Source organism: Gossypium arboreum, chromosome 10, assembly GCF_025698485.1.
Source record: "Gossypium arboreum isolate Shixiya-1 chromosome 10, ASM2569848v2, whole genome shotgun sequence".
Lineage (NCBI taxonomy): Eukaryota > Viridiplantae > Streptophyta > Magnoliopsida > Malvales > Malvaceae > Gossypium > Gossypium arboreum.
In genome coordinates this window covers 59498389-59570477 of record NC_069079.1, presented here as the reverse complement: position 1 = coordinate 59570477, position 72089 = coordinate 59498389, and positions in this window count along the sequence as shown.

Sequence of the window (72089 nt, the reverse complement as noted above, 5' to 3'; positions counted from 1 at the left end):
AAAATCACAAATATGCAAAATTCACCAAGGCTATAGCTTGGCTAAATATACATGGCTTCCATACAAGCCCAAATAACATATTTAATTCACCTTTTAGTCCTTCAAAACCTCATTTTCACAAATTAGCCCAAATAACTCATTTCATTACAAATTCAAGAACAAAACATGATAATCTCACATAAATCTTTCATAATCCATATAAAAACATCACAAAGCTCATATAATCATCAATGGAACATTTCATAATCTTCAACAAAAACATAAATTCAGACATGGGTTTTGAAGAATACGAAGCAACGATCATAGAAACGTAGAAATTATCAAAAACTGAACAAAATGGACTAACCTAATCCCTCATGCAATGGCTGAATGTTTTGAAGCTTCAATGGCTTCTTCCTCCCTTCATATTCGGTTGAAGACTATGATAAAAATGGTCACTTTAATGTTTTGTTTTATTATAATTCATTTAATACATAAATTACCTAACCATCCTTTAAAATTTTATCTATTTACTATATTGTCAAACCATGTCTCCCACTATCATATAATGGTATTATTGACATGCAAGGGCCTCAACTTTAACAAACCATAGCACTTGGGTTCTTTAGCAACTAGTAGGCAACTTTTGTGTTTTATGCGATTAAGTCCTTATTCATAATTAAGTACAGAAACAGACAAATCAAATCACAGAAATTTTGCAGATATAAATTCACATATCACAGACATAGAAAATAATATTAAAATATTTTTTGAACTCATATTTGTGGTCCCAAAACCACTATTTCGACTAGGGTCTAAACCGGACTGTTACATGAGTACCAAGATGTATTTCCAGAAGAATTACCCGGATTACCTCCTGAAAGGGAAATAGAATTTGGAATTGAACTGGTGCCAGGGACAGCTCCTATTTCAATTGATCCATATAGGATGGCACCAACTGAACTGAGAGAGTTGAAAGCACAGTTGCAAGAGCTAACGGATAAAGGTTTTGTAAGGCCGAGCTTTTCACCTTGGGGTGCTTCCGTTCTATTTGTAAGGAAGAAAGATGGTTCGATGAGGTTATGCATAGATTACCGCCAACTGAACAAGGTAACTATCAAGAATTAAGTATCCTTTCCCAAGGATCAATGATTTATTCGATCAGTTGAGAGGAGTCACCGTGTTCTCTAAGATAGACTTGATGTCTGGCTATTATCAGCTGCGAGTTAAAGAATCGGATGTACCTAAGAAAGCTTTCAGAATAAGGTACGGTCATTATGAATTTCTCGTCATGCCGTTTAGGTTAACGAATGCACCGGCCGTATTCATGGATCTAATGAATAGCATCTTCTAGCCATTTTTGGATAAGTTTATCATTGTGTTCATTGACGACATCTTGATTTATTCCAAAGATGAGTCAGAACATGCAAAGCACTTGAGAATTGTGTTACAGAATTTGCAGGAAAAGTAGTTGTATGCTAAGTTTAGCAAGAGTGAGTTTTGGCTCCAAGAAGTTGGATTTTTGGGTCATATTGTTTCAGGCGAAGGCATCCGAGTAGATCCAAGTAAGATTTCAGCTATCGTCGAATGGAAACAACCTAAGAATGTAACCGAGGTTAGAAGCTTTTTGGGCTTAGCTGGCTACTATCAAAGATTTTTAAAAGGATTCTCCATGATAGCAACTCCGACGACGAGATTCTTATAGAAATATGTTAAGTTTGAATGGACGGAAAAGTGCCAACAAAGTTTTGAGAAGTTAAAGACACTGTTAACTGAAGCTCCTGTTTTAGTATTGCCTGAGTCAGGAAAATAATTTGTAGTCCACAGTGACGCATCCTCAAATGGACTGGGTTGTATACTTATGCAAGATGGTAAGGCAATAGCCTATGCTTCACGACAGTTGAAGTCATATGAGAAGAACTATCCTACACACGACCTAGAACTTGTCACCATCATTTTTGCTTTGAAAATTTGAAGGCATTATTTATATGGTGAGACTTGCCGTATATTCACTGACCACAAAAGTTTGAAGTATTTGATGACTCAAAAAGAATTAAATTTGAGGCAGCAGAGGTGGCTAGAGTTAATCAAGAATTATGAACTGATTATTGACTCTCAATCGGGAAAGGCAAATGTGGTCGCTGACGCGTTGAGTAGAAAATCCTTGTTTGCATTAAGGGCCATGGATGCTTATGTGGCATTTCTTGATGATGGTTTAGTCTTGGCTGAGTTAGAGGCTAGGCCGGCATTCCTTAAGGAAATCTTTGATGCTCAAACTAATGATGATGACTTGTAAGCTAAAAGAACTCAATGTGAGTTAGGTATTGAATCTGATTTTCAGATTGGTTCTGATGGATGTTTGATGTTCAGAGATAGGGTTTGTGTACCCATAAACAATGAACTTATTCAGAAAATTTTGCAAGAAGCACATAACAACTGTTTGTCAATTCACCCGGGAAGTACTAAGATGTACAACGATTTGAAGAAAATGTACTGATGGAACGGCATGAATAGAGACATTTCTGAGTTTGTATCGAAATGTCTAGTTTTTCAGCAAGTTAAAGCTGAACATCAAGTGCCTTCAGGTTTGCTACAGCCTATGATGGTCCCCGAATGGAAGTGAAATATAGTTACTATGGATTTCGTGACATGATTGCCATTGACTCTGAAGAAGAAAGATGTTGTATGGGTTGTAGTGGATAAGTTGACAAAGTCGACTCATTTCATTCCTGTGAGAACAGATTAATCCCTCGATAGATTGGTCGACTTGTACATTTCTGAGATTATAAGATTGCATGGGGTACCATTGATGATTATTTCTGATAGAGACCTGAGGTTCACTTTGATATTTTAGAAGAAATTACAAGAAGCCTTGGGTACGAAGTTAAGCTTTAGTAAAGCTTTTCACCCTCAGACAGATGGTCAATCTTAGCGGATGATTCAGATTCTTGAGGATATGTTACGATGTTGCATCCTTGAATTTCAGGGTAGCTGGGAAAAATATTTGCCGCTAGTAGAATTTGCCTACAACAATAGTTTTCAGACGAGTTTGAAGATGGCACCTTATGAGGCCTAGTATGGCAGAAAGTGCCGAACTCCATTGTATTGGACAAAACTTGAGGAAAATCAGATTCACGGAGTTGATTTGATTAAAGAAACTGAAGAGAAAGTTAAAGTGATACGAGACTGTTTGAAAGCGGCATCGGATAGGCAAAAGCCATATGCTGATCTGAAAAGAAAGGAAATTGAGTTTCAAATTGGAGATAGAGTATTCTTGAAAGTGTTTCCATGGAAAAAACTGCTGAGATTTGCCTAGAAAGGCAATCTTAGTCCACGATTTATTAGACCGTACGAGATCATTGAAAAAGTTGGACCGTTAGCCTATCGCTTGGCATTGCCACCTTAACTGGAAAGGATTCACGATGTGTTCCACGTATCTATGTTAAGGCGATACCGATCAGACCCTTCTCACGTGATTTTGTCGACTGAGATTGAAATTCGACTGGACATGACCTATGGAGAGGAACCAGTTAAGATATTGGCTCGTGAGGTTAAACAGCTGAGGAATAAAGATGTGGCTTTAGTAAAAGTTTTATGGCATCGGCATGGTGGAGAAGAGGCTACATGGGAACCAGAAGAGAACATGAGAAGCCAATATCTGAATCTGTTCACTGGTAAGACTTTCGAGGATGAAAGTCTCTAAGGGGGGAGAAATGTAACATCCCAAAATAGGGCTTAGTTAGAATAGTGGTTTCAGGACCACAAATTTGACATCAAAAATATTTATTTTATGATTATTTTGAGGCTTAGAATATGAGAATATGCATGTGCTAAAGTTTCATGAAGGAATTCTTTGAGTAAGTGGCCAATTGGAAAATTAGGGACTAAATTGAATAAATTACAAAACATGGATTCTAGAAGCAATTTGCATGAAATTACTTTAGATTATAAAATAAAAGGTCTTGGGGAGCAATTTGCCCAGTTTCTAAATTTTTGGACAAAAATGGGCTTGCATGGATGAAATTTCCAAGAAAGGCATTTTGGTCATTTGGCATTTAAGTGAAATAAAATGGGAAAAATGAACCAAAAATCAGCCATTCTTTTTCTCCATGCTACCGAAATTTTTGGGGTTTCCATAGCTAAGGTTTTCAACCTTTCCAAGCTCAATAGTTAGTGCTCCCAAGCCCCGTTTTTAATGTTCTTTGTAATTTTAAAATCCCAGTAGCTTGCTCTCTCTATTTTTACCCATATTTCATGCTAAGGTTCATGCTTAAAATTTACCCATGCATGATTTACTTGTATTTTGATGTTTTATTGAGGAATATGAAAGTTTGATGTGTGTTAAACAACATTTCCTAGGTGATTTTCATCAAAAAACCCTAAAGGGACCTTTTTGCAAAAGTTGTAAAATATGTGGTAGAAATGTGAAAATAATGGAAAATGTGGACTACCATAAGCGGGAAAAGTGTTCAGCTAGGCTTGAGTAAGGTAGAAATTGCATGCGTATCATTGTACGAGCCTAGGGACTAAATCGTAAAAATGTAAAAGGTTAGGGGCAAAGCGGTCATTTAGACCGGGGTGGAATTTAGACTTGAAATGTATAATGTGGAGTGTTAATGAACTATTTTTATTGTTATAGACCCCGAGGAACAAATTTTGGAGATCGATCAAGGAAAACGAAAGGTTTCGGAATAACCGAAACACGACACCGAAATGAATACTAGGTAAGTTCGGATAACTTAAAGTAAACAGTCAATGTGCCTAATTATATGATTTATGAATGCATGATGATTGCATTTATTAATAACATGAAATTCTATGAAATGCATTTTTAAGTATAAATTGTGATAAATGTCTCGGTTGAGGTTAAAAAGGGAATTCGATGGATAAACCATGATTGACATGTGTAATGATGTCCAACATGTGTTGCAGTAAGGATTTAGCCCGGATGGGTAATCTGTTCTTTGAATAGTCGAGCCTCTTGAAGAATATGTGTGCATTATGGATTTAGCCCGGATAGGTAATCTGATTAGGATCTGAATTTAGCCTAGACTGGTAATTCAGATCCAAGCTCAATAAAGGTGTTTGTCATTATAAGGGATTTAGCCTGGACTGGTAATCCCGACATCATCTTATGAGTTTATAAAATAGGGGACTTAGCATGGACTGGTAATCCCGCCATAAGATGTGAAGTTCGCGTAAGTACATATTTGAAACGATCATTGTACGAATTGATGGTAAATGGGTATTCCATCGAGATTTCCTAAAAACTCACCGAGATTAATGCGATCTATATATGCAAATGAGATGTTGAATGATGAGCTCATCTAAGATAACCTTTATAGTGCATTATTATGTGGCTAACTCATTGATTGAGTGTAAGTGATAGGGAAGCCATCCTATGCTCATTGAATTTATTGCCCAATTTGATTGCATGCTAATTACTTGGTAAGTTTACTTTTCGATTATTCGAGCTTACTAATCATGAAAATGCTTACCCCTTTCTTTTCCCTTTCTTATACAGAGCTCGAAGACTCGTAAAGATTAGAGGACGGTTGGAGAGTCAGCATACTATCAAATAGACCAGCTTTGGTATAAAAACATTTTTAAAATGTTTAATGGCATGTATAGGTCTTTTGAGTATTTTTTTATATGTGTCATTTGATTTTTCAAATGCAGGCTTGTAAAGATAAATCTATCTTTTGGTTTATGGCCATAAAGATCGGCTTGTTTTGAAGTAGGCTATGACCTACAAAATTTCTATGCAAGTTTGTAATCATGTGCGATGGTTGGATTCCAATTGCCAATGAGTCATAAGAACGAGCCAATCTTGAATGTATTAAAGTGGTATGACAACACATAAATACAAGATGGGAAATAACATAGCATGTATGAAACCAATGATATGAGGTTTCCATGCAAGGAGTTTTTGCAAAGATCATTTATGAGAGCATAATTATGTTTTACTTTGTCTTTAATATTCATTAAGTATAAGTGTTAAATGGTGGTGACCATAGGCTTGGAAAATAGCTAATAGGGTCTACATGGTTGGGTACACGGGTGTATGCCTAGGTAGTGTGTGACTCACGAGCCACACCCGTGAGCGTGTGGCATGGTCGTGTGTCCCCTGCATCTAAAATGGTAAGTCTGTTAAATTAACACGGGCTAGACACACGGGCGTGTGTCTTGGCCATGTGAATTTAACAGAATGCTCAAGTCTTGGACACGGGGTGATTGCACAGGCGTGTCCCAACTCACACGGGCGTGTGACACTTCAAGTTAAAAGAAATTTTCCAATGCACCCAAAGTTTATCAAATGTTCTCGGTTTTGTCCCGCGCCACCTCTAGACATGTTTTAGGTCTCGAATGCTTGTTTGAGGGAAATGATATATATATTTGAAAATTTTTAAATTAGAGCGTAACTTAGTAACTTGATTTAATATGTTTATGAACGTGAAATCCCGGTAACGCCTCGAGCCCTATCCTGGCATCGGATACAGGTAAGGGGTGTTACACCAATGCTTAACTTAAACTTACAAAAGAGATAAAATAATACATTTCCATGCATCATTTTTACCTTGGCCGAATTCTCATCTAAATTAAATAACCAAATATCATTCAACTTTCGAGCCAAATTATCATAATATAGTCAAGAATACATATATATATACCATTTAAATAAACTCAAGAATTATAATATGATATTGTACACCCATACCTCCAATTTGATCGAATACTCATATAGTCGCTAACATATTATTAATCACTTCCAAAGCCAAGAAGACATATTTAAACTTAGTACATTTTCACTCAAGTGCATAAACTCATGTATCAAAATAATATTTCATGTACATAAACTAATCATATAAATGAATATTCTCGTTGGATATACACATATATAAGGACTATTCATAACGTACTTAATACTCATTCACAAAGCCAAATACTTATATTACATACACATATTTTCTTTATTTTCATTTTACAAGATTTGTATCAAATAGCTAAGGTGTTTACTTACCTTACCTTAAGTAGGTAACAAGTTATTTCACACCTAGCATATAGCTCATTTCACATATTCAAACACAATTTACCTTTTGCACAATGAACCATTCAGAATTGGATAGGACACTCAGATAATCACACAAGTTGCTCATTGCCAACGTCCCAGACGTGGTCTTACATGTAGTCACATATCGATGCCACTGTCCCAGACAGGGTCTTACTTGTAAACACATATCAGAATCATATATCGATGCCATGGTCTTACTTGCACACATATATCAGAATCCTATGTCATGACATATGTATCCTAACTATTCCTAAGGTTCATATGGGGCTTTCGGACATTGAAACTCGGTCGAAGCGAATTCAGAAATGTAGTAACCAAACCTTTTCACATTCAGCCATAACCAATATAAATTCATACATTTCATAACAGCATGTATCTCCAGCATTTAACTACAATTAAATATGTCTATTTGCTTATAAACTTACCTCGGACGTTATAAAACGAGAAAGGGCTGCTAGTCGACAACTTTCGTTTTTCCCCGATCCAAATCTGACTTATTTAGTTCTTGATCTAAACATATTCAAATTAAGCTCATTCAAACATATTTTCATTCAATTTAGTCCAAAAACACATAAATGGGCAAACTACCATTTACCCCTGACATTTACAATTTTTACAATTTAGTCCTTATTACACAAAATACAAAATACACAAAATTTCAAAATACTCATGTTGGGCCGAATTTCACCCATGTCTATACAAACACATATAATTCATTTATCTCACATTTTAGTCCTCAAATTATTATTTTTGCAATTTAGCCCTAATTACTCAAAATCATCAAAAACTCCAATACAAAACATGTTAATCTAAAACATATCTTTCATATTTCATCATTAGACAACAAAAATCACAAGCTCACAACAATGGCATAACTCAAAATATTCACCAAAATAAAACATTCAAGCATGGGTTTTGTAGTACTCGAAGCAACGATCTCAAAAACGTAGAAATTATAAAAAACCGAGCTAAACACATACCTTGATTGAGCTTAGAAATGGCCGAACCCTAGCTTTGTTATTTTTTTCTCTTTTTTGTTATGTTTCGGCAATGAAGAAGATAATGAACAAATGATATTTTAATTATGTTATAAAATGATATATTATAAAATGTTTTTTTTTCAATTTACTTCTTTTAACCATTATTATAAAATTATACTTTCGCATATTTAATGCCTTTATTGTCCACTCACATTTATTATGGCTCAATTACAACTTTAAAGCTTCAATATAGAAAGCCATTAACAATTTAGTCCCTTTTAGAAATAACCACTAAATTTTCATTTTACGCGATTAAGTCCTTTTATTAAATCGGACACTCAAACGACAAAATTAAATCACAAAAATTTCATAAATATAAATTCACACATAATAAACACAGAAAATAATTTTAAAATATTTTTCTAACTCAGATTCATGGTCCCGAAACCACTGTTCCAATTGGGGTCTAAATCGAGTTGTTACATGGCATGTATAGGGACTAAGTTACTTTGTTTATGTGCTATATTATTTAGCCATATGTATTGGCTTATGATGATTTAATACTCCAATTTGTATATATAGCCATGAAGGATGGCTTATATTGATCTTATTATTATTCATGTGCATGTTAATGTCTTATGAGGTGGTTTATATTTGCTTGATGAGTGATGGTTGAATGTGGTCAACTGGTTTTATTTTTGAATGAAGTGGTTATGTTGTTGAATGACTAAGTATGATGTGTGTGTATATGTGGGCATAAGCAGGTGGCAAATGGCTTGGAAAATAGCCTTGAAATTGTTCATACAGCTAGACATACAGGCGTGTGTCTAGGCCGTGTATGACACAAGGTTAGCCCCATGGGCGTGTGATCCAGCCGTGTGTCCCTTGAACCCTAATTAGGTAAACAGAATACCCAGTAGTAAGCACACAGGCAGCAACACGGCTATGTGCCTCAGCCATGTGAAGGACACGACCTTAGCACACAGGCGTGTGACTTATTCGTGTGACCCTATTTTTGCTGATGATGTCATAAACAGAGAGTTACACGGGCTGACGACACAGGCGTGTGAGATCACACGGCCTACCAACACGGGCATGTGACCCTCCAAAATAAGAAAATTTTCTAAGTAATATGAAAGTTCTAAAAGTTCTCGGTTTAGTCCTGAACCACATCCAATGTATGTTTTGGGCCTCGAGGACCCATATAAGGGACGATATGCATGTGAAGGAATAGTTTTAAATTTGAACGAAAATTTAAGTCTCAATTTTGTATGATTTTGTGTGTTTATGCCCAGTAACGCCTCGTACCCTGTTCCGGCATCGAATACAGGTAAGGGGTGTTTCATGGAAGCCATGATGATCGAAGCATCAGTTCTGGTTCAGTCTGAATCGAGTAAGGAATTTATTATTACAGTGGTACATCATTGAATGGGTTAGACTATATTTTGATGAAGAAAGGCAAATTAACGGTCTATACTTCCAGCCAAATAATGTAACAGCCTAGTTTTAGTTAAATCGAAAAAGTGGTTTCGGAACCAAAAATTCAAATTCGTAGAATTATTTTAATATTATTTTTGGTGTTTACAGCATGTTAATTGATATGTGTGAAAATTTCGTAATTTAATTTTACCGTTTGTATGCTTAATTTGATAAAAAGGACTTAATCGCGTAAATTGTAAAAGTGGCATACTAATTGTTAAAGTGTTTATTTGCTATGATTAATTAATTATGAAGCCCTTAAGTGGTTATTTGACCCTTATTTAATTGAGTGGACGATTTTCGGTTTATAATATATGGTTTTCTTATTAAATTATAAAGGTTAGTTTTGTAAATTAGTAATATAAGTTAATATAATAAAACATAAGTAAAATTTTGCATGTTCATCTTTCTAATTGCTGAAATTTGAGAAGAAAAGAAAGCTTTGAATGTGTTTTTAGGTTCGACACTCATTTTCCTCAATTAAGGTATGGGTTTTGTTTGGTTTTTTTATAATTTTTACGTTTTTGAGATTGTTGCTTTGAATACTAGCTAGCCCATGCTTGAATTTTTGAATTGGTTGTGGATTTTTTGATTTTCCATTGTTGATAGCTTGATATTTTTGTGGTTTGATGATGAAAAATAAATCTTTGTTAATAGATTATTATGTTTAATTAAGTGATTTTTAACAAAAATGCTTATAAAGGATTAAATTATGATATTTGCAAATTAAGGGGTCAAAATGTGAAATAAATGAAATTTATGGGCTGCTAGGGACCTATGGAATATTCATCCATGCTTGGGTTTGTTGAAATTATGAGTGTTCTGTGTTGTTTTGAAATAAGGACTAAATTGTGAAAATGTGAAATGTTAGGGGCTAAAGTAAAAAATACACATTTATGTGTTTTTGGATGAAATGGAATGAATATGTTATTAAACAAGCCAAATTTTTATTAATTTAGATCAAGAAAGAAAAAAATCAGATTTGGATCGGGAGAAGTCGAAAGTTGTCGACTAGTCGTTCCGGTCCGTTCACATCCGTACGAGGTAAGTTCATAAGTAAATAAGTGTTCTTAAATTCAAATGTATATGTTAAATAGCTTGCCAAATTTAATTGTATACATATATACACATGTTACCGAAATTAAATGGAGTATTGGCTGACTTGTTACAATCATGAATTGATCGAATTACGAAATCGAAACCCCCGTACGAACCTTAGGAAATGTGTAGGATACTAATGTCATGACAGTAGGACTTCTAATGTGTGATTTTTGTAAGGCCATGTCTAAGACATTGGCATCAAAGTGAGAAAACATGTAAGACCATGTCTGGGACATTGGCATCGTATATAATTAGTGTAAGACCCTGTCTGGGACAGTGCCATCTATATATGATAACATGTAAGACCACATCCAGGATATGGCATTGTACGAGCTTATATGATTTCCGTGTATCCTTAACAATTCTGAATGATTCAACGGCAATCTCAAGTCGAGACCGAATATGAAATTTGAGCTAAATGGATCAGGTACTTGTGAAGTTTATATGTTTATGAAAGTTAAGGTAAGTAAAGTACTTAATGTGATCATATGAACTACATGAGAAATGTGATTATATATGTGTATGGAACTAATTAGATTTAGCTATTTCAAATTGAATTATGAATGTTCTTGTGATGATTTATTTGCTTATGGCTTACTAAGCTTTCCAAGCTTACTTTGTGTGTTTAAAGTTGTTTTATAGATTTATAAAGCTAGCTTGAGTTTGGGGATCGTCAAGGAACTTCGTCACACTATCGATTGCTATTTCGGTACTTTGAAAACTCATATTAATGACATATGGCATGTATATGCTATTTTTGATAACGTTCATTTTCATTTGAATATATATAGCCATGCGAAAATGGCTTGTTAATGATGTTTATGTTGATGGACATGTTTTGGGGTGTGGTTTTATTACGTAAGTTGGCTATGCAAATAAGCTTGTTTTGTGAATTGATAAATGGAAGTGATGTTTACATTCAATCCTGTATTTCAGAAAATTTGGTATAGACATAAAAATGATTATTTAGTTAGATGTTAATGTCATAATCGTATGTAATTACTTTGGTTATTTTGTGCGATAAAATTTAGGTTATATAGTGCATGTTTATATTCGGCTAATCTTAAGTAAAATAAATGTATATGCCTATGATATGATTATTTGTGGTTTAGATATTTGCATAAGATTTGTGATGATAAATAATGAATGTGATTTACTTGTTAATTGGTTGGTCATTTTGGGTACTTAGGTAATGGCTAATAATGATCATGTTTTGTTGTCATAATGTTATTTTATAATGTGTTGTGTTATTAATCTAGCTAGCCTATTTGATAAGAAATGATTTGGTTATGTATGCATAATATTGACATATTGATTAGTACATAAGTCTTGTATGTTGGTTCGACAATTGAGCTAGGAAATAGCTATTTATAATAAGTTGACTATACGCATATATATATGGATGGTATTAAAAGCATATTTGATCATGTTGTAAATTAACTAATGTTGCATATATGAATGAAAAAGTAGGCCATGTAATATAGTTGTTTTGTTTTTAATATGTGCATGTACGAAATTTATAAAAATGATATGATTAACATTTAGTTTACGAAATAAATGTATTAACATATATTTGATGCATGAAATATAAGGTTATATGTTTGGATATGTATTTAGGAAGCAAATGCCATTACTGTTGAAGTCATATAATTCGAACATTACATGTATTAAGTACATGCAACATGGCTTTGTTGCATATTAGTTAATTTGAATATGTGGTTAAATAGTTGGTATTAACATGTTTAAATTTTAAAGCATGATTTGCTTATGTATTATAAGTTTGTACATGATTTTATATTGAAATTTTTTTGTGAGCCCTGTTTTGGTCTATAATGCCTCGTAACCCCAATCTGGCGGCGAATACATGTTTGGGGTGTTATAGACAAAGCTATAGGAAAAGGATTACCTGATATATGATTTTGAATTGACAATTATTGTGTTTGCACTGAGAACTTGGTAACAGTATTTGTATGGCGAAAATATCATGTATGTACTGATCATAGAACTTTAAAACACTCGATGGTATAGAAAGAATTGAATCTGAAATAGAGTAGATGATTTGAATTATTGAAAAACCATGATTTAGTAATTGATTGTCATTAAGAAAAAGTAAATATAGTTGCTGATATTTTAAGTAGAAAATCTTTGTTTGCTTTATGTGCAATAAATACTTGATTGCTATCGTCTAATGAAAGATTAATTTTAGCTGAGCTTAAAGCTAAGTTGATGTTTCTACAATAGACCAGTGAAGCTCAGAAAAGTGATAATGAGTTATAAGTTAAATGGGTAAAGAGTAAATAATTATTGATGCAGGATATTAGATTTGAATCTGATTATTGTTTGTTATTCCGAGATAGAGCCTGTGTATTGAATAAATTAAAGCTTGAACAGAAAATTTTATACGGAACTCACAATGGTAATATATTATCATCCGAGAAGTATGATAAATTGAAAAAGATGTATTGGTAAACCAAAATGAAATGTGATGTCTCTAAAATTATGTTTAAATGTTTAATGTGTCAATAGATTAAAGCTAAATATCAGGTATTGATACTTCTAGAATTGTTACAGCTAGTGATGATACTAAAACGGAACTGAGATAAAGTTATCATCAAATTTATATTGGGATTACCCCTATCTCAGAAAAAGAAAGATGTTATCTGGGTAATCACCAATTGTTTGACAAAGTTCATACATTTTATCTCAGTATGAATGGACTATTCACTTGATAGATTGAATAAGATATAAGTTTCTGAAATTTTCAAGCTATATGGAGTGTCAATCTTCAATATTTTTTGATAGAGATCCACAGTTTATGGTTCACTTCCTGATTTTGGAATAAATTATAAAAAGCTATGGGTAAGGAGTTACAAATTTTTTATACTGCATTTCGCTTTCAGACTGATGGTCAGTCCAAGTATGTTATTATGATTCTTTAAGTTATGTTTTGACACTGTATTTTAGAAATTGAAAGCAAATGGAAAGGAAAGAATTGATGTTAGTCAAAATTACATATTATTGGGCTGAGCTTGGTAAGAAAAGATACATGGAATGATTTGATTCGTGGAACAGAAGAAAATGTGGAAGAAATCCGAGATAGGTTTAAAGCAGCTTCTAATCGTCAGAGATTTTATGTGAATTTTAAATGAAAAGAAATAGAGTTTCAAGCTAGCGATAAAGTGTTTTTGAAAATTTTCCATGAAAGAAAGTTTTCCTGTTTGACTGTAAAGGCAAATTAAGTCCTTAATTTATTGAATTACATGAATTTACTAAAAGAGTTGGAAGTGTTTCTTATCGGATGTATTAATCAGATACATTATCAGTTATTTCTCCGATGGATATTGAAATTCAGCTTGATATGTAGAAAAAGCTACCTAGGAAAAACTAGAAGAAAACATGAGAAAGTAATATCCAAATTTCTTTACTATTGTAAATTTTCGAGGACGAAAATTTTTAAGAGGGAAAGTTGTAACAGCCCATTTTTAGAGAAATCGGAATAGTGGTTTTGAGACCACAGATCCAATTCCAGAAAGAAAATTTATTTTAATATTATTTTATGGTCTACAATATGATACTAATGTTATGTGAAAATTTTGTAAAGAAATTTTATCGATTATGTGCTTAATTGTGAAAAGGACCAAATCGTATAAAATGTAAAAGTTAAATTCTAGTAGCTATAAGATCAAATAGCTATGAAATTCAAAACTTGAGGTGATTATATGGTAATTAGACCATTCATGAAAATTTAGTAGATATTTTTGGATGATTCATCCATGGAATATTAGAAAAAGGCTAAGGACTAAATTGGAAAGTGATAAAATTAAAATATGATAAATAATTAAATAGAAATAAAAATCATTTTATATCATCTTCTTCCATAAATATTCCATGGAAACCTTAGGAAAGAGAAAGTAAGCTTCCTTGGCCAAATTAGATCCGGATAGACCAAATTCAGAGTTAGAACGAGGAAAAGAGGAAAATGTTGGATTAGTAGATTTTATGTACACAAACATTTGTCGAGGTAAGTTCATGTAACTTAATTATGCATGTTAATATGTTTCAATTGAATAATGTAATTGAATTAAATGTTGTGTTTGTTTATTGTATAAATGCCATAAATATGTGAAATGATCACATATTCGTTAAAGCCCGATAAATGATAAATGATAAATGATAAATGATAAAAATTTTACTTATATGCTTGAAATGAATGTAGAATGTGTCTATTTGAATTATACAAATGTTATGAATGTATGAAATAATCACATGCCCAAAAATGCTTGAAAATATTAAATCCCATTTGAATAAATGCAAAATCGATGGATATGTGATTTCCCGAAATGAATAGGGTCCTGCATTTGTTGCAGACAGAAATAAGTCCTCTTGAGCATATGTTATGGATTGGATTTAGCCCGGATGGGTAATCCGATCAAACTCTTAGAGCATATGTCATAAAAAAGGATTTAGCCTGGACTAGTAATCCTGTTGTGTACATGTGTGGCTCAAGAGTGTACTCTCTAAAATAGTACCTTATGGGTACCATTGGACATGAATTGACAGATTTTGATCTGTACACCTCAAATGTACTGCCTATGTATCCATCGATATTTCGAATAAATTCAATGGGTAAAAGTCCTGACATGAGAAGATATGAATAAGAAATGAGTTATTGCACCTATCTGCCTGAAATACGTGAAAATGATGATACTTAACAATTGATATATGGAAACATGAGATGATGATATTTGTATATGAAATTTATTTGATGAATATATCCATTCTTGATTATAGATTTGTACACCTTGAGTGTACTACTAGTCGTGTGACTTGAATATTTTGAATGATGTGAATAAAGTTCTAACATGAAATAATATGAACTCGAGATGAATTATTATGAAAATATACTTGTAATATAAAGATATTATTTTTACGTGTTATATGGATACGTGATATGGAAAATATATATATTCGGAAATCTAATTGTATTGAGCCCATATATGTTTCTTGATGTTATTATGGAATATATGACTAACAACAGCAACGATATCTGCAGGGCTTGAGACAAAATTAATTGAATGTGCCTTACATGTTTATCTTTAAATACAATGAATGGTAAGTTAAGTACCATGTTATACGAACTTACTAAGCATTTTATGCTTACTTAGTTTTATTTCCCTGTTTTATAGTAAATCGAAAGCTCGTTGGGTTGGAAGCTTGGCGGAGATCACTCACACTATCCATCAACTCATTTTGGTACATATGGTAAAACAATTGTGGTTATAATGGCATGTATAGGTTAATAGGTCATATTGGCATGTAAATGTAAATGGTTATTGTAATCTAGCCATTGGAATGGCTAGTGATGATTATCTAGTAATATATATACACACATATTAAGATTATTTCATGGTGATAACATAAGTGTTTATTATTGATTGATTGAGAAAGGTTAAACGAGTATGCTTAATAAGGTAAGATTAAAAGCATGAAATCATGTAATGATATACCATGTTAAATGGTAGAATTAGCTCGATTAAAATGCTTGGATTGGTTGATTTATGTATGCAAGTTTTGGTGTAGGTTTATGGCTAGGGTTTAGGTGAGAAATAAAGCTAGAAATGGCTTTATTTTGTCCACATAGGTAGACACACGGACATGTGTCTTGACCAGGTGTGACACACAGCTTAGCACATGGGCGTGTGGTATAGCTGTGTGTCCTCTGCACCTTAAATTTGAGAAACAAAATGCTCAGAATTGAGCACACGGGAAGAGACAAGGGCGTGTGTCTCAGCCGTGTATGTTACACGGCCTAGCACACGGCCATATGGCCGGCTGTGCGGCACAAGTCAGAAAGTTACACGGGGTCAAACACGGCCTATAATACGAGCTTGTCCTAGGGTCACAATGGCATGTCCCTTGGACCACACAAGTGTGTGAGCCCTGCATCTTGGAAAATTTTAGAAATTTCACAAAGAATTCTTTATGTTCCCGATTTAGTCTCAATTCGATTATAATACTCGTTTTGGGCCTCGATGGTCCATTTAAGGGACGTTATGAATAATCTTGGTAAATGAATAGAATTTGACTTAAATTATTTGTAAACGTTCTGAAAAACTCTGGTAACGCTCTGTAACCTTGTTCCGGCGATGGATACGGGTTAGGGGTGTTATAGGTGGAGACTTAACTTATTATTGGAAAGCAATATGTCATTAACATATAAAACCAAATATATAATCTTACTTCCATTGAACTTGTGGTATATACAATTATCGACCAAATTCATCTCTAAACTAAATAAGATAATCATTTGGTAAAATTTTTAATACTATTTATGAGAAGTCTGCTTAAGCCCATAGATAAAGTTATTTAATTTGAAAATCATTAACTTTGCATCATCAAACACAAAGTTTTCTAGTTGCACCATATAAATGTATGATCAATGTCACCATTTAGAAACCATTAACCTTCCCTGATGCAGCTTAAAGTCAAAATATTACGCTAAAGTCGTTATAACCCTTTCTCTAGTGGACCTTCTTAATGACATTCATTCTTGAGGGTGTTTAATTTGTTCTTCTGGAATAATTACCTCATATTGACTAGGGTGTTTTTCAACATTGCCTTGTTGAGGTTCTAGATTCACTTCTTACTCAATGATAGGTATGATGTAACAACCCATTTTTAGTGGTGTCGGGGAAGCATGGAACATTGAAAATGATTTAGGAAACTTTTGTTTGGATCGTTTGAGCCTTTCAAGCCAACCATGATTAAATTTTTATCCTTTGATACCCAACTTTGAGACTATATGGCCTAATTTTGTTTGAACCCTTGCAAATTTAGCCATCACTTCTCTTTTAACTATTTTAAAATTGTCTCAAACACTAGACTCAGTACTATTCAAAGTATTCTTTAAAAAATAAGTTTGGGGGAGTTGAAAAGAAATATCAAATGCTTTAAAATTGTAGTATCAGTAAAATGCTCGCATTTTGAAAAAAAAAAAGTATGAGTTCTTAAAATAAGGTGTACAAAAGAGCATATGAAAGAAAAGTAAGTTGGTGTGTTGAGGAAATTTATTCCAAAGGCTCAATTGAAGCTGAGTCTAGGGTTTAAAAGCTTAAATTTATCTATCTTTTACCTACCCCTAAGCCCAGCCACGTTACAACCTTGCTAAAGACCTATTGATTCAAAGTTCCAATGCTACATATATTAGTGGAGAGAAATTGCTATGTTCAACATATGAAGGCATAAGTTAAGCTTAATGGTTGCAGCTTAGTCTTGAATAAGGGAATAAAATTAAATTGGTAAGGGTTAACATGACTTTCTTAGGAAGCATTTAGTCTAATTTTTGCTATCATAAGAATGATTAAGATTATTTTGAACGATATGTATACTTAAGTAGCATAACTATCAAATTTCTTTTCTTTGAGCATAAGTATATTAAATTCATAATTTTGAGAAAAATGTTGTTCTGAAGGAATTTTTTAAAGGTGTTTCTGAGAAATTCTTTTCAAAATTCGTGCATTACTCGGGACGAGCAATGAATTAAGTTAGGGGTGTGGGAACACAAAATTTACACACTTTTTCATACCCTCTTTTTAACTTAAATTCATGCGAATTTGTTAAATTCTTGTCAAAAAATAATTAATTTTTATAAAATAATTAAAGTACACTTAAAATATGAACATGTTTAATTTTACTTAATTTTATAAGTTTTTTATTAATTTTGGTTATTTTTGACAGATTTGCACAAAGGGCGAAAATTGGCTTGGTAGACACTGCTAGAAACACAAAATTGAGAAGCAATTTGAAGTATCGAGGTGAATTAATTTCCAGCGTAAGACGGTTCAAAATTATATGTATGAATTCATAATATAATTAATTTTAATTTATATCCAATTTAATTTGGGTTAATAAATTATTATTAATTAATTATGAAAATGGTCCGATTGAACTGAACCGAGTAAACCGAATAGGCCAATAAGAGGACAGCCCAAAGCCGTCCAAGTGCTGACCCAATTCAGCTCATTAGCTAATTATTTAAGCTGTAAAGAAGCCCTTGAAGACTTGTTCAAATTGCAACTCAACCCCTCCACAATTGGTGACTCTGAAGATTTGCCCTAAACCATATTTAGCAAAGTTGAAGCCATCAACTTTGCCACATATATGGCCGGCCAAGGGTTGGCTCTTTGGCTGATATTTTTAGCAAATTTTAGCTGCCACATTCAGCTATAAAACCCCCCTTGGCTGATCATTCAAAGCATCCCTCATTCATTCACATCTCTTCTTTCCTCTCTCACTTTCTCCTCTCATTTTTCCTTTCAAAAATCCCTTGCTCTCTTGCCGATTTCTCCTCTTGGAAAAGAGGCATTCATCAGCCATTTTGGAGCAACATCGAAGTGTTCATATCAGCCTTGATCGGTGAGGACAACAGAGAATGAAGACGGAGCAAACTAGTCAAGTCACGAAGAAACACCGAATTTGATTCTTGTTCCTTATCTCTTTAATTTTTGTTGTTGTTATGATGAACATATCTATGAATATTTATGTTGTTGGAATGGTTAATTTAATCAGTTTATCTTGAATTTAATTCATGTTGTTTTGATTGCATCTCATCTACTTAAATTATTAAAATTGTGTTTATGCTGTTATAGGCCTCGGTAAAATGTTTGATTAAGTAGAATCATGCCTAAGTTATTATTGCATTACAATTGTGAGGTAGCTAATGAATTAATTATTTAAACGGATTGAAATTATAATTAATTGACACAATACTTAATCAGTGCATGTTTATTCTTCTAAGGTAGTTGAAGGTTAAATTAGCAATGTATGTGCTTATTAGATTTAATTAATCGTTTGAATTGACATAGGAATATACAAGAGATTAGTTCAATTTAATGAGTATGTATGTGCAATAACATGTTTGCTTACAGGAATCTGTTTAATTGATTGAATTAACATAGGGATATGTTAAAAGATGAATGGATTTGTGTAGGTGAGTATGTTCGTAAGTTAGCAAATTACCGAGTTTCCATGAATTTATTTGTAACAACATAAGCATGAGTTTAATAATTATAAGTTAAAGAAATGTAATTAATCCTACACAATTATGTCATCTTGATTAAATCATATTTTGAAATCGTGCATTAGAACTTTTATTTTATTTAGTTTAAAATCTTATTTTTCTTAATCACCCTCTTTAAACAAAATATTTTTCTTAACCAAAGTGTTTTAAATAGCATTCATAAATAATTCTTTTCACAGTTCCTGTGGGTACGATAACTCGATATTTACTTGTCACTTTTTTACTTGTTGCGATTTTGTACCCTTGCACATTTTCGTCGTTCCAGGAGCTACGGGAATCGTTGAAGATTAGGTGGGGGTGGAGGTTGTTGAGCAGCCAGATTTGTCCAGACAAATTGCATGAACCATTCATTCATCAGTTGGAAAATAGATTCTTTAGCCACTTCTTCGGGACTATTCGATACATTTCTAGATTCAGACAACGCTGTCCCTTGGGCGGGAGCTGGCACATTACTCTATATAGCATTAGCCAAAACTTGATCGGGATCTATTACTATACAAAAACACATTTTAAATTGTCAGGAGTCATCACACTATCACAGGTTATATATGGCATGTATAGCTAGACTCTCAGACACGTTATGTTAGTCTGAGAATTGACTAAACTTGGCTCTAATACCAATAAATGTAACACCCTTCACCCGTATTCAACACCGAAATAGGGTTACGGAGCATTACTAGACTTATACCACATTTTAAATATACATTTCATATACAATTAATCAAATCATACACATTCCATTCACAACCATACATTTTGTCCTAATACGAACCTACGAGGCTCTAAACATGCATTGGTAATGGTTCAGGACTAAACCGATAACTTTGGAAACTTTTTGAACATTTAGAAACCTTTCCCAAAAAAAGGGGACATATGCCCGTGTGGCCTGACCGTGTGTCTCACACTGCCAACAGACACACCCATGTCACAGGCCGTGTGGATATTCAAAATGAGAGTACATTGCTGTGTCCCAGCCCGTGTCCGACCCCATGTAACACTCTGACTTGAGCCACACGGCCAACATACATGTCTGTGTGCCTAGCCCGTGTGCCCTAAAAATGGCTATACATGCCCATGTGTCAGGCACTGTGCTAGGCTGTGCCAAACTTGTAAGGTATACTGACTTATACCACACGACCAAGTCACACGCCTGTGTGTGAGGCCGTGTGAAGCATACTGACTTGTTTTTAATTTCAATACCAGGGGACACACGGCTGTATAACACAACCATGTGTCACACATAGCTGAGCCACACGTCCGTGTCTCTGCCCGTGTGGACAAAAATAGGCTATTTACCAAGCCATTTTGCCACCCAACTTGCATAAACCTACACCAAACCAAATTGCACAATTCATGGCAAAAAATAGGCATCTAAATCAGCTCCAACAAGTTCAATTCATGCTTGTCTCATACCATTAATCACAATATACACAAATCTCAAAATTTACCATTTCATTCATGTCAAAAATCATAACCAAAACCATCTAAATAGTCCACCTACTATATGCAATATTTTGCCTACACATAACATGAAAATACATCTCCAATATTAATCCATTACTACCTTCAATATTAAATCTCAATAAGCCATTCACAAGACAATTATAAACCACACATCAAAGGCCATTTGCATATATATATATATATATATACACCTAAAACAACCAAAATGAGCCTACATTCATGGCTATGCACAAGACCAAATACTTAACATTTACAAGGCATTTCAAATGACTAAATTCATTAATAACTCATATACCAAAATGACCAAAATCCCTATAAATGCCATATACTCAAAACATAAGCTCAAAAGTACCAAATTGATAGTTGGATAGTGTGATGTAGTCTCCGGCGATCCCCGAGTCTGAGCTAGCTTTGAGGTCTCTATAAACATGAAAAATTAAACAAAGTAAGCTATATAGCTTAGTAAGCTCGTATGAAATAAACTCAATCTTAACACAATTATACAAATTATCAATTTGAACATATCAACATGTAATTCATTTAATTAACAAATCTTTCACATTTTCGATCATAATCTTATGTATGAACTTCATAACTTCTTCAATTTAAGCTTATACGGTTCATGTACATACCTGTACCATCTCGTGTCAATCTCATACACAACCACATCTTTCATTTACCTGTTGAACCATTAGAAATACTATCGGATACATGGGAAACTCGCACCCGAAGTGTCACATATATATAGCCGAAGCTATCTCAATTTCATATCATATATACTGCTCACACTAGAGCTATCAATGGGCCTGCTCACACAAGCTGTCAAGTAACCACAACACATGCCGGTATACTCAGCCACCGGTAAGACGTACTAGACCAGCACCCGAATCACATAATCACAATAATCCCCTAATGACCTGTCACTAGTATCCAAATCTATTCCTAAGGTTCAACCAAGATTTCAAATGATGAATCGTCGTCGAATCATTGTCGAACATATCTGTAGTTTCGTAATCACAGTTTATGCAATATCAAAACATTTAAAATACACTTATAATGAAATTTATCATATACAAGTTACCTCGGATGTAAAAACGACTAAACTGGTCGATTAGTCGAGAACTTTATTTTTCCCTCGATCTAGATCCGAGTTTCGCTTTTCTTGATCTATATGTAATCAAAATTAACTTATTTAATCATCTCTCTATTCAATTTAGTCCAAATTCAATTTAAAGTATTTTTACATATTTGCCCCTGATGTTTCACATCTTTTACAATTTAGTCTTTATTTCATTGAAACACAAATTCATGCAATTTAACCACAACCCATGCTAGCCGAATTAAAAATAATTCCCAACAGCCCATATTTCTCATTTGTTTCACATTTTAACCACAAATTTTTCACATTTCACAATTTAATCCCTAATTTGCATTTTCACTAAAAATCACTAAACAAAACTTGTATAACTATCATCAAAAATTCATAATCTATCATTAAACATCAAAATACATGTTTATTCATCAATTATAACTTCCTAAATCTTTAAAAGTTTTGCAAATTAGTCCCTGGGCTGGCTAGATTAAGCTGCAACGATCACAAAAACATAAAAATCATTAAAAACCGAACAGAAATGGACTTACATGCTCGGAGAAGTGACTGAATGTCTAAAGCCCTAGTTATGGCTTCTTTTCTTCTAGTTATCGGCAATTGAGGAAGATGATAGCATAAAATTATGTTTGTTTTATTTAATTAACTTATTTTACTAAATTACAAAATTAACCTTGTTTTAAAATATTAAAAATCACTTAATATATGCCCATAATTGTCCACTCATAATTGAAATGGTCTAATTTCAACAAAAGGACCTTTACTTTAAGGTTCTATAGCTATTAGATACTTTTAGCTAATAGAACTCAAGTTTTACACTTTACGCGATTTAGTCCTTTTTATCAAATTAAACACTCAAACAATAAAATTTCTAAACGAAACTTTCACACAACATATATTCATGCTGTAAACATTAAAATAATAATAAAATAATTATTTCAACTTCGGATTTGTGGTCCCGAAACCACTATTCCTACTTGACTAAAAACTAGTTGTTACATACCACTTGTTAGAACTGTAAAACCATCTGATATAAAACTTAACAAACCATAAACCAGGATTCGTCATGTCAAATCATCAAGAATAAATCATGAATAAAACTAGACGCGAAAGCTTACGTTAATTCATCGATTTCTTCAAACCTATGGATATTACAGTTTTGATCTTCCAAAGTAGCACACAAATAATTTAGAAAAGGTGATTCTCTCTTTTCTAAAGATAGAATATTAGAAAAGTTACATATGTGTAATTTGGGATCATAACCCTGATATATAAATTTTGGAATTAACATAATTTCTAATCAGCCCATCATTAATTAAAAACTAGTTATTAGATTATCTACACATTTTTTACTCATACTTTATTTAATAACTGAAGCTCAATAAATCATAACCAAATTATATCACTTTTTATTTGGGCTAACATTTTATGATAGTAAATAATAACATATAATTACTCTTGTTATATATGTTATGTCCATGTTTTTCAACAATCCGAGCTTTCAGTTCATGTCATATTCTTATCTTGATATATTTGGGCAAACTTTACATTATTTTTGAAAATGCCTACAGTAAATTTTCTTCTTTTCGCATGAATTAAGGCTCCTCGAATCAGAAATAGAGATGGTTGCTGTAAATCTTGATATTCCACTGTCCTCACAGAAGAAAACAGTACTTCCTTAATTTGGTCCATCAATTCGCAGGCTATGCCAGTTTCAGCTTCACCTCTTTTCATTGCAAAAATTCCAAAACAGTAGTAGTTTATATTATCATTGCTAAATAACCGTGTATTATTCCACGTAAAATTTCTCTTGATTCCCATTTTCTGAGCATATGAGTTGAAAGCTTCTTGCCAAGTGTTGCTTAGGACTCTTTCTCTATTGATCGTTGCTTCCGTCCTTGCTTCCTTCCCTTGAAAGCAACATTCATTCCTTTGTAGCCATATATTCCATAAAATACTGATGAAATCGTATAAAAATATTTATATTTAAGTTTAATTAAAAATATTAAATATTAATTTTTATATTAAGTTTAATGCAAATCTATAGATTGATGTAGATTGAGCTCGAGTAAGAAAAATAAAATATTTTAAAACAATGAATGTATGTCCTACCGAACTCTCTTTTTAATACATTCAGGGAAAAAGGACCTTTTACTAAACAATTCCAATGGCTTGGTTATGGCACAAAAATGTTCAAATTGAATATGTTTGCAAATACAAATTATGAATTGAGTTTGAAGTACAATTTGGAATATGTAATGCTAGGTTCAGATTATTACAAGATTTGTTTAAATTAAAGGGTCTATTAAGTTGCAATATTTTTGCAGCAACTTTTTTTGAATGTTGTTATGAGATATAAAAAATAAAACCTTTATATATATTGGCATGTGAATGTAAGGATTGCATATGTTTCCTTCATAAAATAAGGGTCACATGGAAACATGAGCAGCTGAGAATCAATGGAATAATAAAATAAACTTGGGAGAAAATGTAAACTATATAATATTCGTACAAAGCCACTTTTAAAGCATCTCAACTCCCAAAAACAATTATTTTTAATCATTTAACTTCAAAAAGTTATAAAATGATTTTGATTTATTCTAAAGATTTTATTTAATCAGTTAATTGTTTGAGAATTTTATTTAAGTCAGTAAATTATTAATTTTTTTCTTTTTAAAGTTTGACTTGCAAGCTCTAAAAAATGATTTGACAATCAGTACAGTAGATCAGTACACATAAACAAGTAGAAGAACATACATTAGATTCAAGTGAATCTGATAATCTACTTCGAAAGTCAAAGAAGAAAGTTGTAAGAAAATTGTTTCTTAAATTTATGATATTATCGAAAAAAAATTTAAACTATAAAAGAGAATTTTCAATTAGTGTATGCGATGGAAAAAAAATACTATACAATAATAAATTTAATATCTCAATAATTTAAATGAAAATTTTAAATAATTTAATGATTATTTTATAACTTTCTAAAGATAAATTATAAAAACATATATACAATAATAATTTAGTAATTTGAGTGTAGTTTATATGTATGTGTATGTAGTAGTTATAGTAGTTATTTCCCTTTGTAATCTTCCATTTGACTTTGTGATTCCTTATTTGACTAATGAGAATCCAATACTTATTAATTATTGATATATTATTTCCTATAATAAGATACGTCTCTTACATTAAATATTCCCTTTAAATCCAACGGCAAACTTGAAATAATTGCCATCTATAAATTATTTGTCTGCTTGGGATTTGGCAGTTTATATCGTGATTTTGTTTCCGAAATTTCAGTTTTCATTTATAATCTAAACCTGGTTATATTAAAAATATATATTACTACAAGTTAAATTTCTTATATGAAAATAAATATTTTCATTAGCCAAAAAAAAATATTAAACTCGTTTAAAAGGGTTATGATTAAACCTAAAAGATGCCGCAGGTAATGTAAATCAACTGAAGATAATTATTAGTCTTCAATTTTGGTCAAATTTTGGGTGGTTCCCAACCACAGCATACCAATCATTTGTGTTGTTTGAATATAAGAGAATTATTTGATAATCATTTAGCAATTTTCAATTTAATGAGAAACTAAATGCCTTTTTTTTTTTCTTTTCTTCATTTCCTCATAAAAGAATCTCAGCTAGAAGAAGCAAAAATTAATGTTAAGAAACTCAGAAGAAAGTAATTAACTAATTAATTTGAAGAGTGCAATCAGAACAATGATTGGAATTGGTGGGCAACTCTCTAATATTTTATAAAGTTTTGTTAATATTGTGAATTTTTATAGTATTATATTAGAACTGAGAAAATTAATTAGAAAGATAATAGAATGAGTTCAATAGATGTCTTATTCATCCTCTCTCTCTCTATTTTCAAATATATGCTATTTATTTTAATTATTTTCAGTTACATCCATAATGGTTCATCATTTCTATTACTTATTTTAATTTAATTTATAATCTATTCATAATCTAGAGTCTATCTATCTATAATATATATAAATACAAGTTTTTAAATTAACGAGAATAGTTTTTAAATTAATAAGAATATTCTTTATTTTTATCATATTATTAACTTTATATTTAAAAATAATTATAATATTTAATTTATAATTATTAGTTAAAAAGTTGAAATAAAATAGACGTTGTGATAATTATACATTTAAAAATAACTAGAATTTAAATTACGATTATTAGTTAAAAGTTATTCTAATTTTAAAATAGAGTTATTAATTAATTAAAACTATAAGTAAAATAAAAGGGTAAACCACACTCATGGTCAGTTTTGTTTACCTGAAGTTGTATTTTAGTCACTTATGTTTAAAATATTATATTTTAGTTACGTTATTGTGTTGTAACATTTTAGTCGTTGAGCTGTTAATCACCGTTAACAGTGTAATGGTAAGCCGATGTGACATGTTAAATTATCATTTCAAATAAAAATTTTAGGTTAAATTATACAATTGGTCCCTATATTTTTTTTTCATTTTGAGCAATTTATTTTTTTCTTTTATGTTCTTTAAACTTTTTCTTTTTTTTCATTTTCTTTTGCTTCTCACTTTGTTTTCCTACCTTCTCCATTTCTTTTAACATATCAAGAAGTCGAATTAACAATCAAGAAAGAAGCAGGAAGTTGAAAGCCATCATTACCCATAACCAAAACCCATAAACTCATACCATCTGCTCACTAACAAAACTAGCCACCACCACCCATCATCTTCATTTCATCCACTAACACCTTCACCACTACCATCACCTCCTTTCGAAAACATCTCAAAAGTCTCCAACTTTTACACTACCTAAGATCAAATCTTTGTCACTGGTCACTAGGCCGGCTCGATTTTTTAATATGTGCTCCCCCATCACTGGTCATTGTCTAATCTTTGACTCTCTGTGATTTTTTGGGGCTTATTAATTGTTGTTTACTTAGATTCTTGATTGATTTGAACATGGGTTTATTTGTTGAGTGGATAATATTGTTGGGTTTTTCATGAATGAGGTCATGGTAATGGTGAAGGTGAAGGTGTTAGTGAATGAAATGAAGATGATGGGTGGTGGTGGAGGGTTTTGATAGTTAACAGATTGTATGGGTTTATGGGTTTTGATGGCTTTCTACTTACTACTTCTTTCTTCATTGCCAATTTGATTTTTTGATACGTTAAAAAAATATTGAGATGGTAGGAAAACAGAGGGAAAATGTTGAATATGACTCATATTTCAATCAAATTTGGGAGATAATCTCCGAGTTAAACTCTTTTTATTTGTTTTAGTCAAACTCTAATTAGTTTATATTATTTTATTATTATTTGATCTACGAATTTAGCCTATAAATAGGCTCTTTTACAACATTAGAAAAATGACCCATTAAAAGATTAGAACTCAAGCACTTTTGGAGAATTTTGTGTTTATGTTTTGAGGGTTCTTTATCTTCAGGTTTCGAGGTTTAGTTTTTATCTCCATCATTTGTACTCTTCGTTCTTTTTCCATTATAGTAAAATTATCTTTGCCCGTCGTTTTTTATCCTCATTGGAGGGGTTTTTCTAAGTTAAATTTGTGTGTTCAATTTCTCAATTTATTCTACTATTTTTTACTTATTCGTTGCTTAATCGGGTTGACCCCAAATAAGTGGTATCAGAACTAGTTCAATTTTCATAGATTAGTCCATACAAAGATGGAAACAACAAGGTTTGGCATTGAGAAGTTCGATGCTGTTACAAATTTCAATTTGTGGCAAGTTTGAATTATGGCAATTCTAGTTCTAACCAACTTGAAAAATGTTGTTACTAGGAAAAAGACTAATAATTTAAATCAGACATAATGGGAAGAGTTTGATGAAAAGACCCTGTCTGCAATCTAGATGTGCCTCGTGAATAGGGTATTACAGAATGTATTGATAGAGAAAACATCATCAGCCTTGTGAAAAAGGTTAGAAACTCTTTATGCGACTAAATCTCCAGGTAACCATTTAGTGTTGTAACAACGTCTATTTACGTTTCACATGAATGAAGGTGAGCTTCTTAGAGATCACATTAGCCAATTTATTACACTTTTGAATAATTTAAAGAATGCTAAGGTTAAGAATGATGATGAAGATCAAGCTATGCTATTATTGTGCTCTTTACACTCTTCATATAAGTCTTTTAAAGAGACTCTGATTTATAGTAGAGACAAACTCTCGTTCGAGGATGTGAAGGGCCATTTGTTGAGTAAAGACAAAATTGACAATAAGTTTGGTTCAGATAGCAAGATAGATAAACAAACTTCCATTTTGGTAACATCAAAGAAGCGAGACAAAATGTGTTGCTATTGTAAGAAGTTAGGTCACGTCAAAGAAAATTGTTATAAACTGCGAAATAAAAGGGCTGTTGAGAGTGGCGAAGAATATGTATGTAACACCCCTAACCCGAAACCGTCACCAGAACAGGGTTACGAAGCATTACTAGAACTGTAACACCCCGAACCCGAGACCGTCGCCGGAGTCGAACGCGAGGTGTTAACAGACTTCAACCCACTTATTGACAATTTTCAGACAAGCTGCCAATCTGAGTACTAGTCGCTCCAAAATTCATAACTTGAGTTTTACAACTCGAAAATCAGTTCCGTAAATTTTTCCTGAAACTAGACTCATATGTCCATCTACATATTTTTTCTAGAATTTTGGTCGAGCCAATTAGTACAGTTTATTAGTTAAAGTCTCGCCTGTTGTAGGGATCGACTACACTGACCTTTGTGCGTTACGAATTGGATATCTCCCTGTACAGGGCTTCAATACTAATGCCGTTTGTTTCTATAGAAACTAGACTCAGAGAGGAATCTACACATATATGGAATGACTCCTAATTATCTCTGGTTAATTTACAATGATTTTCCAAAGTTGGAACAGGGGATCCAGAAACCGTTCTGGCCCTATTTCACAAGAACTTTAAAATCTGTTAACTTATAACTCATATGACCATTTCGTTTCTTCCATATGAAAGTAGATTCATCAAGGTACACTTACATAATTTATTTGCTATTTAATACCATTCCTACTATTTTTAGTGATTTTCACATCCACGTCACTGCTGCTGTCAGCATCTGCCTTTAGTAGGCTTTACCTATTTCATACTTTCCATGATTCAATTGGCCCTTTTACATACATAGCACAAAGCGTGATCATGATTAACCATTCCAATGGCTAATCGTTTCAAAATAATTCCATACCTCATAAGGGTCAACATACAAACGATTATAGTTCTATGCTAAAACGTATATAAGCCATTTTCGCATGGCTATCCAAGTTTACACAAACCGAAGGTACATGACCTTCAACAAAGGATGGTCCTATACATGCCATTTCAAAGTTCAACCAAAATTTGTACCAAAATGGGGCTTCGATAGTGTGGATGACTTGACTTCTTTGATCCCGAATCCGATAGCTAACGAGCGAAACCTATAAAACAGAGAGCCAAAGCAACGGGTAAGCGTTTTAATGCTTAGTAAGTCTCAAGCAATGAAATCAGCTTTGACTAAGGTATTTTATTCACATGGCTAATTAAACCACTTTACTAATTCACATTCCCATACTCATACTTATTTCACATCACCAACCCTTATGTTCATACACAAAAGAACAACTTAGCCCAAGGCCGGTAGCTCGTTTATCAACTTAGCGCATACTTACTTGTAAGAATTCAATTAGTACAAGCACATACAAACATACCTCATTGCTGGAATTTTCACAAGTGTATAAGCTGAAATTTTCACAGCAAGATTGCTCACTTCGAATCACATACTTTCGGATTTAACCGGATATAGCGATCAGACGATTGCCTTCGGTCATAACCCGGATTTGGTGACTTGCACAAAGGCCTTCGGTCTTAGCCGGATATATCAACTCGCACGAATGCCTTGGTCTTAGCCCGGATATATCAACTCGCATACGAATGCCTTCGGTCTTAGCCCGGATATATTTCCAATGTTCACTTACATATATATCAATATTCAAGACACGTCCATAGTTCATTTTCGTTACTAAAGCTCTAACACAAAATATCTATCAACCTTTACTATTTCGGCTCAATGGCCACACAAACAAGGAGCATAATTTTGATATAATTCAAGTAGGGTCATCACTCAAGACTTACCTTGGATGTTGTCGAGCGATTTCGACGGCTATTCAACTACTTTTTCCTTCCCTTTATCGGATTTAGCTCCCTTTGCTCTTGAGCTAATTTACACAAATTTAACTTATTAAAATCTCATCATGATAGCTTATGGCCGAATATGACAAGGAGTGTAAATGGTCATATGGCCATCCTTTAGCTCAAATACACAATGGTCATGCACATTTTTACATCACAACAAGCAATTCAATACATTCAAACATCAACGTGAAGTTCAAAGTACTTGGCCCTTATATACATTAGGCATCAAAGTTGTATATGTACGAAATCATAAATCGAACTCAACACATTAGTTAATATTCCTCTTAGCAATTTTCTAAGCCAAGAATAGGCATCAATATGCTTGCCTCAAACTGAATGCATGCACACTAATTACCCCTCATGTGGCCGAATATACACTTAGTACCACACAAAAAAAAACAGCATACATTTTACTACTAACACATTACATATCGTAATTCATTGCACATCTCTTATTTACTTCATAATCAACACATCATCACAAGCAAATATACACTTTGAATTAGTATATATGTCATACCAATCCATCATGTGCAAACATATATTCATGTAGGTGCAAGGGCGAATTCTCAAGTGGCTTATATCCAAATATATACACATTTCCAAAGCTTAAATCTTACTTACCATGCAACATGCATGAATTATACTTATGGATATATCATGGCGAATACCACAACACCACACCATTTCAATTTGGTCATGGTGAAACAAAGAACTTAGTATCTCATTCAAAAAAATGCTAAAAGAAAATCTAAGAATCTTCAATCCTCCATCACATGTATCACTTTCAAGCTTGTTATTTAACATGCAATGGCATTAACACCACATTCACTTTGGCGAATTTCATTCCCATGACATAACAAGGATTTGAACCATGGGCTAACAAGAACATTAAGCTAGCAACTAAAACATGCATGAACCTCAAACATACCTTAATCTTGATGCAAGTTTAGCCAACCTCTTCCTAATCCTCTTCCAAACCAAGTATGAAGCAAAACTCCTTCCTTAACCTTAGTATTTTCGGCCAACAAGAGAGTGAAAAGAGATGAACAAAATTTTTCTTTCTTCCTTTAGGACATTCGCCAAGCTATGGAGGAAGATGGACACTTTTTTTTTTTGTTTCTCATCTACTAACATTAATTGTTTATTCCATACCCTTATTTTATCCTTTCCATCATAACCCATTTACCAAACATGTTTCATGACATGATTTTTGCCCATAAATCCTTGTCATGGCGGCCACTAGCTATGGGGGAAATTTGACATGCAAGTCCATTGTTTTGCATGCATCCTTTAATTAGTCATCACACATTTTCCCTCATACTTTCAAAGTTTTTTACTAGGTCCTTTCTAGTGAAATTCACATCTATAATTCTAAATCAAAGCATAAAAATATCACACATGAGTTAACACACATTATAGGCAATAAAATAAATATTAAATTATTTTTATGCCTTGGTTTTGTGGTCCCGAAACCACATTTCGACTAGGGTCGTTTTAAGGCTGTCACAACTCTCCCCACTTTAGAAATTTTCGTCCCGAAAATCTTACCGTAAATAGGTTTGGATATTGCTCTTTCATAGAGTTCTCGGGTTCCCAAGTAGCTTCTTCTATCCCGTGTTTGAGCCATAACACTTTCACTAGCGGAACCCTTTTGTTTCAACTCTTTCATTTCACGAGCTAGAATACGAATCGGTTCTTCTTCATAACTCATATCGGCTTGAATTTCAACCTCGATGGACTAATTACGTGCGACGGATCAGATCTATAGCGTCAAGCATTGAAACATGGAAGACGTTGTGAATCTTTTCAAGTTCGGGGCAAGATCAAACGATACATGAATCGGGCCAACTCGTTCGGAGATTTCAGATGGCCCAATGAATCTCGGCTCAACTTGCCCTTACGGCCGAATCGAGTATCTTTTCCACGGCGAAACTTTAAGAAACACTTTATCTCCCACGATACTCAATGTCCTTTCGTTTCAAATCCGCATACGATTTCGACGATCGGAGGCTATCTTCGATTTTCACGGATTACTTTTACTTTCTGCTCAGCATCTTTAATCAAATCCACTCCAAAAATTTTGTTCTCACCGAGCTCGGTCCAAAACAATGGTGTACGGCATTTACGCCCGCATAAAGCCTCGTAAGGCGCCATCTTAATACTTGATTGAAAACTATTGTTGTGCGAATTCAATCAAAGGTAGGTACCGCTCCCACGAACCACCGAACTCGAGGATGCAACATCTCAACATATCCTCAAGTATCTGAATTATACGCCGGATTGACCATCGGTTTGGGGTGAAAGGCGGTCTGAAATGCAACTTGGTGCCCAATGCTTCTTGTAATTTCTTCCAAAATCGCGAGGTGAACCTCGGATCTCTATCCGACACAATGTAAATCGGTACCCGTGTAATCTCACAATCGAGAAACGTACAATTCAGCTAGTTTATCCAATGAAAATCCATACGCACGAGGATAAAGTGAGCCGACTTAGTCGATCTATCAATAATAACCCAAATTGCATCCTTCTTACTTGTCGACAACGGCAATCCGGACACAAAGTCCATTGTGACTCGATCCCATTTCCACTCGGGTATCGTGATCGGTCAAGTAACCTCAAGGCACTTGATGCTCCGCTTTCACTTGTTGACATATTAAACATCTTGCAACGAAGTCGGAGATGTCTCGTTTCATACCATGCCACCAAAACCGACGTTTCAACTCATTGTACATCTTCGTACTCCCGGGTGGATTGCCATTCGGCTACAATGAGCTTCGTTCGAATTATCGAAATAAGTTCAATTCTTTGGAACACACAAACGACTTCGAACCTCAAACAATCGTCATCATCAATTTGAAACTCCGATTCCTTGTTCGAACACACTCACCCGCTTTTGCACGCAACTCCTCATCAACTTTCGAGCTTCACGAATTTGATGAGTCAACAATGGTTTGGCTGTTAATTCGCTACTAACACATTGTCGGGTAGGATAGACAAGTGTACATTCATCGTCAGTAAAGCAAAAAGTGATTTCGGCTTAAGGCATCCGCAACTACATTAGCCTTTCCGGGTGATAGTCAATGACCAGCTCATAATCCTTTAACAGCTCGAGCCAACGTCTTTGTCGCAGATTTAAGTCTCTTTGAGTCATCAAATATTTGAGACTTTTGTGATCCGAATACACATGGCACTTCTCACCAAATAAGTAATGTCGCCATATCTTTAAAGCGAATACGATGGCAACCAATTCGAGATCATGGGTCGGATAATTTTTCTCATGTGGCTTTAATTGTCTCGACGATAGGCCACAACTCGACCTTCTTGCATCAATACGCAACCTAACCCAAGTAGGGAGGCGTCACTATAGATGACAAACTCTTTGCCGATTCGGCCGCATTTAGTCTTCGAGCTTCCGTCAAATGAGTTTTCAATTGGTCAAAACTTTTCGACACTTTTCCGTCCATTCAAACTTGACATCTTTTCAAGCGGTTTCGTCATGGGTGTGGCTATCATCGAGAATCCTTTTACAAACCGTCGGTAGTAACCAAGCAAGTCCCAAAAAGCTCCGAACCTCGGTAATATTTCTTGGAGGTTTCAGTTAAGTATGGCTGAAATTTTGCTTGGGTCGACTCGAATACCCGATGCGATACCACGTGACCCAAGAAGCTAACCTCTCTTAACCGTAACTCACACTTGCTAAACTTAGCATATAACCGCTTATCCCGTAAAATTTGCAACACTAATCTCGTGTGCTCGCATGTTCGGTCTCATCTCTTGAATAGACCAAGATGTCGTCGATGAACACAACTACGAACCGATCCAAATATGATCTCAAGATCCGATTCATCAAATCCATAAATACGCGTAGGGCATTAGTGAGCCCAAACGGCATCACTAAGAACTCGAGTGACCATATCTCATTTCAAGGCGGTTTTGGGTATGTCCGAACCTCGGATTCAAGAATCGATAATAGCCCGATCTCAAATCTATTTTTGAGAACACCGAGGCTCCTTCAGTTGATCGAACAAATCATCGATACGTGGTAACGGATACTTGTTCTTTATTGTCACTTTATTGTCGACGATAGTCGATGCACAACCTCATGGTTCCGTCCTTCTTTTCACAAACAACACCGGTGCACCCCAAGGTGAAAAACTCGGCGAGCAAAACCTCTATCCATCAACTCTTGCAATCGAGCTTTCAACTCCTTTAATTCCGTTGGTGCCATACGATATGGAGCTATCGAAATCGGTGTGGTCCCTGTACAAGCTCAATGCCAAACTCTATCTCCGAACAGTGGCAAACCCGCAATTCTTGGGAAAACGTCCGGTATTCACAAACCACCCGCATGATTTGGGTTCTATTCTAACTCCTTATCATCAAGTACATACGCAAGGTATGCTTCACACCCTTTTCTTACATATTTCGGGCCAACATTGATGATATTACGGTGGCAACCCTTCAAGTTCAGAGACTCAACTCGGATCATCTCGTTGTTTGCGATCTCAAATCAATAGTCTTGCTTTTGCAATTCACAACCGCATCATGCACGGTCAACCAATCCAATCCAAGAATAACATCAAATTCATCGAACGGCAAAAGCATCAAGTCCGCCAGAAAACAGTACCTCAATTACTAGGGGCATTTCTTACACACTTTGTCGACCAGCACATAACGACCCAAAGGATTTGACACCGAATTACGAACTCGAGAGACTCAATAGGCAAAGTCTTATTGGATGCTAAGGTTTCGCATATATAAGAATGAGTAGAACCAGGTCAATCAAAGCAATCACATTAGTATCAAAGAGAGTGAAAGTACCAGTAATAACATCCGGCGAGGAGGCATCCTCGCGTGCGCAGATAGCATAAGTCCTAGTGGAGCGCGAGCCTCGGATCTGGTCGCAGATCTCTAGATCCTCTCGACCACCACTAGCCTTGCCCGTATTTCCGGATGGTCTACCTCGGCGTTGGTAGTACCGGTTTCCCACTCCGATCTACATTCTGCTCGGACAACCTCGGGCAATCTTTAATGAAGTGGTCAACTCGATCCACACTTGTAACAGAGCGGTCACGGAATCTACAGACTTCCAAAATGCCATTTGCCACAACATCGGCACTCGTCCTCTCTCGTCGATCATTCCCACTCATGGCGATCAAGTGATTCGTGTGGTCACAGGGGTCGATCGCGATCTCGTCTAGAAAAGCCCAAGTGTCTCTAGATCGCCTAAGCCATCTCTAAGTTTCTTTGATGATGTTGGAAGGGCTTCCCGAATACCTCTTACGAAACTCCCTTGCTCCCGCTTCCGCTTTCCTCTTCTCCATACTAAACTCCTCGGCTTTGCATCGCTCGCTCGACGAGAGTCACAAACTCGGATTTCCAAAATGCCAACATACGCTTTATCTCATCATTCAGTCCATCTTGAGCGTTTACATCACACTTCAAGAAATGCATTCTCGCAGCGTCTGGCTAAGCCTCACGAATTTTCGCTCATAGTCGATAACCGACATGGAACCTTGTTTAAGTTCGAGAAATTCCTTTTGTTTTTGGTCCATAAATCTCGATGATATACTTTTTCCAAACTCGGTTTGGAAGAACTCCCAAGTTACTTGTTCATGGGCACAACAAGTCGAGTACTCCACCAATAGTAGGCGTAATCACGTAGCAAGGAGATGGTACACTTTAGGCATTCATCGGTGTACAAGATAGCTCATCGAGTACCGGATCGTGTTGTCCAACCAAAATTGGCTTGCTCGGCATCATCACTATCCGTAGCTTTAAATTCAGTAGCCCCATGTTTTCGGATTCTATCAACTGGGGCTTATTCGACCTTATTTGGTCAATTACGGAGGCATTGTAGGTGCGGGGTGTGTTTGTTGGGAATGGAGGTTGTGGAACACCAGTATTAGTTCGAATGTATTGGTTGAACCAATCATTCATCACGCTATAAAAGGCTTGTCTAGCCTCGTCATTCGGATTACTAGCAACAGGTTGAGAGTCCTTGGCGCTGTCCCTTGTGCGGAGCAGCGCCACACTCTCCACATCATCAGCTATCGCTCGGTTGGGATCGGGATCCATTACTATAAATAAACACAAGTTCAAACGTCGTAAATCACCACACTATCATATAATCACATGAAATGGCATGTATAGCTAGACCCCAAACGCATTACGGTAGTCCTAGAATCGACTAAACCGTAGCTCTGATACCAATAAAATTGTAACACCCGAACCCGAGACCGTCACGAGTCGAACGCGAGGTGTTAACGACTTCAACCCACTTATTGACAATTTTCAGACAAGCTGCCAATCTGAGTACTAGTCGCTCCAAAATTCATAACTTGAGTTTTACAACTCGAAAATCAGTTCCGTAAATTTTTCCTGAAACTAGACTCATATGTCCATCTACATATTTTTTCTAGAATTTTGGTCGAGCCAATTAGTACAGTTTATTAGTTAAAGTCTCGCCTGTTGTAGGGATCGACTACACTGACCTTTGTGCGTTACGAATTGGATATCTCCTGTACAGGGCTTCAATACTAATGCCGTTTGTTTCTATAGAAACTAGACTCAGAGAGGAATCTACACATATATGGAATGACTCCTAATTATCTCTGGTTAATTTACAATGATTTTCCAAAGTTGGAACAGGGGATCCAGAAACCGTTCTGGCCCTATTTCACAAGAACTTTAAAATCTGTTAACTTATAACTCATATGACCATTTCGTTTCTTCCATATGAAAGTAGATTCATCAAGGTACACTTACATAATTTATTTGCTATTTAATACCATTCCTACTATTTTTAGTGATTTTTCACATCCACGTCACTGCTGCTGTCAGCATCTGCCTTTAGTAGGCTTTACCTATTTCATACTTTCCATGATTCAATTGGCCCTTTTTACATACATAGCACAAAGCGTGATCATGATTAACCATTCCAATGGCTAATCGTTTCAAAATAATTCCATACCTCATAAGGGTCAACATACAAACGATTATAGTTCTATGCTAAAACGTATATAAGCCATTTTCGCATGGCTATCCAAGTTTACACAAACCGGAAGGTACATGACCTTCAACAAAGGATGGTCCTATACATGCCATTTCAAAGTTCAACCAAAATTTGTACCAAAATGGGGCTTCGATAGTGTGGATGACTTCGACTTCTTTGATCCCGAATCCGATAGCTAACGAGCGAAACCTATAAACAGAGAGCCAAAGCAACGGGTAAGCGTTTTAATGCTTAGTAAGTCTCAAGCAATGAAATCAGCTTTGACTAAGGTATTTTATTCACATGGCTAATTAAACCACTTTACTAATTCACATTCCCATACTCATACTTATTTCACATCACCAACCCTTATGTTCATACACAAAAGAACAACTTAGCCCAAGGCCGGTAGCTCGTTTATCAACTTAGCGATACTTACTTGTAAGAATTCAATTAGTACAAGCACATACAAACATACCTCATTGCTGGAATTTTCACAAGTGTATAAGCTGAAATTTTCACAGCAAGATTGCTCACTTCGAATCACATACTTTCGGATTTAACCGGATATAGCGATCAAGACGATTGCCTTGGTCATAACCGGATTTGGTGACTTGCACAAAGGCCTTGGTCTTAGCCCGGATATATCAACTCGCACGAATGCCTTCGGTCTTAGCCGGATATATCAACTCGCACGAATGCCTTCGGTCTTAGCCCGGATATATTTCCAATGTTCACTTACATATATATCAATATTCAAGACACGTCCATAGTTCATTTTCGTTACTAAAGCTCTAACACAAAATATCTATCAACCTTTACTATTTCGGCTCAATGGCCACACAAACAAGGAGCATAATTTTGATATAATTCAAGTAGGGTCATCACTCAAGACTTACCTTGGATGTTGTCGAGCGATTTCGACGGCTATTCAACTACTTTTTCCTTCCCTTTATCGGATTTAGCTCCCTTTGCTCTTGAGCTAATTTACACAAATTTAACTTATTAAAATCTCATCATGATAGCTTATGGCGAATATGACAAGGAGTGTAAATGGTCATATGGCCATCCTTTAGCTCAAATACACAATGGTCATGCACATTTTACATCACAACAAGCAATTCAATACATTCAAACATCAACGTGAAGTTCAAAGTACTTGGCCCTTATATACATTAGGCATCAAAGTTGTATATGTACGAAATCATAAATCGAACTCAACACATTAGTTAATATTCCTCTTAGCCAATTTTCTAAGCCAAGAATAGGCATCAATATGCTTGCCTCAAACCGAATGCATGCACACTAATTACCCTCATGTGGCCGAATATACACTTAGTACCACACAAAAAAAACAGCATACATTTTACTACTAACACATTACATATCGTAATTCATTGCACATCTCTTATTTACTTCATAATCAACACATCATCACAAGCAAATATACACTTTGAATTAGTATATATGTCATACCAATCCATCATGTGCAAACATATATTCATGTAGGTGCAAGGGCAATTCTCAAGTGGCTTATATCCAAATATATACACATTTCCAAAGCTTAAATCTTACTTACCATGCAACATGCATGAATTATACTTATGGATATATCATGGCGAATACCACAACACCACACCATTTCAATTTGGTCATGGTGAAACAAAGAACTTAGTATCTCATTCAAAAAAATGCTAAAAGAAAATCTAAGAATCTTCAATCCTCCATCACATGTATCACTTTCAAGCTTGTTATTTAACATGCAATGGCATTAACACCACATTCACTTTGGCGAATTTCATTCCCATGACATAACAAGGATTTGAACCATGGGCTAACAAGAACATTAAGCTAGCAACTAAAAACATGCATGAACCTCAAACATACCTTAATCTTGATGCAAGTTTAGCCAACCTCTTCCTAATCCTCTTCCAAACCAAGTATGAAGCAAAACTCCTTCCTTAACCTTAGTATTTTCGCCAACAAGAGAGTGAAAAGAGATGAACAAAATTTTTCTTTCTTCCTTTAGGACATTCGGCCAAGCTATGGAGGAAGATGGACACTTTTTTTTTTTTTGTTTCTCATCTACTAACATTAATTGTTTATTCCATACCCCTTATTTTATCCTTTCCATCATAACCCATTTACCAAACATGTTTCATGACATGATTTTTGCCCATAAATCCTTGTCATGGCCGGCCACTAGCTATGGGGGGGGGAAATTTGACATGCAAGTCCATTGTTTTGCATGCATCCTTTAATTAGTCATCACACATTTTCCCCTCATACTTTCAAAGTTTTTTTACTAGGTCCTTTCTAGTGAAATTCACATCTATAATTCTAAATCAAAGCATAAAAAATATCACACATGAGTTAACACACATTATAGGCAATAAAATAAATATTAAATTATTTTTATGCCTTGGTTTTGTGGTCCCGAAACCACATTTCGACTAGGGTCGTTTTAAGGCTGTCACAAGAACTTACAGATTAAATAATAGATATTATACACCATACAGTATTCATGTCAGAAATCAATCATAAAGTCCCTTATATGAACCTTCGAGGTCCAAAACATGCATTAGAAACGAGTCGGGATGAAACCGAGGACTCAGAGAATTTTTTGCAACATTTCAAAATTTTTCCTAGATGCAGGGTTCACACGCCCGTGTGGTCAAGCCGTGTGGCTCACACGGCTAAGGACATGCCCCTATCTCTGACTTGGGTCACACGATCAGGTCACACACTCGTGTGCTAGATCGTGTGTAGGTGCAAGGGTCACACGGCCAAGCCACACGCTCATGTGCTAGGTCATGTGATCAATTCTGAGCATTCTATTTTGACATTTTAAAAATGCAAGGGACAAAAGGCCGGATCACACGCCAATGACTCTACCCGTGTAGACAAAAATAGGCTATTTTCCAAGCCACATTTCTCACCCAATTTGTCTACCTTCTATACCAATACTTAAATATATTCACAAGCCATTTTAAAAAAATAAATTCAAGTCAAAACCAAGTCTCATGTATGACATATCATCAGATACAACTAATGTGCTCTTAAACACCTCAAATGACACTTTACCATCACGTAATTAAATATAAAAACTTACTGAACTTATTGAATTCACCTATATGCATATTTTACCAAATATGTTAGAATAAATTTTCAATATGCCAACATGATTTCTATCAATCAATCATTTAAGCACACACCAAACATGTTATAGCCTCATTTATACATATCAAAACATGGTTATTACAAGCCATTCCAACGCTAGTTATAACCTAAACATTTACATGCCAACATTGGGTAATTAACCTATACATGCCATTATAACCATAATTAATTTACCATATATACCAAGATGGGGCGATGGATAGTGTGAGTGATCTCCACCGATGCTTCCAGTCCAACGAGCTTCCAAATTACTATAGAACAAGGGAAAATAAAATAGAGTAAGTATGAAATGCTTAGTAAGTTCGTATAACATGGTAAATAACTTACCAAATATTTATGTTCAAAATAAACATGCAAGGGACTATCAACCAATTTTATCACAAGCCCTAAACACATATCCTCATCATGTTAGCCAAGTAATCACATATAATAGTCCTTAATTATGGATGAACAAAGTCATCAAGCATGATCCATATTCATGTAACAAACAATTCATGCATCATCATATCAGGTAATGTCATTTTTATATACTGCATGTGCATACGGGTAATATTTTATTTCTAAGTCATACTATCTTATATAAACATTATGAAACATGTATGGGCTCAACAATAATCAAATTCTCACATACATATACTTTCCACATCATGAATTCAAATAACATATACAAATCATACCCATGTATTTCAAATACATTTTCATAATATTTTGTCTCAAGTTTAGATTATTTCATGTTAGGATTTTGCTTATTAAATCAATTAAAATATCAATGGAAACCTGGGGGAATACAATCGAAGTGTACAAATCTATAATCTTAGATGAACATATTCATCAGACAAGTTCCATGTTCATATATCATCATCTTAAATTTCCATATATTATGTATCATCATTTTCATATATTTTAGGCAGATACATGTAATAATTCATTTCGTGTTCATATTTCCTCATGTCAGGATTTTGCTTGTTGAATTTATTTGAAGTATTGATGGATACACATGTAGTACACTCGAAGTGTACAAATTAGAAACCGCCAATTCATATGCAGGGGTACCCTAAGGGCACATAATCAGGAAGCACACGCTCGAGCCATATAATAGAATGTTCATGTGAGCCATGTAATAGGATGCTTATCTGGGCTATATGAGGAAACTCATAAGAGTCTAAAACAGGAAGCTCATTGAGCTTAAAAGGTAACTCTGAAGAGCTAATATTAGAGAGCTCTGGATAACATAACAGGGAGTTCAAGCGAGCTATGTCAGGAAACTCATAAGAGCCTATATCAGGATGCTCACGAAGAGTTGTGTTTGTGTCCGCAATAAATGCTAGATCACAATCGATCGAATCGTGTAATAGGACGCTCACAAAGAGTTGCGGTAATGCACAACACATGCAGGATCACAACCAATCAGGATGCTCGTAGGAACTATATAACAGGACACTCGAAAGGGCTTATAACAGGATTGCTCGTCTGAGCTATAGAGTATCTGTAACATATGTTGGATCACAATCAATACAGGAAATCATGTATCCATCGACTTTTATTATTCAAACGGGATTTAATTTTTATCCGGCTTTATCAGATATATATATTCAATTTCATATGCATGAAAGCTACATAATTCTCATACAAAACATTCAATTCAAGCATATAAATATACACAATTTAGTTAAACGAACTTACCTCAATAAAAGTTTGTGTACATAAAATCTACAAATTCGACACTTTCTCTTTTCCTCGCTTTAACTCCGAATTTGGTCTATATGGATCTATACAAGTAAATTTAACATCAATTTAATACAATTCATACTCAATTCAGTCCAATTCACATCCTGGGGAAAATTACCATTTTACCCCTAAATTTTTAATTAATGACAATTTCGTCCCTAGGCTCGAAAAATAAAATTCATGCAATTTAATCCTTATTCTAAGCCTAGCTGAATTTTATATGTAACATTTAAAGCCCATATATTTCATAAAAAATTAGAATTTTCCATGAATTTTACAACTTTACAATTTAATCTTAAAATCATAATTTCATCAAAATTCACTTTACAAGAGTTGTTTATCTATCAATAACCTTTCATTTTCTACCTTAAATTTCAAAATTTTAGCATACTCATCTATGGAAAAATGCTAATACTTTGATAACTATGCAAATTAGTCCTCGAGATAGCTAAATTAAGCTATTACAATCTCAGAAATATAAAAAAATTACTAAAAACAGGACAAGATTACTTACCCAATTAAGCCAAAATATCTTGATTGAGCTCACTTTCTCTTAGCTGGGGTTTCCATGTTTTATTTGGGAAAGATGATGATAAATTGATGATATTGTCATTCTTTTATCATTTATCATCTTTATTTTTTTTCACTTTCCAATTTCATCCTTTCCTTTATTTTATTTTCCATGGATGAATCATCATCCTTAACCACTATGCATTTTTAAATGGTATATTTGACATATAAGGACCTCCACTTTAAAGTTCTATAGTTATTTAATCCCTTTAGCTATTAGAACTCAACTTTTGTACTTTGTGTAATTTGGTCCTTTATCAAATTAGACATGTAACCAGTAAAATTTCTTTACGAAACTTTCATATGACATTTCCATCATACTATAGACCATAAAATAATATTAAAATAAATTTCCTTTCCAGAATCGGATTTGTGGTCCCGAAATCACTGTTTCGATTTTTCTGAAAATAGGTTGTTACAATGTATCTGGTGCTAATTTAGCCGATGAAAGCAATGTTGATTTATTGTTAGTGTCAAAAAGTGATAACTTTGAGCTTACATCTGAATGGATCTTAGATTCGGATGGTCTTTCTGCATGTGTCCCAACAGAGAATGGTTCTTTACATACTGTTTGGTTGAAGGTAGAGTTGTGCGCATGGGAAACGATTCATCCAGTAAGGCAATCAACTTTTAATATTAGGATGCATGATGGGATGATTAGGACACTCTCAGATGTTAGGTATGTACCTAATAGAATTTCATCTCCTTGAGTATTTTAGACTCGAAAGGTTGTAGAATCAACATCGAGTCGATCGCATTAAGGTGTCTCGTAGGGCTTTCAGTTTGTTAAAAGGTAAAAGGACTGATAATCTTTATATTTTGGAAGGTTCTTCAATGACCGGTGAAGCAAGACGCCCCTCATTTCTTACGAATTTGAAGTCAACTAGTTTGGAACGTAATCAACTTGGTCATAGGAGGGAAAAAGGTATGACCATTTCGTTGAAGAGAGGTTCTTTTTCGGATGTAGGTTTTGAAAAGTTAGGGCATTGTGTTCGTGAAAATCAGAACCGAGTTACTTTTGATTTGGCAGTGCACAAGTTGAAGGCTAGAAGTCTTCTAGCTACTAAGCACAGATTCGACTCAATTAATTCCCTGCATAGTTCAAGATGGGCCCATGACGAACTTTGACAAAGATGCCATTGTGGAAATACGAGTCATGTTGGAGATTTGTTGAGCATGACTCATATTTCAGTCAAATTTGAAAGATAATCTCCCAGTTAAACTCTGTTTATTTGTTTCAATCTAACTCTTATTAGTATAGATTATTTTATTATTATTAGACCTACGAATTTAGCCTATAAATAGACTTTTTTTACACCTTAGAAAATGCACCCATTAAAAGATTAGAACTCATAACACTTTCAGAGAATTTTGTGTTTATTTTTTAGGGTTATTTATTTTCAAGTTTCAAAGTTTAGTTTTTATCTCCATCTTTTGTACTCTTCGTTCTTTTGTAATTATAGTAAATTATCTTTACTCGTGGTTTTTTATCCTCTTTAGAGTGGTTTTTTCATGTTAAATTTGTGTGTTTAGTTTCTCAATTTGTTCCACTATTTTTGACTTGTTTGTTGCTTAATTGGGTCGATCCCCAGCAGAAGAGAATAGAAAATAAAGGAAAAAAAAAGGATAGTTAAAAGAACATAAAATGGAAAAAAATGAATTGCTCAAAACAAAAAAAATAGGGGGACCATTGTATAATTTAACCTAAAATTTTTATTTGAAATGATGATTTAACGTTACACGTTAGCTTACCATTACACTGTTAGCAATAATTAACTGCTCAGTGACTAAAGTGACTAAAACGTAAAATTTTTAAAATAACTAACTAAAATGTAGCTTGAATAAAAGTCAACATGGCTGTAATTTACCCAAAAAAAGGAAAAAAAGTTGTGATACTTATAATTATGATTAATTTGCAATTATTAGATAATTTTTTTACATAAACAAAACTTTTATTCATTTCATAGATTTAGAATAGAGTTCTTATTTTAATAGAATTCTAAGCGTATTAATTATCACTTAATTAATATTTTTAATTAATATTAGAGTTAATTATGTTAATTTGTTATTATTTTGAATAATGTTACTTTGCATTAATTACATAAAGTAAAACTACATTTCATGTTGAATATGTTAAAAATGCTTTAATTGTTATTTAAAATTTTTATTATAACATTTAATTGATAAGCTAGTATATTTAAATTATATTCAACAATTCAAATAAAATATATTACTTTATGCTTATTATGCAATAACAAATAAAATATTTAAAATTAATTAAATATTAAATGCGTAAAATTATATGCAACACATGTGACATTAGAAGCTAGTAATACATAAAAAACATGAGTTTAAATAAACTTTTAAATCAACGAAAATAACCTTTAATGTTCATTTAATTATTATACTAACATTAAATAAATAAATTTATTTTTAATAATCGAGTTTTTATTCATTTGCACCAATACCCTTAAGAATAATAGATAAAATATATTATAAAAATAGTAGATAAAATCATATTAATAATAATATTTTTGGTAATAAAATTTTTATTGGTTTGAACTACACATTGAATATATTAATTATTAGTAATATAATATTATCATATATACCAATTAAAATTAAGGTTTATCATTATAAATAGTATTCAACAAAGGAGATTATTAGAACTAGTAAGTTTGATGTGTCTTAAAATAATGAAGTATTATAGTAATGAAATTTTAAAGAGGAAATTTCAAGTCGAGTCAAATGACAATAATACCGAAAAGAGATGAAATATCGTTTAACCAATGATGAGGTAAAATTATAATATTCATTCATCATCATCACACATTTATTTAGTTTATAACACAATATAATACTGATTTTGTTTTAAACTCACCATTATTTATTTTCCCTTATCATTGTCTAATATCAAAGCTTCACTTTATAATTTTATGTTCTTTTTTAATTTTAATTTTCTTTACACTATTCTGTGGAAAAAATAAAATAAAAACACATAGATTTTTACGTGAAAACTCTTTCGGGAAAAAACCAGAGGCAGAGGAGAAGAAAATTCACTATGTCAAATTCAAATTCATTACAAGAGGAATAGACTATGTCTATTTATAGGCTTGTAAAGCCATATTCTAGTAAGACTAAAACACCTTACTCTAATCAATATCAAATAGATGAAATTTAATAAGGTTTAAAAAACCTTATTCTAAAATAAAATAAAAGAAGTGTAATTCTATATGGATTCTTCTTTTATTTATTTTACCACTGCATTTTATTTAAATAAGGATTCGGGTCACTTAATTCTAACAATCTCCACTTTGACACGAATTCTCAATGAACAAGTTCTTCATCGTGAACTCTCAACGAACAAGTTCTCCACCTCTTCCATAAAACCTCTTAAGGGTTTAACTTCAACAATGATCACCAACCAAGTCTAAGCAATGCTCAAACTTGGTTATAGGAAGTGACTTAGTCATCATATCTGCAGGATTTTCATGAGTACTAATTTTGCTCACAACAATATCACCACGAGCAATAATATCACGAACAAAATGATACCGAACATCAATGTGTTTTGTTTTCTCATGAAACATTTGATCTTTTGTAAGAAAGATGGCACTTTGACTGTTACAAAATACTGTGCTGATTTGAAGGTCTTCATTGAGTTCACTAAAGAGTCCCTTCAACCAAATAGCTTCTTTACAAGCCTCAGGAATCGCCATGTACTCAACCGGTGGTAGACAAAGCGATCAGAGATTGCAAAGTGGCTTTCAACCGATTGCACAACCTCCAATTGTAAAGACATAACTTGTGAGAGATCTTCTTCTATGAAGGTCTCCAGCAAAATCAGCATCAACATACCCAATGACTCCATTTCTAGTTCTTCCAAACTGTAAGCAAACATTAGTAGTACCTCGTAAGTATATTAAAATCCACTGAACTGCTTTCCAATGTTCTTTACCGGGATTCGCCATATATCTGCTAACTGCACTAACTGCATATGATAAATCTAGACGTGAACAAACCATAGCAGACATGAGAGATCCCACTGCACTAGAGTATGGAACATGTGACATGTACTCAATCTCATTATCTGATTGTGGAGACAAAGCCCATGAAAGTCTGAAATGGGCTACTAAACGAGTACTAACAGGCTTAGCACTCTATATATTGAACATGCAAAGAACTTTCTCAATGTACCCCTTCTAACTTAGGTACAATTTACTTGCTTTTCTATCTCTGAGAATCTCTATACCAAGTATCTTCTTTGCTGGTCCCAAATCTTTCATCTCAAATTCTTCACTTAGTTGAGCTTTGACCTTTCTTATCTCTTCTTTATCTTTTGCTGCCATCAACATGTCATCAACATAAAGAAGTAGATACACAAAAGAACCATCACTATTTTTCTTAAAATAAACACAACTATCAAAACTACTTCTTTTGAAATCATGAGAAGTCATAAAGGAATCAAGCCTCTTGTACCACTGCCTTGGTGACTGTTTCAAACCGTAAAGGGACTTTTTCAGCAAGCAAACATAGTCATCTTTTTCTGAGACTGTAAAACCCTCTGGTTGTTGCATGTAAATATCTTCTTCAAGTTCTCCATGCAAAAATGCAGTTTTTACATCTAACTACTCAAGCTCCAAATCATGCAAGGCCACGATACCAAGCAAAGCTCGAATTGAACTATGCCTCACAAATGGGGAGAACACATCTGTGAAGTCCACTCTTGGAATTTGGCTGTAACCCTTTGCAACAAGCCTTGCTTTATATATGGGTTCTTCAACTCCTGGAGTCCCTTCTTTCTTTTTAAACACCCATTTACAACGAACAGTCTTCTTACCTTTAGGAAGTTTCACAAGATCCCATGTTTTGTTTTTGTGAAGTGATTCCATCTCCTCTTGCATAGCAAACATCCATTTTTCTGAGTCTTCATAGCTAACCGCCTCAGAATAATTAGATAGCTTTTGGTTTGCATTTATATCTTCAGCCACATTTAAAGCTTAAGCAACTAAATTAGCTTCGGCATACTTCTTTGGAGGTTTAATTTCTCTTCTAGTTCTGTTTTTGGCGATAGAGTATTGTGGTGAAGAAGAAACTCTATTCTCAATTTTTGTACTAGCTTGAGGAGTTGACTCTATATTAATCTGATGCTCCACCTGCTTTTGATTTTCTTTATTAGAAAAGTCTTTAAGAGATAAGTTAGGTAGCATAGCAGTTTCATCAAAAATAACATCTCTGCTAATCACAACTTTTCTATTTTCAGGACACCATAACTTATACCCTTTTACACCAGCTTTATAACCAAGAAAAACGCATTTAATGGATCTCGGTTCCAATTTTCCATTATCAACATGAGCATACGCAGGACACCCAAAAATCTTTAAATCAGAATAATTAGCAAGATTACCAGACCATACCTATTGTGGAGTCTTTTTCTCAATGGCAACGGGTGGAGATCGGTTTATCAAAAAATATGCAGTAGAGGCTGCTTCTGTCCAAAACGACTTTGCTAAGTTGGCATTTGACAACATACGTCGAACCTTCTCCATGATTGTTCTGTTCATTTGTTTTGCAACGCCATTTTGCTGTGGAGTATGGCAAACTGTCAAGTGTCTCACGATCCCTTCTGACTTGCACAATCTATTAAACTCATCAGAACATAACTCTAAGCCATTGTCTATGCGAAGGTCTTTTATTTGTTTTCCCGTCTATTTTTCAATCATAATTTTCCAAGACTTAAATGCGGAAACCACATCACTTTTCTGCTTCAAGAAGAACGCCCAAAGTTTTTGTGACACCCCTAAAGTGACCCCAGTTGGAAAGTGGTTTCGGGACCACAAAACCGAGTCATAAAAATAATTAACCATTATATTTGATGCTTATTATATGTATATAGGCATGTGTGAAAATTTCATGTTTGAATTTTGTTAATTGTAAGTGAATTTTGCTAAATAGGATTTGTGTGAGAAAATTTAGAAATGTGCTAGGCAAATGTTAAAGTGGCCTATTGATGCATCTTAGAAAATGTTGTCCTTGCATGTCAAAATACCCAAAAGATGAACTAGTGGCCGGCCATGCTATGGGATTAACCATATTATAAACACTTTGTGATAATGGGGTATGTAGGAAACAATAAAAGAAAAAAAAGGTTAGTAATAAAGAAATGAAAAGGGAGGGGTGATGAAAACAAAGTTGTCTCATCCATGTTCTCCCTCCCCCCTCCATTGCCGTGGGGTTGAAGAAAGATAACAAAAAGGAAACAAAAAAAAGCATGCTCATCCTTCTTCTTGATTGCCGAATGTGGGAAAGGGAATATTGAAGAGGAAAAACCAAGGTAGTCGGCCATGGCTATCCTAGTTTAAGGTATGCATTGTGATTTTCTTTTTATTGACTATGAGATTAGATTGATAAGTGCATAGCTTATTTAACCCATGGTTTAATTTCATGCATCAATAGACAAATGTCCATTCGGCAAGTGCTAAATTGGTGTCATTTTGATAATTTTTTTTTGAAAGATGTTAATTAATTGTTAAGTGGCTTAAATGATGTTTGAATGAGTAGAGTTCATGGTTGAAAAGTATAAATTGAAAGTTGCCGTGTGAGTGTATATACATTTTAGAAAGAAAGATGTTGTTGTTTAGTTGAATTTTCATTTGATAAATGTTCATTCGGTCAAATAGGAGAAGAATGAGATGAATTTAAATGTTGTGGTTTATTATATTTTAGTTGCTAAATGAAGAAAAATCGGCTAACAAGGGAGTACGAAGGCCGAATATGATTTTGAATATTAGTGGTGTAGTTGCCGAATTTGAACTATGAAGTTATTGAGTAATGTGTGTGTTTTAAGTGATAGAATTGAGTGAATGCTTGGAATGTGATACGTATGAATTATGTGTTAAATTGAGGTTTGCTAAGCTAGCTATTAAGATGAAGTGCAAATGTTAGTAATGGATTGCTAGTGTATATATGTGTACTAGCCGAGTTTTGAATTTAAATAATGGTTGGAGCGCCATGTGTTGTAATGAGATTATTTGAGTGAAATCATAGATATTTATATGATGAATTCGATTGTGGATATACATGCTTAAATAAGATGCACACATGAATGAATAGATAGCTTGGTGTTGCATGTATTCGGTCATAAAGGTGCACATGAGGAAATGTTAGATTAATTGTATTAAATTGTTCAATGTGATCAAAAATGCGTATGACCATTTTGTGTTTGAGCTAAAGGTGGCCATATGACCTATCAAACTCCTTGTCATATTCGGCCATAAGCTAGCATAATGAGACTTTAATAAGTTAAATTTGTTTGAATTAGCTTAAGAGCAAAGAGGATCAAAGTCGGATAGGAGAAAAGAGGAAGTAAACGAATAGCCGTGGACATCTAATCGTCGACCACTTCCGAGGTAAGTTTTAAGCGATTAAACGTTGGGTAAATTCAACCATAATAGGACATAATGAGTTGATTTAATAAGATATGATGTGGCCATGATATGTCTTAAACTCAAATGGTAAGTTCATATGTGTTTGGACTTGGAAATTTAAGAGCAAATTGTAATAATTTGCTTGGACAGCAGCAGTAATGTGATTTTAGAAAATCACTATAAATTGTTGGTGCGGAATTATAGGCTGAATAAAATATGTAATCAAAGCTTAGTTGGTCTAGTTTCCTATAAAAGAGACCGTGGAAGCAAAGAAATTTTCTATAAAGAGATATTTAAAGTTGTGTGGGACAGGGTCAGAATGACTCCGAAATCCCCTATTCTGTTTTAAGAAAATCACTATAATTTGTACAAAAATAGTTACAAGATAAAATTTATATGCTTAGACTCCTTAATGAGTCTAGTTTCAAATGAAATAAAATCGAACATACTTTGAATTCTGTACAATGAGAATTTTGATTCGTAGTGAAGACTGGTCAGGTTAGTCAAACAGTGAAACAGGGGAAACTTTAAGAAAAATCTGGTATCGATTGGACAAGCCTAAAATTCAGAAAAATTTATGGATGGAAGATATACGAGTCTATATTCAGGGAAAATTAGCGGCAAGTGATTTGGAGCCTTGTAGCTCCGGTTATAAATAATTTAGTGACCATTGCTTAGGAAAACAGCTCGTAGTGAATATGTGATTTTGTTGTAAACATGGATAAAACTAGTTTTAGTTGCTCATAAGCTATTGATTAAACCCATACATGAATTCTAATTCGTGATATTGTAAAATGATATATGAGTGTTAGATGGATCTTTGATATTAAAATTTGTGAAATTGTAAGTTTATGAGTATTCGAATATGAAATGATAGTATGGCGTGAAATTGAATTATTCATTGGAAAATGATTGATGTAGATTCGGCCAAGACCAAGTCTGTACATGATAGTATATGTGGTATGTGAAGTATATTTGAATAATTGTGATGTGAATACATGAAAATTATATTTTGATTTAAGATTTTACGCGATGAATGTGAATGTGTATAAATATGAGATAAGGCCTAATGGCCGATGTGATGAATGTGAAAGTGTATATATATGTGATAAGGCCTAATGGCCGATGTGATGAATGTGAAAGTGTATATATGTGATAAGGCCTAATGGCCGATGTGATAAATGTGAAGGTGTATATATGTGATAAGGCCGAATGGCCAATGTGATGAATGTGAAAGTGTATATATGTGATAGGGCCGAGTGGCCAACGTGATGGATGTGAAAGTGTATAAATGTGATAAGTCCCGAAGGGCATTTGTGTCAGTACTATATCCGGGTTAAAACCCCGCAGGCCTTATGCGAGAATATTATCACTGATTAATGACCGTAGGCTTCAGATCGTACTATATCCGAGCTCTAATGACCCGATGACTACGTGTGGAGATTTTGTCCGTAAGCCTCGAACTAAAGGTTTTGTGAAGATTCAAGTAAAGCGTAAGATTATGCGACTTCACGGTGACAATTAGTAATAAATACGCTCAATGCGTTAAGTTGGTCGGTATGTATTTGAGATTATATTTAAGTTTGATTTAGACTAAATCACAAGGTCGTTATGTGATGCACATGTGAGTAAAGCAATAAGACTGTTTCTATGATTATTGTGCATTTGGTCAATGTGGAAAGTCGTAAAAATATGTAATGTGCCTATGATCATAAGAGGTCACCATCAAGTGAGAATTTATCTGCCTATTACATATGATGAGACGTGCATATTCGGAAAAGGGGATGGTATGCCCGAAGGAAGAGTGAAATAAAAATACGAACAACTATGTTATAATTTGATTGTTATCTGTTGACACTGATTGAAACTTACTAAGCATTGTAATGCTTACTCCGTGTACTTTGTTTCCTCTGTTTTATAGATCTCATTTGGAAGCTACAGGCTCGGGGATCGTCAGCAACTAGTCACATTATCACCATCCACTATTTGGTACTGCTACGTTTTGGAATATCTTATGGCATGTATAGAATAGACTAGTAGTGAGAGGATATTTTGGTTAATGTATAGGACTACCCTTTTGTTGTAGGTCATGTACCTTTTGGTTTTGTGTAAATTTGGATAGCCATGCGAAAATGGCTTAAGTATACTTTGATCATAGCATTATAATCGTTTTGTATGTCGACCGTCGAGAGGTATGGAAATGTTGGTAACGGTTAGTCATGGGAATGGTTATTCATGATCACTTTTGGTATATGTATGACAAACTCTAGTTGATCCATGGAGGATCATGAAATAGGTAAAGTTTACTTTAAAAATAGATGTTGGCAGCAGCAATGATGTGGATGTGAAAAATCTCTAAAAATAGTAGGAATGGAATTAAATAGCGAATAAATTATGTAATCGAACCTTGATGAATATATTTTCATAGGAAAGTAACGAAAAGTTCATATGAACAGTATATTATGAGATGTTAAAGTTTTCATGAGACAGGGCCAGAACGGTTTCTGGATCCCCTGATCTGACTTTGGAAATTCATTATAAATTAACCAGAGACATTTAGAAGTCATTCCATTTATGTATAGATTCCTTTTTGAGTGTAGTTTCTATAGAAACAAACAGCATCAGTATTGAAGCCCTGTACAGGGAGATATCCAAATCGTAATGCATGAAGGTCAGTGTAGTCGCACCCTATAACCGGGGAGTCTTTAACTAATAAACTGTACTAATTGGACCGACCAAAAATTCTAGAAAAACAATCTGTAGATAGATATATGAGTCTAGTTTCAGGGAAAAAATTTTGAAACTGATTTTCGAGTTGTGGAACTCAAGTTATGATTTTTAAAGTGACAAGGACGCAATACCATCGTCTGGAAAATTTTTAAATGGACTATGAGAGTAAATGAATTAAGTCGGTTAGCACCTCGTGTTCGACTCCGGCAACGGTCTCGGGTACGGGATGTTACACTTTTCTGGAAAAATTATCAATAAAGGTTAGCATATAATTAGCTCCACCTCTCGAGTGCACTCAGGATGGCCCTCACAGATCAGAATGAATATACTCTAACATTCCCTTTGTGTTATGGATTCCTCTGGTGAATCAAACTCTCTTTTGCTTCCCAAAAACACTGCTAAAAAAATTCAGTTTGCGAATTCCTTGCCCATCAAGAAGTCCTCTTTTGCTCAATTCTGCCATGCCATTCTCACTCATATGCCCCGCATATGCCAAATTTTAGTAATATCATCATCTGACAAGGAAGAGGAAGCGGCAATTTGCATCACCGAGAATGAGAGAACCCTGCAAAACATATGGCTTGGCAATCTTTCTCTACCCTTTCATCACAATAAGGGAACCTTTGGAAATCTTTAAAACCCCACTTTCAGCTGTGTATCTGTACCCTTTTAAATCAAGAGTACTCAACGAAATTAAATTTCTTTTCAATTCTGGAACATGTCGTACATCACTAAGTGTTCTGACAACTCCATCAAACATCTTAACTTTAATTGTTCCAACAGCTGCGATTTTACATGAAGCATTATTTCCCATCAAAACAATACCTTCAGACATTGTTTCGTAAGTTGTAAACCAATCCCGATTGGGACTCATGTGGAAGGTGCAGCCTGAATCAAGTATCCACTCCTCGCTTACTTTAGAATCATTGACAAAAGCGACTAGAAGTTCACCATCGCTGTAGTCTTCTACAACATCAGCTTCACCAGAATTTTCTAGTTGTTTTCCCTTTTGATTTGCAGCCTCCCTTTTAATCTTATTCTGCAGCTTATAGCACTCAGATTTAATGTGCCCTTTCTTCTTGCAGAAGTTACAAGTTTTACCTCTGTTTGGAGACTTTGATCTACCTTTAGATTTACCACGAGGATTTCGTTCCTGTGTCCTACCACGATCATCATCAGCATTCCGATCTTGTCTCCCACGAACAATGATACCCTTTCCCTGAGAGTTGGGTTTAACCACAAGATGCTTCATCTTATCATACGAGGTTAAAGAATCATAAACCTCATCACCTGTGAGAGACTCATGGCTGTATAAAATCGTGTCTCTAAAGGTTAAATAAGACGGGGGCAACGAAAAAGTAGAATCAACCCTAGATCTTCCTTATCATATTGAACCTCCATGGCCTCCAAGTTTGTGAGAATTTCTTTAAACACTGTTAAGTGTTCATGTACAAACGCATCTTTCTCCAAACGACGAGTATAAAGACGCTACTTCATATGCAACTTGCTTGTTAGAGTTTTTGACATACATATTTGTTCTAGCCTCTTCCATAATGCAGCGGCAGTCTTCTCTTTCATCACATCCTACAGAATTTCGTTGGACAAATGCAGATGTAATTGTGCTAATGCCTTTCGATCCTTACGCTTCTTCTCTTCATCTGTTAATGTCGAAGGCATCTTATCTATCTCTAGCAGGGCATCCTCCAGATCCATCTGCGCAAGAACTGCTTGCATGTTAATCTGCCACAACGCAAATCTAGTGTTGCGATCCAACAGCGAAATTTCATACTTCAAAGATGGCATTACCGTGATCGAGATGAATAACCCAGAAGCTCTAATACCAATTTGTGAAAAAACACACAGATTTTTACGTGAAAACCCTTTCGGGAAAAAACCACGGGTAGAGGAGAAGAAAATTCACTATGTTATTCGAATTCATTACAAGAGGAATAGACTATGTCTATTTATAGGCTTGTAAAGCCATATTCTACTAAGATTAAAACACCTTATTCTAATCAATATCAAATAGATGGAATTTAATAAGGTTTAAAAACCTTATTATAAAATAAAATAAAAGAAGTGTAATTCTATATGGATTCTTTTTTATTTATTTTACCACCGTATTTTATTTAAATAAAGATTCAGTCACTTAATTCTAACATATTCTTCTTATTAGTATTACAATTATAAATTTATAAAAATCTTTAATTTCTTATTATTGTTTAAGTAATTTGCAACTTCAAAACAATTAAATGCATTAGAAGTCCAATGTTGATCCAAAATGGTGATGATAAATAAACAGATAGATAGATAGATTGAAGAACGTTAAGATAGAAGATGATAATAGGAATGATAGACTGCAGTAGAAAATTAAGATAGAAAATTTTAAATATATTTGTAATAATATTAGAATTTATTTTTAAGTTAGATTTTATTTTAACTTTTATGGAAGTTGGATTTTTAATTTATCTTTAATTGATTCCATTGTTTTTATAATACAATTAGTCTATTTAATCTCAATAATTACTTCACTTAAGAAAAAAACTATAAGAAATTATATTATGATTTGTAAAGTTTAATTTGATTATATTTATACAATTTGAATTTTCATTTTAATTAATAGCAATGTTATTTAGTTTTAAATTGAAAAATATAAAATGCTAAAATTGTTTTTAATACTAAAATTTAAAAATGAATTAATATTTTAAAATTAATTTTTAAAAAATAAATAGTTAATTTCATAATTTTAATCCATTAAGATCATAATTAATTTTATCTATTATTAGTGTTCACATAAAAATTAAATCAAATTTTAATTTCAATTTTGAAAAATAATTTTATTTCTTGAAATTTAATCTTTTAAGATATTTACATAAAATTTAAAGATGTTATGAATTCTTATTAAGTGGATGTCCATCATGATCAAGATAAAGTTTTAATATACTTTAAATTCTAATAGTTATTTGAATTAGATCTCTACTTCTTTTATACTTCTTATGTCTATAAATAGAGACTTTGATGAAGCATTTAATCATCCCAATTGATCAATAAAGTACATTTTTTATTGCTCTCATATTTTCCTTGTTCTTTATTCTCTCCATCTCTCTTTATTTTATAACACGTTATCAACACGATCTTGCTTAAAGTGACAGTTCCTTTTATCAACGATCAAATTTAACCTCCATTGTAACGCCCCAAAATTTGGGCCTAGAAGAGTTGGGTTTTGAGTCTGGGATTTGGATAGAAGAAATCCTGAATATTGAGAAGTTTTAAATATTACTAGTGTTTAAAAAATATATATATATTGATAAAATATTTATGTTATTACTAATATTTAAATTTTTATGAAAATTATTATCATTGTAATTATTAGATACAAATATATTTATAAAATTATTGTTGTTAATTTAGTGTTTAAATTAAATTATTATTAGAAAATTTTCTTGTATCTATTTTTATTGATTTATGGAAATTATAATTATTATTATTAGGAAAAATATATATATTATTGTAGTTGAAATTTTCATTGTTATGGTTATTATTATTATTTAAAAATATAGAGGATATTATTATTAATGTGGTGTTTAAATTTAGTTTTTAAATAAATTTAGAAGTATTTAAAGTGTAGGAAAAATCTTGGTTCGATCCAAGACTTTAGCAAAGAAATTAGTTTTTTTTCTTCTTAGGGAACTGGGCAATAAGGCTTTAATAATAAAGTAGGCTAAATTAGGCAAAAGGAAAGCTTGGTCCAAAGAAGACTGGTGCTAGGAGGTTGTAGGAGTGCCTGGGTTCAAGGCACGGTGTGCGTATAAGTTGCTTTTTATTTTAGAAGCCAGGTTGAGCTAAGGCAAAACTTAAGTATAGTTGCAACCGAGTTCTGCCACTAAAAGGCTTGTGGCACAGCGGCAGCAGTGGGTTAGGAGTCCCAAGGTGGCTCGGGTTCGAGTCCAGGCGCATGTATGTTCTGTTTTAATTTTAAAAGAACTCAGGACGTCAGCAGGTAAGGTTTAAAGGTAAACGCGACGCTATTATATCAAAGAAGGAGGCCCGTCCCAGTGGTCAGCAGTGTGTTGGGCACCCTAGAGGTCCCATGTTCGAGCAGCGTTGCGTGTAGGAGGGTGCTTCTTTTTGATGTGCGCGCACGAAAAGGGTCGTACGAGATTGAAACTCCCCCAGCAGCAAGGTGCGAGGTGAGTCAGCCAAGCCGAGGACTCCTGCTGTTGTTTGCGCAAGGAGAGTTTGAATTAAATTCAAACTATGTTGTTGGCTATAAAGAAGGAGATAGGCACGAGATTTAAATTGGGATTATTCTTAGCCAATTAGTCGAATCTGTTTCTTTTTATTTTCAATTGATTTTTATGTTGCTCATTCACTTTTCACAAAATCTTCACCCTTATTCTTAATTTATTTATTCCTTTGATTTTCTTTCCCAATTAGTCGAATCTTAATCTCTTCTCTTTTGATAACCTTTTCTATTTTTGTAACCATTTCTACTTCGATTTTCTTTTTGAAAACCAAAATAAGCATACCTCAGAATGAGTTTTAGAAGCCGAAACTAGATCCTTTGTTGTTAATTTTCTCTTGGTTCAAAGTCCTTCTTCCTTCCATTATTTTTAAGACTATAGCCGATTGCTTCAAATCCCGAAATCCCAAAAACTTGATTCCTCTTGTACCGATTTCCATAGCCAATTCTCTTATTTTTCTCATCATCTTTGGCCGATTCTCTCATCCTCTAAACCCCAAGTTTGTGTCGAAAGTACCACAGTAAAACCCTCATATTTTATCTTTCTCTACACTATTGCAAAAAAAGTCGAAAATCCCACATTATCCTAGGGACATAGCCGAATACTGAGATCACTGGAGGCTCGACTTTTGTTATTGTTTGAGGGCTTAGAGCTACATCAGAATCAAGTAGGAACTAAGGGGGGAACGTTGACTGAAAGAATCGGTGGTAAGTCTTTCCAACTTAGTCTATCTTTCGTATTTTAGAAAAAAGCCGAAACCCCTAAAGGTTAGGGAGGCTGTTGATTTGGGTTTATAGCCCTAAGGGTTGTGATAATTACTTTATTTTGATAATAGTGTGATCTAGAGGCTGTTGATCAAGGGCTTGGACAAGTGGAACAACTGGATCTAAACCTAGTCGCTAACTTCGGCAAAGGTGGGATCGCTAGTGCCTAAGGTGTTATTGGCCGAATATGGTAAGGAGTTAATATGTAGTTCATATTTGATAGTTAGATTAACGTGGTAGTAATACAATTGTAGGCAGTTCGTGCATGGATCTCCTCAACGAATCGTCATAAAATAGGTGTGTAAACGACACCCACTCATAGACTAGATCGGCAAAAGTCGAAAAGCCGAAAAGTCGAAAAGCCGGCATTTATGAACTTGCGAGCGTGCGAGCACTTGTGAGGTGGTTTGGTTGTTAATTTTGATAATCGCAAGTAGTATGATTGCAGAGTGCGTAATTTCGTGCACTTCGGTATATTTGGGCTTAATGGGCCGAAAATAGGTTAGTGGGCCACGGGCTGGATTAAAAAAACGCTTCGGTAAGTGCTTCATTAATGTGTTAATGGTTAGAATATGTATGTAAACTCGGAATAGTAAATTTTATTAAACTACCCTTAAGTAGGAAAATTATCGTTTTACCCCTAGGTGCTAAATGACCGTTATACCCCTAGGGTTAATTTTGATTGAAATACATGATATTCGATTACATTTGTTATATGCCATGACATGTATATCATTGCATGGGGTTGGGTTTTGTTATGGAGGAAGAACCTGTTCGATGGTCGTGCCACATATTTCGATATAAGCGACTTTTTTGCGGATTATAGTTAGTGCCATAATCGGTGCTAACACCGTAAGTGTAGGGATGGCGTGGGTGATTTATTCCCACGTGAAGTGTAGGGATGGACGGAGGCAAGTGCGAGGTTGGATGGGGTTATCATGAATTAATCATATGAGACTGTTTTGTTATGGGCCAACTGTATTGAAGTGGGCCCAACTATGTTAATATGGGCAAATCCCAATATATCTCGACTTGTAATAGGGCTACGGCCTAGATTGATCTTGATATGGGCTAGGCCCAGATACTGTTATCGTAAGGGCTATGGCCCAGATTAATATTGATATGGGCTAAGGCCGATTAACACTAAATTTGAATAGGGCTTAGGCCCAAGAAAGCTTGAACCGATTTGGGCTCTGGTTGGGATACTTTACACACTGAGTTTCCCAAACTCATCCCCCTTTTTCCCATCTTTGCAGGTGAGCCTTAGATCGATGGACCTGGAGTTGGGCGGGATTCAGAGTGGCCACGAAGATTAAGTTTCTGTTTTCTTTAAAATAAGTTTCGCATTTATTATTTTGATAATTTTTATTCTGGTTTAAGTTGTAATAAGGCCACTCTTTTTATTATTTTTAATATTTTGGGTTATTAAATTGGTTAGCTCTAAAGCGCATTTTATAAAATTACTTATTTTCAAAATATCACGATTTTCGAGCAAAGCTTCCGCAACGTAAATGGTTTCAAAGGAAATAAATATTTTAAATAGACTTAAACTTAATTTATTATTCGTGGACAAGTAATAGGCTTAAAGTGTGGCAATGGATATGTGCATGTCTAGGATTGGATCATGGAAGAGCTAGGTACTTAAGCAGTCTAATTGACTCACCTCCTCCTTTCTTGAATCCTACCTGGTGCATAGTATCCATTCATTTTAAGCCATGACAAAGAAGGTTTGATACTTAACTGTTTTTTTAAAATAACATGATTCTGCCACTACAAAGGTTTACAAGTTTTCAAAGTTTCCCATAAGATTTTACAAGGTTGTTAACAATGTTTTGATTATTACAATGAATCACGTTTTGGAAAAAAATAAGGCTAAGGTTTTATTCAAGTTTAAATGATGAAAGTTTCTAAACATCAAGAAGGGTTTTCAATGAAAACATGGTTTTCGAAAAACACTTCAATGTGACATGCCGGATTCGGCCGTAACGTCTGGGCCGGGTTTGGGGTGTTACATTTAGTGGTATCAGAGCCCGGTTGTAACAACTCGGCTGTGGATCGGGTCTAAAATTTTTTCGAAAACTTAGGCCTAAGAACTGTATTTTTGGAGATGGTTTTTGAAAAGTTCATTTTAAAGATGTTTTGCGGAGGATATATGTGAAAATGGTACAAGTTTTTCTATTTTAAACAAGAGTTTCAAAATAAGGGTGCTTTCAAATCAAAATTTTTAAATTTCTACCTTCTATAAGCAAAAATATGGCTTTTTGATTTTTAAATGGATTGGAGAAAGAAGTGGCGCACTGAATCTCCGGCACCAAGTCTGTAAGTATACTCTCTTTACGTTATGTGATATTGATATGATGCTATGAATAGAACTGAGACCCTACTATGATACTCTTGATAGGGTAGAGCTGGAAAACCCTAGAATACTGAGACTATAGCTAGGTTTTGATTCTATAAAAACAAAAACTTTAAAATACTCTCTCTGCATAAGACATATGAATAAATAGTAAAAAAATTTGAGATCTTTGTAGTTATTTGATATGTGTACTGGTAATGTAGAGTATTGATTTGGATTCTGCGGGTAAACAAAGTCTGCCAACTGGTAGTCAGAATTCTGAGCTTGGTATCTTGAGGCACTGGCCGAGTTAGTAAGGAAAGTAGTAGAGGAAGTATTGGATACCAAAATTAAGGAAATTAGGGAAACGCTTCAAATAGGGTGCTTGGAGTGTAAAAAGAGGAAGGATCCTAGTTCTTAGAGAACAGAACCTCGTTCTGTGAAACATGTTAAGACACGACCAAACTTTCCAACTTGCAAGAACTGCAACAGACGTCATCCGGGTGAATGCCATAGGAAGACAGGAGCATGTCTTAGATGTGGGTCCAAGGAACATCGACCTCGGGATTGCCAAGTTTATTTTATTTAAATATGTGTTACGAGTTGTATGCGTGCTTGGTAAACGTTTCTTTATTTCGGTAATTAGATGTTCTGGGTCGTATTAAAATTATTTAGATCAGAGTGCGCAGCGGTAGCATAGTAGCATAGTGGTTTGACTTGAGTAATACAGTTAGTTGATGTTGGAAATTTCGAGGACGAAATTTTTTTTTAGGGGGATAGAGTTGTAACGCCCCAAAATTTGGGCCTAGAAGAGTTGGGTTTTGAGTCTGGGATTTGGATAGAAGAAATCCTGAATATTGAGAAGTTTTAAATATTACTAGTGTTTAAAAAATATATATATTGATAAAATATTTATGTTATTACTAATATTTAAATTTTTATGAAAATTATTATCATTATAATTATTAGATACAAATATATTTATAAAATTATTGTTGTTAATTTAGTGTTTAAATTAAATTATTATTAGAAAATTTTCTCGTATCTATTTTTATTGATTTATGGAAATTATAATTATTATTATTAGGAAAAATATATATATTATTGTAGTTGAAATTTTCATTGTTATGGTTATTATTATTATTTAAAAATATAGAGGATATTATTATTAATGTGGTGTTTAAATTTAGTTTTAAATAAATTTAGAAGTATTTAAAGTGTAGGAAAAATCTTGGTTCGATCCAAGACTTTAGCAAAGAAATTAGTTTTTTTTCTTCTTAGGGGAGTGGGCAATAAGGCTTTAATAATAAAGTAGGCTAAATTAGGCAAAAAGGGAAGCTTGGTCCAGCAGCAGTGGCGCTAGGAGGTTGTAGGAGTGCCTGGGTTCAAGGCACGGTGTGCGTATAAGTTGCTTTTTATTTTAGAAGCCAGGTTGAGCTAAGGCAAAACTTAAGTATAGTTATGACCGAAGTTACGCCACTAAAGGCTTGTGGCACAATGACAAAGATGGGTTAGGAGTCCCAAGGTGGCTCGGGTTCGAGTCCAGGCGCATGTATGTTCTGTTTTATTTTTAAAAGAACTCAGGACGTCAGCAGGTAAGGTTTAAAGGTAAACGCGACGCTATTATATCAAAGAAGGAGGCCCGTCCCAATGGTCAGCAGTGTGTTGGGCACCCTAGAAGTCCCGTGTTCGAGCAGCGTTGCGTGCAGGAGTGTGCTCCTTTTTGATGTGCGCGCACGAAAAGGGTCGTACCGGATTGAAACTCCCCAAAGCAACAAGGTGCGAGGTGAGTCACCAAGCCGAGGACTCCTCATTGTTGTTTATAAGGAGAGTTTGAATTAAATTCAAACTATGTTGTTGGCTATAAAGAAGGAGATAGGCACGAGATTTAAATTGGGATTATTCTTAGCCAATTAGTCGAATCTGTTTCTTTTTATTTTCAATTGATTTTTATGTTGCTCATTCACTTTTCACAAAATCTTCTCCCTTATTCTTAATTTATTTATTCCTTTGATTTTCTTTCCCAATTAGTCGAATCTTAATCTCTTCTCTTTTGATAACCTCTTCTATTTTTGTAACCCTTTCTCCTTCGATTTTCTTTTTGAAAACCAAAATAAGCATACCTCCGAATGAGTTTTAGAAGCCGAAACTAGATCCTTTGTTGTTAATTTTCTCTTGGTTCAAACTCCTTCTTCCTTCCATTATTTTTAAGACTATAGCCGATTGCTTCAAATCCCGAAATCCCAAAAACTTGATTCCTCTTGTACCGATTTCCTTAGCCAATTCTCTTATTTTTCTCATCATCTTTGGCCGATTCTCTCATCCTCTAAACCCCAAGTTTGTGTCGAAAGTACCACAGTAAAACCCTCATATTTTATCTTTCTCTACACTATTGCAAAAAAAGTCGAAAATCCCACACTATCCTAGGGACATAGCCGAATACTGAGATCACTAGAGGCTCGACTTTTGTTATTGTTTGAGGGCTTAGAGCTGCATCAGAATCAAGTAGGAACTAAGGGGGGAACGTTGACTGAAAGAATCGGTGGTAAGTCTTTCCAACTTAGTCTATCTTTCGTATTTTAGAAAAAAGCCGAAACCCCTAAAGGTTAGGGAGGCTGTTGATTTGGGTTTATAGCCCTAAGGGTTGTGATAATTACTTTATTTTCATAATAGTGTGATCTAGAGGCTGTTGATCAAGGGCTTGGACAAGTGGAACAACTGGATCTAAACCTAGTCGCTAACTTCGGCAAAGGTGGGATCGCTAGTGCCTAAGGTGTTATTGGCCGAATATGGTAAGGTGTTAATATGTAGTTCATTTTTGATAGTTAGATTAACGTGGTAGTAATACAATTGTAGGCAGTTCGTGCATGGATCTCCTCAATGAATCATCATAAAACAGGTGTGTAAACGACACCCACTCATAGACTAGATCGACAAAAGCTGAAAAGCCGAAAAGCCGGCATTTATGAACTTGCGAGCGTGCGAGCACTTGTGAGGTGGTTTGGTTGTTAATTTTGATAATCGCAAGTAGTATGATTGCAGAGTGCATAATTTCGTGCACTTCAGTATATTTGGGCTTAATGGGCCGAAAATAGGTTAGTGGGCCAACGGGCCCGATTCGGTAAAAACGCTCGGTAAGTGCTTCTGTTAATGTGTTAATGGTTAGAATATGTATGTAAACTCTGGAATAGTAAATTTTATTAAACTACCCTTAAGTAGGAAAATTATCGTTTTACCCCTAGGTGCTAAATGACCGTTATACCCCTAGGGTTAATTTTGATTGAAATACATGATATTCTGATTCTGTTTGTTATATGCCATGACATGTATATCTGTTGCATGGGGTTGGGTTTTGTTATAGAGGAAGAACCCGTTCTGATGGCTGTGCCACATATTCTGATATAAGCAGCTTTGCGGCGGATTATAGTTAGTGCCGCAATCGGTGCTAACACTGTAAGTGTAGGGATGGCGTGGGTGATTTATTCCCCACAGGAAGTGTAGGGATGGACGGAGGCAAGTGCAGGGTTGGATGGGGTTATCATGCATTAATCATATGAGACTGTTTTGTTATGGGCCAACTGTATTGAAGTGGGCCCAACTATGTTAATATGGGCAAGGCCCAATATATCTCGACTTGTAATAGGGCTACGGCCCAGATTGATACTGATATGGGCTAGGCCCAGTATACTCTGTTACTGTAAGGGGCTATGGCCCAGATTAATATTGATATGGGCTAAGGCCCAGTTAACACTAAATTCTGAATAGGGCTTAGGCCCAGTAAAGCTTGAACTGATTTGGGCTCTGGTTGGGATACTTTACATACTGAGTTTCCCAAACTCACCCCCCTTTTTCCCATCTTTGCAGGTAAGCCTTAGATCGATGGACTTGGAGCTGGGCGGGATTTAGAGTGGCCACGAAGATTAAGTTTCTGTTTTCTTTAAAATAAGTTTCGCATTTATTATTTTGATAATTTTTATTCTGGTTTAAGTTGTAATAAGGCCGCTCTTTTTATTATTTTTAATATTTTGGGTTATTAAATTGGTTAGCTCTAAAGCGCATTTTATAAAATTACTTATTTTCAAAATATCACGATTTCCGAGCAAAGCTTCCGCAACGTAAATGGTTTCAAAGGAAATAAATATTTTAAATAGACTTAAAATTAATTTATTATTCGTGGACAAGTAATAGGCTTAAAGTGTGGCAATGGATATGTGCATGTCTAGGATTGGATCATGGAAGAGCTAGGTACTTAAGCAGTCTAATTGACTCACCTCCTCCTTTCTTGAATCCTACCTGGTGCGTAGTATCCATTCATTTTAAGCCATGACAAAGAAGGTTTGATACTTAATTGTTTTTTTAAAATAACATGATTCTGCCACTACAAAGGTGTACAAGTTTTCAAAGTTTCCCATAAGATTTTACAAGGTTGTTAACAATGTTTTGATTATTACAATGAATCATGTTTTGGAAAAAAATAAGGCTAAGGTTTTATTCAAGTTTAAACGATGAAAGTTTCTAAACATCAAGAAGGGTTTTCAATGAAAACATGGTTTTCGAAAAACACTTCAATGTGACACGCCGGATTCGGTCGTAACGTCTGGGCCGGGTTTGGGGTGTTACATCCATGATTTTCAATTTCTTTGATGGCAAGGTGTAAAGTTTTTATAGGAAGTTTCTTTTATTTAATGTTTCATATTTGATTATTGTTTTCATTCTTCTTTCATTATATGTTATTATTGTTTTGATTAACTTCTTTTACTTTTTGTTCTTAAGGATGGTAAAAGATTTAATATCGTTATCCATATGAAATCAAGAATATTTTTGAACTATCTCATACCTTTTAGGGATGATGACGATGTTAAAGATCTTCAGGTATATTTTACTATATTTTATTTATTGTTTATTATAATTGGAGACTAATCATGACAACATGCATAGATAGATTTTGATTTGAAATCTCACGCATGTTTGCGATGGTAATTATGAAATAAAGAATCTATTGGGATGTTTGTAAGTCTGTCCTACTAGATTTGTTACATTCCCCAAAGTGAATGTAAACATAAAGAAAATAAAAGATATACTAATGGACCATTAAAAGTGGGAACATAGTAATAAATAAGAGAACAATGAGAGTTTTCAAGATAACTCTTTAAAGGGTAAAGATAACTTATGTTTTCAATATGTGATATGAAATATCATTGGCCACATATGTAGCGTATGCCCAAATATTTTGTTTCTGCTAATATTCTTTGAGGAAGGATATGAAAATGTAGGAATGAATTCTATCATTATAGATAGAAAATATTTATCTTATTTGGTATTGAAACAAACAAATTTTATTTCAATATTTAATAGTACAAAATTAGTTGAAAGATCCGGAAGAGCTAATATATCATTATCTAAAAGCACAAAATTTGTGATGGTTAATGCATTACTTTTAAAAGTTATTTGTAATGGATCTCATATTGAGATTGTGAACGAGGAAAAGATTATATTTCATATGAATAAAAAAGGGATTGAGTTATTAATTTATAATATTTATGATATTCTTTTGTTATCATCCCTATTAAAGGGTTGAAAGTAAAATATTTGACTGTGAAATATCTACTCATGAGCAATAGAATATGATAATTCTATCTAAAGCTTATTATTGTTGGATGCAACTAAAGTTGCAAGTATTTTTAAAAAAACTGTGAGTATACCTATACAGTATTCAGGATAAGTTCTCAATTAAAATTATGTAGTAAAATATTACTGATGAGAAATTACAAGAGAGAAAACTTAAATATGAAAAGTCATTGGTTATGTATCTGTTGTACATCTGGAAAATAGATTTTTGGGCATTTGAAGATTTTGGCATATTCCCTGAAGCGAATATTGCATACAATTATTTGGAAATTATATTTATTGACTTGGTGGCATTATAAACTTCACATTGATTTAGACATTTCCAGTAGTAAATGTCACAATAGTACTTATATGTGGATACAAATTAAAAGGAATGATAAAAAAATTATCAATTTGTTACAATTTAGTACAATTGAAACACAGGTTAAAGTAAACCAGAAGTTTACTAATATAAATGCATTTACTATTTGGCGTGACCAGTTAGACCATCATGGATCATAAATGATGCGAAAATTAATTGAGAATTCATATGGACATTCAATTAAAGAACCAGAAGATTCTTTAATTTAAAGAATTCTCATTTGTTGTTTGTTCTCAATGAAAATTGATTATTAGAAATTCACTAGCTTAAGTTGAGATTTAATGTTTTGCATTTCTGAAATGAATATGGGCCCATTATTCCACCATGTGGATGGTTTTGATATTATATGATTTTTGTAGATGGATCTACAAAATAATCGCATGCATTATCAACTAGCAACCTATCGTTTCTGAGATTGCTTGTTCAAATGATTAATTTCAGATTACGCAATTAAAACAATTCATCTTGCTAATGTTGGTGAGTTTACATCCCAAGTTTTTAATGATTATTGCATGTCAATTGGGATAAAAGTTGAACATCCTATAGCTTATTTTCACAGACAAAATGATTTAACTGAATTGTTTATCAAATGCCTCCAACTAATAGCTAAACCATTACTTATGAGAATAAAACTTTCTATTTCAACATGAGATTGTATTGATTTACATGTATGCATCAAGCCAATAAATTATAAATATTCCCTATTACAATTGGTTTTTGATCAATACCTAAATATTTTCTCATCTTTGAATTTTTGTATGTGCATATATGTTCCAATTGCTCCACCACAACGCACAAAGATGAGTGAATCCTGAAAGAAAGTTGGGAATATATATTAATTACAAGTTTATTTGTTATTACAATTTTGATTCGATAGTTTTTCCTACATTAGGGGGAGAAAAATAATAACTTGTAATGAGTTAGGGGAAGAATAATTTGAACCAGAAGTTCAATAAGGATAACTCATTACAAGTTAACTATTAGATGTATTTACAAACTTAATGAGAATAACCAAGTGTTATATACCATCTAATACTTTAATTTGATTCAAAGTCCTAGTAGGACAATCAATTGGAATAAATAATAGATTGATTGGTTCCAAATATGAAAATTATTCTAGATGGTCATATAGTGGAGGCGGGTGCTCCAGAAGAGACCCAAGACATAACTAATAAGTAAATCTTCAGAAGAGATTCAGGTACCTAAAACTGAATTTTAAAATAATGAAAATAACAGATCTCGATAAGTTATGTCAATTCGAGTAAATGTGGAACCAAATAATAAAAGTGGTTGACAATGATTTTGCATACAGTATTATTATAATGAAATAAAAGGAAGATCCTGAATAAATCTATTGAGAAATATAGATATAGAATAAACTAATCAAAATAGAAAGACCCAACTCAAGTACAATTAAATTTGTGGAGTTTTTGGACTAGTAGTCCAAATATCTAAAGGTATAAAGCCAGTAAAAGTGCAATTAAAGTAGTTTTGTAAAAGCAGAATAAAAATATAATTTTTTCTCTAAGTCCTGGCATTGATTATGAAAAGATATAATATTCTTTTGTGGTGGATGCAATAACTTTTAGATGTATTATTAAATTGACAATTCATAAATGATTTAACTTGCGTCTAATGGTTATTGTTACAACCTTTTTTGAATCACTATATAGTAAAGTTTATATTAAAACCTTGAAGGATTTAAAATGCTAGAAGCATATTGAAATTCTCGGGAATTTTTTTATTTATATGAATTGAAATAATTGAACATATGTAGTAAATTTGACTTAGTCAATAGTAGATAAAAGAGGATTATAAAATGATCCAAAATACCTATTTGTTTTTTTATAGAAGGATCATGATTAAAGTTTGCTATGATTATTGTTGAAATTCCTGAAGAGATCAAAATATGTTTCCCCAAAATTTTTCATCCCTCATGATTTTTAAAAGAATAGTGGTATAAATGCTTAGCAATACATTTAAATAGTCATTTGAAAAGCTAGTATTCAAGATTGAATATGTAGAATATGAGAAAGTCTATTGTGTTTTCATGTGGGGGAATAAATACGTGTTCTACTCTTTTTCCCTTAACCGAGGTTTTGTCCCATTGGGTTTTGCTGGCAAGGTTTTTAATGAGGCAGCATATTATGCGTATTATAGATCGTGTACTCTTTTTCCTTCATTAGGTTTTTATCCCACAGGGTTTTTCCTAATAAGGTTTTAACGAGGCACATTGTCTACCAATGGACATCCAAGGGGGAGTGTTATGAATATCTTATTAAGTGGATGTCCATCATGATCAAGATAAAGTTTTAATGTACTTTAAATTCTAATAGTTATTAGAATTAGATCTCTACTTTTTTTATACTTCTTATGCCTATAAATAGAGACTCTGATGAAGCATTGTAATCATCCCAATTGATCAATAAAGTACATTCTCTGTTGCTCTCATATTTTCTTTGTTTTTATTCTTTTCATCTCTCTTTATTTTATAACAAAAGATAGTATTATTGTTTTTTTCTACTTTTATTCAAAATCATAATAAATGTTAGAAGTAATTCATCTTTAATTGCAATTTCGTTATAATTTAAACTATTCAATTTAATCAGTAAATAATATCTTATTATTTTAAATTATTTTATTATTTTATTTACATCAATTTTGTAAAGATTGAAATTATAGATCTGAAATATGTTCATCTTTTAAACATAGTACAAATATGATTTTTTAATATTTTATAAAATAATAAAAATATAAATGTAAATATTTATGTGCAACACACATGATATCGAAGGCTAATATATATAAAAGTACGAGTTTGAAGAAATTTTCAAAATGATAAAAATACCATTGATTTTTCACCATATTACAAGATTTAATTTAAAATATATATAATTTAATTTAGAAATATTAGTTAAATGAAGTTGAGCTAATTTTAAAATAAAGTTATTACTTGAATAAAACTCCAAGTATAAAAAATAGAAAAAATTTGTGATAATTATAATCGAAATCTACCTTTTAGTTTTTATTTAAAAGAAATTGATGTAAAAAATTTGAGTTATGATTTTTTTAAAATTGTGTTAATTTTATTGATGTAAGATAAATATATTACTTGAATAGAACTTTAAGCATATCACTTAGTTAATATTAGAATTATATATCAATTAAAATTTAAGTTTAACTTTATAAATAAGACTCAATAGTTAGACATATTCAATTAAGTAGTATTTAAGAAAAATTACCAATAAACAAATGGAGATTGTTAGCATAAAAATTTAAAATTATATTAAAAAAGAATGGAACATTAAAGCAATGATTCTTGAAAAGGCAATATTAAACCATAACTGAACAACAATGGAACTAGACAGTGATAAAAATATTTTAATTAATGATAAGGTATTGTATATCATTATATTATTATTTACTTTTTCTATAAGTTGTTTTATGCCATGTAAAGCAAACACCATTAAAACCATTTCTTTTTTTTATCTATTAGTTATTTGTTTAATGCAAGTGAAAATATTTTTGGGGTTTGATTTAAAAAGAAAGTTAAATTTAATTAATTATATTTTAATCACTATTATTAAATGTGCTTATTAATTTAGTTTAAATATTTTCCTATTTATCATGAGCTATTATTATAACGGATGTATGTTGTTTAACCTAAGTTTTTAAAAAATTCAATTTTTTTTCTTATATAGACTCAAATTTATATATTATATAAAAACAGTAGAAATTATCATTATCAATGATAGCAAACAACAATTAAAAATATGTTATTGAAAAACTAATTAAAAATTAAACGCGTAAAATCACAGATGACATTAAAACTAGTAACATATAAAAACATAAATTTAGAGAATCTTTTAAACTAATATAGATATATTATTGTTTATTATGTTCAAAATTTATAACAATGTAACACCCCTCGTCCCGTCCCAACGTACATTACGAGTGAGAGGTGTTATCGGAGCATTTTTAGACTTGTACAAAAAAATTGCTTTTATAAAAATATTCATTTCGCAACATACTAGTGTTCTTTAAATAAAATTGATGGAGTTTAGAATGATTTAAATACTATTAGAAATAATTTTGGGTCATTTAATACATATAGGCACATTACTAAATCATAAAGAGAGTGTTCAAAGCTTATCGACTTAAAACGATGTCATTCGGGTTGAGAAAAACAAGAGTTTTATCATAGTTTAAAACCTTAAAATTATAACATCAACAATATAAAAACATTTTTTTACACTTTAAAATCATCTTAAAATCATTTAGAAACATTTTCCAAGTGATTAAAGGTCCTCGGGGTCAAATATGAGCTTCAAAGGGCCCAAAAACAACCAAAATAGTGTAATGGCCTTGTCCAGGGGCCAAGGTGTGATACCTAAGGCCTTGGTATTGGTACATGGCCAATGTATTGTAGCATTTTAGCTAATTATTTATTTTGGTCTGATACCTATGATAAAGATACCCGACCCTAGGCCCCCCTAGGCCCCTAAAATTAAAAATTTGCTCAAAAACACCTTAAAATATATCCAAACACCACCATATCTTTTCAATATGTTTTAAAGCATTATAAAACAAAATTTTAACTCTTTCAAGATCGTCTGCATAACATGAACACATCTAAATTGAAAATAAACATGCCTTTATTAAGGCAAATGCAAAGGCATTTCAAAATTGTCATTTAACTTCACAATTATAGAATCAATCAAAGTTATACATGTCAATAACAAATTACTAGTGATGTTTAAATGTTTAAAATAAAATCTTTAAACTTGAATGATGATGCAATGCTCTCAAGCTGACATCATGACTTCTCAATAAGCCCCAAACCTGCAAGTTTAAAACAGCTAACACGTGAGCTTAGAAAGCTCAATAAGTACACAAGGATAATGTGACATCCCAAAATTGACCATAGTCGGGAAGTGGTTTCGGGACCGCTAAACCGAGTCACCGACATGTTCGAACGTAATATTTATTGTCTAGAATATGTGAAAATACATGTGTGAATTTTGAATTCTTTGATTTAGTTAATTTGATTGTGAATTGAAAGAAAAAGGACTCATGTGAAAGGATTTAAATAGATGTGGTTAATTTTAGGAGATTAATAAAAAGGATGAAGTAAAATAAATGGACTTGCATGTCAAATAGCCCATTCCTAAGGGTAGTGGCCGGCCATGTCAAGAGTGATGGGCAAGGAAAACATGTTTCAAACATGTTTAGCTAATGGATTATGCTTGAAAGAATAAAGAAATGAAATTGAAAAAAATAGGGATATGATGAAAACAAAAGAAAAAAAAAGTGTTCATTCTCTCATTTTCTCCTTGCTTGGCGAATATACTAAGAAGAAAGGGGAAAAAGCTTGAGAAAATCAGCCATGGGAGCTTACTAGACTAAGGTGTTTTGATACAAGAAGGTATGTTTTATGCCACTCTTGAAAATGCATGCATGATTTGGAGGATTGGTTCAAAATTTTCCTTGAATCTCAAATCGAAACTAAGTTGTTAGGTGAGTTAAATTTCGCCATGCATGTTGTTTTCCTTGGTGAGTGTTTTGATGTTGTTGTGATGAAAGCATGGAGATGAGTGAGTTCGAATGTTTAACAAAAGGAAATTTTGTGCCATTGAGTTCTTGTTGTTATGTGTGTGTGTGCATGAGTATTG